General features: G+C 45.0%; 1 protein-coding gene and 1 non-coding gene across 2 annotated transcripts; one reads left to right on the forward strand and one right to left on the reverse strand.

Moving 5' to 3' along the window:
* Window positions 1-21592: 21592 nt before the first annotated feature.
* On the reverse strand, window positions 21593-47288 carry VXN (vexin). Its single transcript, XM_030794949.1, has 6 exons — window positions 46770-47288; window positions 44014-44069; window positions 34576-34729; window positions 29943-30004; window positions 26474-26571; window positions 21593-24216 (listed from the first exon to the last, which is right to left on the reverse strand). Exons 1-6 carry the CDS (start codon window positions 46837-46839, stop codon window positions 24033-24035), a joined length of 624 nt encoding a protein of 207 aa, XP_030650809.1. The 5' UTR covers window positions 46840-47288; the 3' UTR covers window positions 21593-24032.
* LOC115830788 lies at window positions 38772-38878 on the forward strand. Its single transcript, XR_004026325.1, has one exon. It is a non-coding gene; the product is annotated as a U6 spliceosomal RNA (small nuclear RNA).
* Window positions 47289-60948: the final 13660 nt, after the last annotated feature.

Raw genomic sequence — 60948 nt, forward strand, 5'->3', positions numbered from 1 at the left:
AACTCCAGCCCCTGGTAACTTGGATGCTGCATACTTGCTGATCGCATGGCTGGCAGGAAGGCGGAGGTTAGTGGGCTAGAAGAGAATAACTACGTCTCCAACTAGGAGTGGTAGGGGAGGATAGGAGAATTTTTTTTTTCTTTTTTTTTTTTAGACAGAGTCTCACTCTGTCACCCAGGCTGGAGTGCAGTGGCATGATCTCGGCTCACTGCAACCTTCACCTCCAGGGTTCAAGTGATTCTCCTGCCTTAGCTTCCTGAGTAGCTGGGATTACAGACATGTGCCACCACACCTGCCTAATTTTCGTATTTTTAGTAGATACGGAGTTTCACCCTGTTGACCAGGCTGGTCTCGAATACCTGATCTCCGGTGATCCACATGCCTTGGCCTCCCAAAGTGCTGGAATTACAGATGTGAGCCACCGTGCCCAGCCGGAGGAGAATTCTTAACCATCCCACTTACTCCCTGACCTGCCAAGAACTCCTGGCGTACAAGAGCTCCAAAGTCCAGACAAGATCATGTCACTCCTCCACTCAAACCCTTCGGTAACTCCTGCTACTCACATTTGGGCACTAGGGGCCACCGTGAGCTAATCCCAAGCCTTCCTTTCTGGCTTGCTTCCTCACATTCCCCAATCAGATCTTTTCATCTCCTCAGAGAAACCCTTTATCTTCTCACCTCCATTCATTTTCTGAGCTAGATGCCCTTATAAAAATGCCCTAACCCCGTAGCTCCCTCTTCAAATCCTAATTATCATGCAAGGCTCAAGGCTCACCTGGTTCTGCTGCCTCCTTCATGAAGTCTTCTTGGATCTCCTGAGCCAGAATTTTCTCTCCCTTATCTCAACATTCACAGTCTTTGGTTTGTACTTCTCTTTTGATACTACTTGCTTCCTACCTATTCTTATCATTATTTCTACTCATCTTTGATTATGACTTAATGTACCTTGGAACATTTAGCTCATGCAATGTATTTAGTAAGTAACTGAACAAGTGTCCCTTGATTGACATATGAAATGAAGCTGGCACAAACATGCCTGCCCTGATATTGATGAAGCATGCAGCAGGACAGCTATGAGGCAGGTGAAATGGAGATCTAAGAGCAAATGACGCCCCAACCACCTCAAAGCACATGGGCTTTATTTTCCAGAACTGAATCTGCTGCTAGCTTGCCAACCCTGTCTGCCTTCCAGAAAGGACCTATTTTCTTTCCTCTTCTCTTTTTTTTTCCTTCTTATTTGAGGCCCACACACCTGCATACCTCTCAGGTGGAATAACGGAAGAGTTGGAAATACAAGATGTATTTAAGGAAAGGAGGTACTAATTTTGAAAGATTATGTTGTGGTTAGGTTAATCTCACAATACAAGGAGTGTAGTTTTGATCACTTTCTGCTTATTATTTATTTTTTTTCTTAGACTATTTAAAGCAAGCTTTAAGGCCTCATGGGCTGCAAACCAGTGCTTCTCAAACTTGAATGTGCATACACACCACCAGAGGATCTTATTAAAATGCAGATCCACATTCAACGCCTGTAATTTTGCCTTTCTAAGGAGCTCCAGGGTGGTGCCTTTGCTTTGTTTCCGTGGGCCATACCTCAAAAAGCAAGGATCTAGAGATAATTTTCCAATTTTGTACAGTAATTAAGGTTCTCAAATCACCTTTCTCACTTTGAATTCCCTTAATATCTTGTTTGTGTTGTTCTAAAGGCCCATGTAGCAGATTTCATTTTATTATAGCCATGCCATGCATTAGAAGGAAACTCCTTGAAGACAGGAGCCATCCCTTTCTTATGTCTCCATATTTCTCCTTATAGCTTTCATACTGCTGGCACAGAGCAGGTCTTCACAAATGTTTGTTAAATGAATGAACAATTGGGTGAAATAATGGGCAAAACAAAACTATAAGACTATATTCCAAGCTGGGCGCAGTGACTCATGCCTGTAATCTTAGCACTTTGGGAGGCTGAGGCAGGAGGATTGCTTGAGCCCAGGAATTTGAGACCAGCCTGGGCAACATGCTGAAACCCTGTCTCTATACAAATTTAAGAAGTTAGGCTGGACACAGTGGCTCACGTCTGTAATCACAGCACTTTGGGAGGCTGAGGCGGGCGGATCACCTGAGGTCAGGAGTTTGAGACCAGCCTGGCCGACATGGTGAAACCCTGTGTCTACTAAAAATACAAAAAAATTAGCTGGGCATGATGGCATGTGCCTGTAGTTCCAGCTACTCAGGAGGCTGAGGCAGGAGAATTGCTTGAGTTCAGGAGGTTGAGGCTGCAATGAATTGTGACTATGCTACTGCACTCCAGCCTGGGTGACAGAGTAAGACCCTATCCCTAAAAAAAAAAAAAAAAAAAGAAAAAAGAAAGAAGAGACTGTATTCTTTATTCCAGGGCATGATTGTGCCCTTCAGAGAAAGCTAAGTCCAGGAAAAGAAAGCAAGATGTTCTATGGAAGCCTCCCTCCCTCAGGAGCTGACCTCACTGCCTAGGAAGAGAGTCCATTCTGGATGGACTGCACTGAATGCTTGTTTGGATGCTGTAGGTTCCTGGTCACAGTTTGGAATGCGCCACCGGGGAGGACACCTGAATTAGCATATGGCAGTCACCATATATAAGGGGCCTCTGGAGGCTTCTCCCTGTAATCCCTGTACATGGATTCATGTAATTATTCAAGTGCTAATTATAGAACCCATGGAGCATCCAGGCTTTTAGCATTTCTTTTGTTTTTCTCCCTTCTTGTTTTTTTCAGTCACTCTCAACATGTTGGCACTATCTGTCATGTCATTCTCAGAGCTGCCAGTGAGGGCTTTTCTGAGAGATCTCCTCAGAGCACCTCACTTTTCTTGTGAGCTTCCTATGACACCCCACTGCCAGCCAGAGTCAAAATCACGGGCTTAGCATGGCATTCCAAGCCCCTCCCCTTCTCAGCCTTGTCGTCCACCCATCCCCATCATGCACTTTTCCCCTGTCAAATGGACCATTTTCCAATCCCCGAACACATTCTCTGTCCTCTGTGGTTTTGTTTATGCTCTTTGCTCTGCCTAAAACACCTTTTCTTTGTCCACCTAGTGACCTCTTACTCCAGGCCCTGCCCAAGCCCAGCTCCCCCGGGTCCTCTGACGCCCCAGGCAGAACTCATCAGTTCTCCTCCCCAGCCCTGCCTCTTTGCTCCTCTTGGGTTTCTGCAGTGATCACATTGCATCATCGCGGGAGCTCAGTCCGTCGGCCCACCTGCCTTCTCCTTTGTGTCTTTGGCATCCAGTGAGCGCTCAACTACGGTTGTTGAAGAAATGAAGTCAAGAGGAGAGCACTTTAACTGACTGCTGTTTATTATGCTTCTTCCTTTCTCCTGGCAATCAGGAGTTCCCATTGTTCCAGTACGTACTGTGTGCCAATGCCATTACCTCCCTATCTTATTTTGTGCCTCACAATTTCTCTGTGCAGTAGGTGTTATCTTCATTTTACGCAAAGACACAGACACCGAGAGTCAGGGAAGTTAAAGCACTTGCCCCAGAGGTTTCTGAAATGTTTGACTGCAGACTTGGGGCCCAGAAATCAACCATCCTCTAGAAGTTGGTGCTCTGGAAGCCCAAGTCCCATTGAGTGTGCACTGATTGCCTGTGACTTCTTCATAAGGGCCGGGAGCTGTCAGTGGCCTCTGAGTCACTCATTCCTGAAACAAGACTTCAGATGTTTAATGGAATTTCCCCTTCCTTTCCTGTCGCTGGCATATTCATGACTCAAGTGGAGGGTACAGTTAGTATGGAGCTTGCTGACTTGATAGGTACAGCATTGAGGGTGGGGCAATGTGTCTAAACCACAAGCAGCCAAATTATTTCCCCTTTCAAGAGAGGTTTTTGCTGGCCATGTTCATGTAGTCATCTGGTGCAAACATTTTCAAAAGGTTTTTTTTTTTTTTGCTTTTTCTATTAATTTTAAATACAAGTGATTTCACGCTTTCTTGTTTAGAGTTTCAGATAGGTTGCAGCTGTAGGGTATTGGACCGATATAGGATCAAAGCAGACAGCAACACACTTAGTGTCTGTGTGACCTTGAGCAAGTTATTGAACCTCTCTAAGCCTCCAATTTCTCATTTAGAAAATGAGGTTGCTCGGAGGACTACGTGAGAATGTGTATTTGTGAAAACAGGGGATGAGCCAATACCAGCCACTCACAAATATAAGGTCCCCAATCTTCTAGTTCTCCCCAATATGTATCTCTCATTGCGATCCTGCTCAAGCGTTGACGGCTTCAACAATTCCAGAAACAGGCAAGATATAAATTATAAGTAAATATTCAATGATGTGTCTCACTATTTAAATAAGGCTGTCCTTTAGGATTCAGCTTCTTTTCCAGAAAAACATGGGCCATTGTGAAATGAAATGAAAGTGTGAAATGAAGTGAAAGTGAAATGAAGGCAAGTGAAACTCACTCACTCACTGACAATTTAGGGCCGATTGGACTGATAGCATCTGAATTCCTTGTGGGTTTTTTTTTTTTTTCTCCACCCTAACCTATGAGAATCTGAGATAGGGACCCAGGAATTTGTAGTTCTACAAACTCATCAGGTGATTCTTGTAAAGATTAAGGCTTTAGGGTGACTCAACTGCTTTTCCTGATCCTGAAAAACTCACTAACAAAAGGTGCTATAGGCTGGGCATGATGGCTCACATCTGTAATCCCAACAGTTTGGGGGCCGAGGTGGGAGGATTGCTTGAGCCCAGGAGTTTGAGACCAGCTTAGGCAAAGTGGTGAGACCTGGCCTCAACAACAACAACAACAAAATTAGCCGATTGTGATGGTTTGTGGCTGTATTCCAAGTTACTTGGGAGGCTGAGTTGAAAGTATTCCTTGAGCCCGAGAGTTCAGCGCTGCAGTGAGCTATGATTGCATCACTGCACTCCAGCCTGGGCAACAGAGCAAAACCCAGTCTCTCTCTCTCTCTCTCTCTCTCACACACACACACACACACACACGTGCGTGCCTTATTCCAGACAGCCAATCTCCTTGCTCTGGTCATGTCACAGCCCTTTCTTTAGGAGACCCCAGACCCACATTTCGCGCTTGTCGTACCCCTTGCAGGTTTCTGGAGACAAACCTTTCAGTCCTGAAGGGAGTTAACATGTGTTTTGGTGGGAAGATCATGGAGCTGTAGAACTGATCTCTAATCACCACAGCTGCCTACAGCACCAGGGTTTTAAAGCACAGCATATAAGTAAAAGCAAGAGAAAGATTGAGTTTGATAATTCTGGTATTGATATCTGGCATTGATTTTGATAATTCAGAAATTCTGAAAGTCTCTAGAGGGAATGCATAATGAGTGAATCTGCTCTGTTGGGGTGAGCATTTAATCCTGTGTGTGTGTAAAATATGACACATATTATGGGGCCACAGTATACCTGAATGTTTGATCCCCTCTGCCGCACACTGGCTTCCCCCTGTGAAAGGTCCTTCCCCCTGTGCATGCCTCTGTTCCCTCTCCTTGGAGTGACAGGTGGGCTAGCATCTCATTAAGTCTGGGAGGGCATCTGGCATTTTGACATTGTCATTTTGGCACAAGCATATTTGATACAGCCTTTTAAAAGAAGCCTATAAAAGTCATTAAAAACCCCACACAACACTGATTTTTTCAACTGACTTTATTATCAGTAAAGGAAGAGCTTCATCCATCCCAAGCTCCATCTGGTCGCTGAACCTCCCCTCCATGCCAGTGCCCCGGATGCCTCTGAGACAGGGACTGGGGAAGGCGGGGACCAGGGCTGTGTCAAGTCCCCGGGGCAGGCAGTCTCTGATGGAAAACCACGAATAACAACACCATGATTGTGTTTACCACATGTGTGCCCTCAGGAAGTGCATCATTATGCTTGGTGAGGGTTGCTTCTTTTCTGAGAATCTGCTTGAGTCCTGAGAATTCTACATCTCACGTCCTCTGATTTTGCTCTTTGAGTTGCAACACCCATATTTTATGACAGATTTGCAAATCTGTCTGTTTTTTCTAAGTTTCTTGGATATGTCAGTGGAATTATTTTTCAGACGCTAGAGGGGGCAGGGGGTAGGAGGCGAGGATACTGGAGACAATGTGATCCTTTTTCCTTAGCAACAGGCTGCCCAGAGAATGCTCAATTACATTTCTAACAGTTTTCTCAATATATTTTGTATTGGCAATTAGTTAATAGGTTACATTCCTTTATGATGACGGTTTGGAGGAGGGGCATCCCCTGAAAAGCTAACCTAGTTTGAATGGACTTTTCAAAAATATTCTTAACATTAAAACAATTTTTTTAATAAGTAAAGATGCACAAGTTAAAACAAAAATCAAAGGCAAAAGTATGGAGACGATAAAAAGACCAGTTGTTGCCAGGGGTCCAGTGGAGAGAGAAAGGAAGGGAGAGATGAACAGGCAGAGAGAGCACAGAGGGTATTTATGGCAGTGAAACTAGTCTGTCTGATCCTGAAATGGCAGATACATGTCATTACACATTTGTCGAAACCCATAGAATGTACAACATCAAAGGTGACATAATGTAAATTATGGACTTTGTTTGTTTGTTTTTTGAGACAGGACCTTGCTCTGTTCCCCAGGATGGAGTGTAGTGGTGCTATCATGGTTCACTGCAGCCTTGACCTCTTGGGCTCCCCTACCTTAGCCTCCCCGGTAGCTGGGGCTACAGGCTTGCGCCACCACACCTGGCTAATTTTTTTGGTATTTTTTGGTAAATGTACATGTTGCCCAGGCTGTCCTCAAATCCCTCTGCCTGCTTTGGCCTTCCAAAGTGTTGGGATTACAGGGGTGAGCCACCTGGCTTAGAGGACTTTAGTTATTAATGTACCAATATTGGCTCATCAATTGTAACACATGTACTATGCTAATATGCAAGATATTAATAATAGGGTGTGGAGGGGTGAGGGAGTATGTGAGAGCTCTGTGTTCTGCCCATTTTTTCTGTAAATCTAAAACTGCTCACAAATAAATTTTAAAACAAGGTTAAAATCAGATGCATTTGATACAAAAAATATTCAGAGTTCAAAAGGGTGTATCTTGAGCAATACTGTTCTCACTATACCTGTTCCCAAGTCCCTAAGATCCCACGCTAGAGGCAATGAATACTGCCAGTTTAGAAAGCATCCATCTGGGCCGGCCTGTAATCCCAGCATTTGGGAAGCCAAGGGGGGGCGGATCGCCTGAGGTCAGGAGTTCGAGACCAGCCTGGCCAACATGGTGAAACCCCGTCTCTACTAAAAGTACAAAAACATGGTGGCACATGCCTGTAATCCCAGGGAGGCTGAGGCAGGAGAATTGCTTAAACCTGGGATGTGGAGGTTGCAGTGAGCCGAGATCGCGCCATTGCAGTCTGGGTGACAAGAGTAAAACTCTGTCAAAAAGAAAGAAAGAAAATATCCACCTAGGGAGTTTCTCTAAGTACACATCAAAGTGATAGCCTACCTTTTTCCACACAAATGTTGCATGTTATTTATACATTTCATTAAGAATAAATAAATTAGATGACTAATATGGAACCAAAAGCAATACAAGGAGCAAAAATCCCCTATAAACCATGGTGGCCAGAGGCAGAGCAAGCATCAGGGATGCTTACAGGGTTCTATGATACCAGACAGAAGGAGGCTCCATTTCATGGAGCAGTTTCCATGAGGCTCTGCCAAAATAGCTGTCCTGTCAAAATAACTGCACCACAAACACTGTAAACAGCCTGCTCCGTCTCTGATTAGAGACTCGTAGGGGGATTGTATGAAACCTGTGGGGTCTAATGAGGGCTGTTCTCTTTAAAACCGTGGCAAGCAGTCCATTCATTCCGGTGACGTCATCTCCCAAATGTCTTTGGAACCTCTCCTTTGTAATCGCCCTTCAGAGTCTGCAGAACAATTTGTTTTCTTGCAGTTTTTTAAATAGCAAAGCCCTTTTAGACCCTAAGAGCGCAAGCCCTGAGACACCTGGTAGATCTGCTTGTGCACCTGAATTTGCCAATGTGGTCATCCTGTTATTTGCTTTTCTTGTTACATAAAAAGCAAACAAATCATCCTAGCCTACTCCTACCACCTGCAATGTGGTATGAAAAATGTAGATTCAGATGGTTGCTTTGCATTTGGGAAAATGAATACAAATATGTCAGCCTGATTTACTTGTGACATTTTTTCCAAATTAAATTAAATGAAATCCAGGGAATGAAGACATTAGACCTGTGCTGTCCAATGCTATTGCTACCAGCCATGTGAAGCTGTTGAATACACTTAGACAATAAACAATGTACTTATTTATTTGTTTATTAGTCATTATCTGTCTCTCCTTACCCCTACCTCAGCCCCCTACCCCACCCACTAAAATATAAGCTCCAAGAAGTCAGAGATCTTTGTTTTGTTTACTTATGTACTTAGAATAGCATTGGCACACAGTAAATTCTCAATAAATACTAGTTGAATAAATGAATGAAAGGCCTCACCTCTGTGCATGAAGCGCTTTCATTTTGGTTGGGAAGGGAGCAAATGTACATCCATGAAACGTGTAGAGAAAAACTTGGAACATAAATAAAATTAGGCCGAGTGCAGTGGCTCACGCCTATAATCCCAGCAGTTTGGGAGGCCGAGGCGGGTGGATCACTTGAGGTCAGGAGTTCGAGACCAGCCTGGGCAACATGGTGAAACCCTGTCTCTACTAAAAATACAGAAATTAGTTGGGCATGGTGGCGGGCGTCTGTAATCCCAGCTACTCTGGAGGCTGAGGCAGGAGAATCGCTTGAACCCAGGAGGCGGAGGTTGCAGTCAGCCGAGATTGCGCCATTGCACTCCAGCCTGGAAGACAGAGTGAGACCCCATCTCAAAAAAAATAAACAAATAAAATTAAATTTCAGATTGTGTGGTGTAGATTATAAATGCTATTAGAATTCATAGGAGGGAAATAGCGGTGAGGTCTGGAGACAGACTTGAGCTGAAACTTGAAGAAAGTGTAAGACTTGAGTCTGGAGTTTGGGTGGGTGTCAAGAAAGGAGATGAAATTTGAGTTAGATAGATGAAAGGTAGTGGTATGAGGGTTCATTCTCCAGGAGGGTGATTGTAATGCAGGAGGAACAGAGGGCTGAGGCCTCAGTTTTAGGGGGCACCTACAGTCACAGCCTGGAAGCAGGAAGAAACACCAGCCAAGGAGCCAGGAAAGAGGTCAAGGAGATGGGGGGACCCAGGAGTGCCCCGCAGCAAGAAGCATGGGAAGAAGAGTTTGAAGAAAGGGGATGTGTGTTCTCAAGGGTCCCATGCAGGAGCAGTGCTGGAGTACAGACATTGACTTGAGGGGCAATTTTGACCAGAAGGGAGTTCCTATTTGTTTTCACTTCATAGATTTTGGGTTGCCAGGCTGTTTCTTGGTGTAGCGTTTACAATTTGGGTAGCGGCCAGTATAGGTGCTACCTTGCTTAGGTTTGATTGATGCATGAATAACAGAGATCATAGATCACCCTACAATTCAGACTCATAACATTTTCTTCTAAAAATATATTTCTTTTATAAAATAGGCTATTTATGGTTGGGTGTGGTGGCTCATGTCTGTAATCCCAGCACTTTGGGAGGCCGAGGCAGGCAGATCATTTGAGGTCATGAGTTCAAAACCAGCCTGGGCAACATGGTGAAACCCCGTCTCTGCTAAAAATACAAAAATTAGCCAGGTGTGGTGGTGGGCGCCTGTAATCCCAGCTACTTAGGAGGCTTAGGCAGGAGAATCGCTTGAACCCGGGAGGTGGAGGTTGCAGTGAGCTGAGATGGCGCCACTGCACTCCAGCCTGGGCGACAGAGCAAGACTCCATCTCAAAATAAATAAAATAAAATAAAATAAAATAGGCTATTTATGATTAATTTCTGCTTATAAACAAAAACTACATAATTTAAAGTAACTCAACATTAGGTAAAATCCCATTGTTGTTAAACTCAATTATTAGTCACCGCTTAGCTAAATTTTGGCTTTCTTTCTAATTTAAAGGAAATGTTAAAATTTCTTTCACTTATTAAGGTAAGATTTTAGGTCCTGGTTTGCTTCGGATAGTCCCTGCTCTGCCTTTTCTTCTAACATCCTGTCCAGATTAGCCTTTGTCCCAGATTTTCTTTTTAAAAGATGTGTTCTTATTACTGGCACAGAGATAAGCAGGGATGGGTTTGGTAGGTTCCTACTTCCAGCTGGTCTTGGCAAACAGTGTGTGAGATGGCATAGCAGCCAGAGCTCTCCCTTCAACGCATGGCTACATTGGAAAGGCAGTTGGGCATACCTGTCCCTTTTCTTTTTTTTCTTTCTTTTTTCTTTTCCTTTTTACTCATCAAGCTTGCTCCATCTTTATTTATTTATTTTTTAAAATTCGAGACAGGGTCTTGCTCTGTTGCCAAGGCTGGAGTGCAGTGGTACGATCATGGCTTACTACAGCCTCCAATTCTGGAGCTCAAACAATCCTCCTGCCTTAGCCTCCTCAGTAGCCAGGACTATAGGCATGTATCACCATGGCTGGCTAACTTTTTTTTTCTTTTAGTAGAGATGGGGTCTCACTTTGTTGTCCAGGCTCGTCTTGAACCCCCGGGCTCAAGCGATCCTTCCACCTCAGCCTCCTGAAGTGCTGGGATTACAGGTGTGATCCACCACGCCCAGCCTGCGTCCCCCACCTTTTTCTTTTGAAGCTTTCCAGATGCAGCATAAGTAGCACCTCCTTTTCAAGGACAGCATGCAGGGTGTTTGTTGATGAAATAAAGTGCTTTTGGACAGGAGCTGCTAGGGACAACTAATTCCCTCTGGTCACAGGCAGCGGTAATGGATGCAGTGGTAGTGGATGCTGCAGTACTGGCTGTTGATTGCTGTTGGTGACTCAGTGTACCAGTCAGTTGTGCTGTGACCCATATTTTGGCCTGTGTGATGCCATATGCTCAAAGTGCCAGGCTGCTAGTCAATGGGGTCAATGTGAAATCTGGAAAAATACAGGCTACGCGTACTTTCAATATGTCTGAGAAATAGAGGCCAAGCAGTTCTAGCTCAGAGTGTATAAGGAGTAGTCGGAAATCTGCTACGTTGGTTGTGTCACTTATTGTATCATGTAAAACTACATCTAGTTTTTATATTGCCTATTGTGGTCAGCTGACTAATGCCCCACCACCTTCAATACCCAAAGATGTCCATGTCCTAATCCCTGGATCTTGTGAATACATTACCACACATGGCAAAAAGAATTTGCAGATGTGACTAAATTAAGGATCTTGAGATGAGTAGATTATTGTGGATTATCCACGTGGCTTGATGAAATCAAGGGTCTTTATAAGAGGGAGACTACTGGAGCTCAGAGTCAGTGATAGATGTTACAATCAAAGCAAGGGGTTGGAATGATGTGAAGAAGGAGCCATGAATCTAGGAATGCACATGGACTCCAGAAACTAAACGTGGCAAGGGAACAGGTTCTTCACTTAGAGTCTCCGAAAGGAACCAGGTTGGCCAGCACCTTGACTTTAGCCTAGTAAGACTGATTTGGGGCTTCTGACCTCCAGAACTGTAACTGTACGATAATAATTTTGCAATTTTTTTTTCCCACAGAGCTTCATTCTTGTTGCCCAGGCTAGAGTGCAATGACATAGTCTGAGCTCGCTGCAACCTCTGCCTCCTGGGTTCAGGTGATTCTCCTGCCTCAGCCTCCCAAGTAGCCAGGATTACAGGCACCACCACGCCTGGCTAATTTTTTTTTGTATTTTTAGTAGAGACAGGGTTTCACCATGGTGGCCAGGCTGGTCTCGAACTGCTGACCTCAGGTGATCCACACACTTCGGCCTCCCAAGGTGCTGGGATTACAGGCATGAGCCACTGCGCCCAGCCTGCATTGTTTTAAGCTACTAAATTGTTGGTAATTTGTTATAGCAGCAATGGGAAATGAATACACTTAATGCTTTTTAAATTTTGAAATAAGCCTTTCTGCCAACAACCGGCTAAAAAAATAGAAAGTTCTTGTTTAATGAAAAATTAGATACCAGCTTTCCATGTCTCAAGATTTTTGGCAATGAACATGTGACTTGCACAACATTTTGTCAGCATTTATTGTCTGTCCACCATGGGGGAGGGTGGCATAGTGACATCACTGACCAGGAAAAGCAGACAACACCCATCATCATCTACTTCAAAAGTTCGTCATAATTTTAAGAAGACTGAGCAGAAAGATGATGCAGCTGCAGGAGCTGCATTTCCATGTGACTTAGTAAAGCATGACTTTTCATTTAGATCAAGTATTATTTCTTCTAAATTAATCTCACTCATTTTTATTTCTAAGTTTTGTTGTTTCTATACAAAAAGTAAAGCAATTGGTGTTAATGTGATGGTTTCATTATAAGCACAAGAGACTTTTTTTTAAAAACAAGTTCTCAGGCTGCATTTAGGTTAAAATTAGTTGTAAATGTTCTCAGCCTCAGCCTCCCAAAGTTCTGGGATTACAATCATGAGTCACCATGCCTGGCCAAGTATTTTCATTTTGTTGTGCAAAAGACCTCTAGAACTTTTTCATTTGGTAAAACTGAAACTCTATACCCATTGAACAACAACTCTCCATTTCCCCACCTCCCCAGCCCCTGGCTACCACCATTCTATTTTCTGTTTCTGTGAGTTTGACTGCTTAAGATACCTCAACCATATGTATATTCTTACTCTAACTTTGCAGAAGGGCAATTATTATCCACATTTTTATGGGTAAGTAATCTAAGATGAGAGCCTATATGCAAAGCACAGTCAAAACCATTCTCTCTCTCTTCCCCAGCCCATATCCCCTTGAGTTCTGGCTGACCTGTATTTTGCAAGCTCCTTGCCAAAGGGCCCAGGCATTTTGCCCAGGGATGCTCCCTGTTCTCACAGTAAGAGAAATCTTCCTGAACTGGGTTGTTGTCGCCTTTTCTTCTAGTGCTTTCTTTCTTTCTTTTTTTTTCTTTTTTTCTTTTTTTTTTTTTTTGAGACGGAGTCTTGCTCTGTCACCCAGGCTGGAGTGCAGCGGCGCAATGTCGGCTCACTGCAAGCTCCGCCTCCCGGGTTCACGCCATTCTCCTGCCTCAGCCTCTCTGAGTAGCTGGGACTACAGGCACCCGCCACCACGCCCGGCTAATTTTTTTTGTATTTTTTAGTAGAGACGGGGTTTCACCGTGGTCTCGATCTCCTGACCTCGTGATCTGCCTGCCTCGGCCTCCCAAAGTGCTGGGATTACAAGCATGAGCCACTGCGCCCGGCCTTTCTTTTTTTTTTTTTTGAGATGGAGTCTCACTGTGTCGCCCAGTCTGGAGTGCAGTGGTGTGATCTTGGCTCACTGCAAGCTCCACTTCCTGGGTTCATGCTGTTCTCCTGTCTCAGCCTCCCGAGTAGCTGGGACTATAGGCACCTGCCACCGTGCCTGGCTAATTTTTTGTATTTTTAGTAGAGATGGGGTTTCACTGTGTTAGCCAGGATGGTCTCGAACTGCTGACCTCAGGTGATCCTCCCACTTCAGCCTCCCAAAGTGCTGGGATTACAGGCGTGAGCCACCGCGCCCGGCCTCTTCTAGTGCTTTCTAAGTGACTTGTCTTTGGAATGCCCTTAGGCCTTTGCCCTTTCTTTTCTTGGCAAAACTTGTACTTATCTTTCAATACCCAGCTCAAAAGTCCCCAAATCTCCCAGTCAGATACTGACTGTATTTTCCCTTTGCAAGGTAAACATGTCTAACACAGATCACATGGTTTTCTTGTTTGTTTCTGTCAGTATCTTCCATTAGACTGTTACACTGGCCAGGAGCAGGAGCATTTCATGTTTACATTCCCAGTGTGCAGCATGGTTTACTGAATAATGAGTTAATTGTGTCTGAAATCATCTAAGCTGCTTCAAGCTCTTCCCTTTTCTGTTCTTCTTTCTGATCGCCAGCTCAAATTCCCACATCTAATTCCCAGCTCACTTCTTCCAGTACATAACCTCCTCTTCCTTTTGCCTGCCCCGTAAGTCCAACTTAGGCACTGCTGAATTCTGTGTTTCCTGAGGGTGACGTTTGCTTTTTGTTATAGGAAACACAGGATGCCGGGCGCGGTGGCTCACGCTTGTAATCCCAGCACTTTGGGAGGCCGAGGCGGGCGGATCACGAGGTCAAGAGATCGAGACCACGGTGAAACCCCGTCTCTACTAAAAATACAAAAAAAAATTAGTCGGGCGTGGTGGCGGGCGCCTGTAGTCCCAGATACTCGGAGAGGCTGAGGCAGGAGAATGGCGTGAACCCGGGAGGCGGAGCTTGCAGTGAGCCGAGATCGCGCCACTGCACTCCAGCCTGGGCGACAGAGCGAGACTCCGTCTCAAAAAAAAAAAAAAAAAAAAAGGAAACACAGGGTTTGCATTTCAAAACACAATATTAAATTGTGGAGGAGGGTGTGTTTCTTAAATCCTTGTCACAAATCTAGGTTTCATGGTGGTGAAGGGGACCTCTCATTCTGGAGGTTCCCAGCACTAAAATAATCACTCGAGTGGGAATTAGGCTCATGGTTTTACTGACTGCACTTTCAGGCAGAGGAAAGAGACTAGAAATGCCCCCAGGCTGGAGAAAGAAAAAAAAAGCCTACCCGTTTTTTTTCCCTGTGCCCTGCTCCTCCCACTGCACAGGCTTGGGAGATTTTATGTTGGGGAGAGCTACTGTCTTTCGCAAGCAGCTCACCTGCCGAGTAAGGGGCTGGCTGAGGGCCTGCCTGGTCCTCCTGCCTCCCTGAAGCCACAGGCAGCATTTCCTCCTTCTGAACATGAGCTGTGGTTCTGGTCAGGAACACTGAAGTCTCCACCCTTCTTTTGGTCCTTAGAATGAAAAATTGTGCAATAGTAACAGATCATTGAAAATGGGGAAAATATCTGTGGCCTTTGTCCTGAGTCAAGAGAGACCTAAAACAATTCAAGAGCAGGTAGGCACAATCTTCATGACGTGGAAGTTGTGCAGGGACCACACTGATAGCCTGGACATTCTTGGGTTGGGGATGCCGCTGTTGGACTTGGCACGTTCTCACCCCTCTATCCCTGCCACATTTCTCCATCACTATTAACCAGGGCCAGAAAAGCCCCTGGGTTATGGACAGGGAACCCAGAGTACAGAACCAGTTCTTTTTCAGAGTGGTTTTCTATTGCAATCAATAAAATGTGATAAGACTCTGGCAGGCATTTTTGCCTGGGGGATGGTGTGTGGATGCAGGGCAGTGAGTGTCTAGGAGGTAGAGAATCTGGAGTTGGAACTTCAAGGTGCAGGGCTGGGGGAGGAAGGAGACCTGGGGGTGGACCCCACCACTCCCAGGGAGCTCAGAGCATAAATAGGGAATGGAGCATTTCCAGGCAGCTTGGCTTGGGCACACTTCCCACACGTTTTTACTTTAGTGCCTCTAACAGCAGAGAAGATATACCCTGGGGGGGTCAACCTAGGAGCAACTTTTCTTTGAAGACTTTTTTTTTTTTCTGATTTGTTTTCTTGTTAACTTAAAATAAAGCTAACTTTGAAGCAATCCTAAGCTTACAGATAAATCGAAAGTATAGTTCAAATAACTTTTTCCCATCTGAACCATTTGAAAGTCAATCATATACGTGTTTGTATTCTATAAAAATACCACTTTGATAGCAGTGGTGACCTTTGAGAAAGGGGCTGAAATTGAAGGCGTTAACACATAAACTTTGGACAAATTAAATTCAACAGAGTTTAATTGAGCAAAAAGCTGTTTGTGAATTGGGCAGTCCTCCACACCAGAATAGGTTTGGAGAGACTCTATTGGTATTGCCGTGTGGTTGGAGGGCATTTATGGAGAGAAAAAAGGAAAGTGATGTCAGAAAATGGGAGTGAGGACCAGACACAGCTGGATTCTTGCCTGGTACAGCTACACAGGGTACAGCTGGGCCTTTGCATTACTTGAACACGGTATGAACGGTTGGCCGTCTGTGCTTGGCTGAAACAAGAGTAGGTTATAGTCTGTTTATATGTCCAGTTTAGGGTACGGTTCATTGTGTAGGGAGAAACCTTTAGGAAGATGTAAGGAGGCAGACGTAGGCTAAACTCAATTTAACTCGATTTAACAGAATATGAAATTAGTACCCAAACACCAATAACTATATGTAATTATATGACTACATAACAGTTACATATAGTTATAGAGTGTATGTATATAACTAGTTATATAGTATATGTATATAACTATATGTATATAATTATATGTAACTATGTAACTACATAACAGTTACATATAGTTATATAGTTACATATAGCTATTGGTGTTTTGGTACTAACACTGCCAAACAGAACTCAACCTGTAACTGAAATATTCAAGTAAATTTTGCCACTTTAGGAAGCTGAGCCCTCGAAGCAAGTGGACAGTGCTGTCTTTGAGTGGAGGCAGTGCCCATGCACACAGCACTTGCTGCTAGTAGGGCACCTTCGGGCAGTGTACAAATTGGACATCTACCTGCAGTGGGCTCTGCAGTCCAACTTCCTGAGTCCATCTCTGGGCCGCCACCCATAGCTATGTGACCTTAAGCAACCTCATGAACTCTCTAAGCCTCTGTAAACCAATAGGGTAAATGAAAGAGCCATCCTTTGGCGTTGTTTGGAGGATTGCATGAGCTAAGGCACTTGATGCACTTGGCACAGTGTCCGGCACATGTAAAGCATAAATGTTAGCTTCTGTTAATACAGTTGTATTTGTCTTAATGTGATAAAGTCCACCGTGGCCCAACTGGAGGGCCCAGGAAGATGTGTGGGTTTAACTTACAGCTTCAAGTAGCCTCCAGCACACAGGTGGGTACCTGGTGGGTGCATTTACCTAGTTTCAGAGACAGGGTGGCTTTCTGCCCTCTCTCTTCTCAGGGTGGAGGATCAGGGAATAAGCAGCGAGGACTTCCAGGCCTCTCTTCTTCCTACTTCCTTCCCCAGTCTCCACCTCTCACCACATCCTGAGGAAGAACAAAGCAGCAGATGGGGGAAATGAAACAGGACCAGTTTGAGTGGTTTTGCAACAGGGCCCAGCGCTTAGCTCCCAGCTCTGAGCTCCAGCTCTAGCTCCCAGTGGCTGCCAAGGCACCATGCTGTCACAGAGCCTGGCCAGGACCCGAAAGAGCCAAAATGACAAATAGTTTCGGCTTTGTTCTGCTTTCTTTCTGTGGCGGCAACAGGGCAGGACCCACAGAGGGCGGAGGCCCTCTGCACTGCCCACTCCTTGCTCCTGGGATGGTGGTATCTTTAGGCAGCTGGAAAAAAGCTCCCTCCCTGCTCCCAGCCTGCTTCTCAACTGGCTACCTGCTCCCTTTACAGGGGAGTGCCTCTTGGGGATTTTTCATGACACACTGAGTCCGGGATATATGGGGATGTGGGATTTGTGTGTGAGATGGAGGAGCCTGCTTTCCTGGTGAGGTCACTGTTCCTTGAGTTATTACCTTGCTTTCCTTGGCCTGAGCTAGCAGCAGAAATGCCTTGAAGGAATGTTTGTTTATGAAACATCAAGTCTCTGCCTAGTTACACCCACACAGGCCAGCATGCCCCGGACCTTGATGTCTCAGTAGTGCTTAGTCCTGTGGGTACCGGCCCTGTTACCTGCCTCAAAATAGGAGGGCTGGGGCTCAGCTGAGGCAGGATAGGCAGGGGACACTTCCCTCGTGGGGCTGGAGCATGCAGGCAGAGCCTGTGGTCTCCTGGGCCAATGTGCTTTGTAGGTTTCATCCGTGGGCTAATTTTGCTGGTAGGAATGCAGGCAAGAAGCCAAAAGCCGCATTTGGCAGCAGGCAGGCGGCTCCAGGAGAGAGAGTCATTTGAATTCAAAAAACTGGTCATCATCCTCCACTTCTTGCTTGTGAGCAGAGGTCGCTCGACTGCACTGACCAGGCGGGGCGTCTGGCCACCTCGGGCTGCAGCACTGGGGAGCAGGTAACTGGGGCCTGGCCAGGCTGGAGCCCCTGCCTGCCAGCCGCTGGCGAGCCTGGTCCCGGGAACCTGGCACGGGAGCTCTGAAAACGGTTCTATTTTCAGTCCCCGCCTAGCTTTTCAGCCCTCACTCCTGTCTTGAGCTGCCTGAGTCACTTCTCCCCACGCCCAGCTCTGCTTCTTTCTGAATGGAGTGGATTAGCATAACACCATATGTTAGAAGTGCAATTCACAATTTACAAAGTCCTTTTATATACCAGCTCTCTTCTGATCTTTCATCAGCCTGTGAGGTTGGCTGGGCAGGTAATTTAATCCACATTTCACAGATGAGGGGAAATAGAGACTCAAAGAAACTCAGGCAGCTTGACCAATGACACGCACACACACACACACACGCACACACACTCTCTCTCTCTCTCCAGTAAGTGTGGGGCTGAGTCTTGGGGCCAAGCATTCTGCCTTGAATCTGGAGCTCCTTCGCCATCCAGGGTCCAATGTCCCACCCGTCTACGCTGTCCTGGGTGTCCGTGGTGTCTGTGGCTGGCGAGTGGGACTCTGCAGCACCACCTGTGGGGCCCATTTCCCTTCTTCTTCATGGAGGACATCTGCTTCCAGGGAGTATTGCACCTTGAATCTAAGGAATTTAAAATGCTGGTGGGGAACAAGTAGGGCTTGGAGGATAAGTAGGGCTCTAGGCACTGAGGAGAAATAGCCTGAAGTTATTTCCCCATTTGGGCTCCTAACCCTTCCTTCCCTTGGTATTTCACCTCCTTCCTTTCACCTTACCTGCCAGTCCCTACAAAAACCTCCTCTCCATTCCTTCATTCACTTACTCTAAGGTATAAATGACTGATGACAGTTTAAGGGGTGATCCCTCTCTACCTTAGCCTGCCTGATAGTTATGTGGTCTATAATTCAACTTACAAGACAGGTGCACCCAAATGCATTGCTTCCAGAGGACAGTCCAAATTTTTAACACGAAGAGCATGGACAAACGACCAATGAGGACAAATGCCAGCCACCATGCTGGGCAGGTCCTGAAACCACCCTCATCCTGCTGCTGCCCATCGCCCCCTCAACATTGTGCCAAGCATTACCCACAGCTGCTGATCCCTGGGGAGGTCAGCGAGAGTCCTGGGGAGGATCTGGGTAATCAGGCCAACAGGGGACAGGGGATGCTTCAGGGAGCTCTGGGATTGGCTGGTACCAGCCAGTGTTGAGGCATGAGGACATTTTCACACATGTGCAGTCGTCCTGGTGTGTACCAGCTGCATGTCAGCATTGATTATTTTATTTAATCTTTCCTAGGACATTTGGAGAAAGATACAACATTTTCTTTTCAACTCCTGAGGGCTGGGTGTGGTGGCTCACACCTGTAATCCCAGCACTTTGGGAGGCCAAGGCGGACGGATCACTTGAAGCCAGGAGTTCAAGACCAGCCTGGCCAACATGGCAAAACCCCGTCTCTACTAAAAATATAAAAATTAACTGGGCATGGTGGTGGGCACCTATAATTCCAGCTACTCGGGAGGCTGGAGCAGGAGAATCGCTTGAACCTGGGAGGTGGAGTTTGCAGTGAGCTGAGATAATGCCACTGCACTCCAGCATGGGTGACAGAGTGAGACACTGTCTCAAAAAAAAAAAAAAAAAAATCATTCTTTTCAACTACTGAGGAAACTGGGTTTCCATGAGGTTCAACAGCATCTGAACCTCTCAGAGCCAGTGAGTGTTTCTGGCAGTTGGAAGAAAGTTCAGAGCCTGGGGCACCCAGGATGGAGGCCCTGAGTGGCAAGGAGGAGGTGGGAGCCCTGGCAGGCAGAGGACATGGTGAGGGCTCAGGCCCTGCCAGAGGTCAAGGAGCAGAATGTGGGGGAAACCAGGGAAAGGAACAGAAAGAAAAGGGGTGTGTGTGTGTTCTGAACAGGGAAGATGGGGGACTGTGGGGTGTGGGTGAAGACACTGAGAAACTGAGAGCAAGCCTACCCTCAGCAGGGTTTGCTGTGGCCAAACTAATCCTGGCGAGGCAATAAAACCATTCCCACTGTTTGCTTTCCTGCTTGCCTTTATCTGAATGTTGTCACCTGGGAAGTGTGGTCACACTTGGAGCAGTCACTGGGGCATTTGTGATATTAGAAATAGCTGTGTCTTGTCCACTGGGGGCTGCTGATTAACTCCTGATGTCCCCAGACCCTGTGGCAATCATTCAATTGCCTGGCTGAGGTGAATCCTGAGCTTGGTGGAGTCTGGTTAAAGATGAAGTGGGGCCTCTCTCTGAAGAATGCCCCGGGCTCAGGCAGTTGAATAGAAAACTCAGTGTGCTTCTCTGTGGATCCAGTTCAAAGCGTTGGTCAGCATTTGCTCAGAACTCTGGGTACTCCTGCCTAATTGGGGCCAGGCAGGGTCCAGATCCTGGTCCTTCCTGGAAAAGTGAGGCCCCTCCTATCCCACCTTGGGCTCCTCTGGGCAACTTTTCCGGGGAAGGCAGATGAGCCTTATGGCAACTGTGCTCCAAGGGGCCAGCCCAGGCCTGGGGAGATGGTGCTTGGCTCTCCAGAACTGCCCAAGTCCTGAGAAGTCTGAGGGGTGTGGGAAAGGCCCGTAATGGGGGCAGTGGGATCCTCTTGGCTTGGCTTCCCGACGAGGACATAGGGACGTGGCTGGTGCAGCTCAGCTACCCAACTGCTGACCTGCTGCATGTCAGGCTCCTTCTGCTGCCATTTCTCACCCTCCCTGCTCCCTCCCGACCAAGGGTATTAAAAGGTATGAATCTTGTCCCAGGTCCAAAGTAACAAAAAATTTAAATAAATTTCTAGGCATGTGGCCTGGTCTGCAGAATGAGAGCCTTCTTGCTGCACATTGTGGTGATGGATTCAACCACAAAGCTCTCAGTGGTTTGCAAAACTCAATGCAAATTCTAGTCCTTAGGAGAGTCATCTTTCTGGCTGTGTTTTTTCCTTGCTTGTCCTTCGGTCTCTGCCAATTTCAAGGAGACAACGTGTCACATGATTCCTTTTAAAGTCGGGCTCTGGCTGGTGCTGCTTTTCCTACCCACTGCCCATCTGCCGGCTCAAAAGACACCCTGAGTGCCGGGTGGGGTGGGGGGAACAGCCACAGTGAGTGCTCAAGTAAGAACAGAACTATTTGACTGGACTGGGTCCTAACAGAGGCAATTTTATTACCCTAAATGTCCTGGAAACCCTGTTGCCTCTGGCTTGAGAAGACTCCAGGCTTGGTCATTCCCGGACAGCCTGCTGCAGCGAGCCTTGGCGTCCTTCTGCAAGTGGCTGTGACATGAGTCATGGGGGCAGTCTCTAGTGAGGCTGAACAAGAGGTGGGCACAGAGCACGAAGGTTGCATCTTCCTCCCATCAAGGGTGAGAGACTAGCAGGCTGGCAATAGCCACTGGACCCCCTGGGGCTTATGGTGGGGACCAAGGAGTCAGCATCAGCAGGAGGAGGTTGAGCCCAGGGAGGACAGGTCAGGCCAGTCCAGGCCCTGACAGAAGTGACCCTGCTGTTAACTGCTGAGCAGTGCCCGTAACATCAAAACCAGACATTGCCTTAGGATGGAAAGAACACGCTGGGTTCTTTCTTACCATCCCTCTCATTTAAAGGAGCAGTGAGGGACAGGCTCCTAATTCTTTTCCTTCGTGAAAGTCGCCTCTTTTATTCAGTAAGGGAGCCTCAGGCATGCTGTTACCGTGGTGCATTAATGTCACAAACAAAGCCGACTTTACTTTTATTTGAATTGGCCAAGTAAAATGTTCTATACAAGGCAAACAGTTCAACATGAAATATTTAAATTAAAAATAAATTACCTCCATCCTATATAAATCTCTAGCTGCCACATACAAATGAAAGACACCAGTTATAAATGAAATAAGTTAAAATAAATGGTTGTAAGGAGCTAGGTGTGGTGGCATGTGCCTGTCATCCCAGCTTTCAGGAGACTGAGGTGGGAGGATGGATCCCTTGAACCCAGCAGTTTGAGACCAGTCTGGGCAACATAGCAAAATCCTGTCTTAAAAACAAACATAATTGTAGGGTCCTCTGTTGCGACTAGCATAGGTTACTAGTTTGTTCCCTAACTTTGTTGGACTCCAACATCTCTATTGAATAAGAATATTGAACAGTCCTTTGAGATAGCCCCTTCTTAAAAGAGCACTTGATGCCCAGGTCTCCAAATCACTTTCAGATATGAGGATCTGGTGTTCAGAGTCTGAAACAATGGTTGAAGAGCAGAGATAGCAAGGTGGAATCCCAGAAGCCCAGGCCTCTCAGCCACCCTCTGCCTTCTTATGGTTCACCTGGAGATATGGAAACAGGGAACTCAGCAAAAAAGCAAGACACAGGCACAGAGTTGCAGTCACACATAGCAGTTGAGTCCGAGACCTGTAATGTGGCCGAACACTTCTTTGTACCAACATATGGCAATTTCCAGCACTGTCTTAGGCTAAATTTCCCATAGGATCTCTGGTTTCATTAAGTGGGCTAGATTAATTTAAACCTCTGAATTAGAAAACAAACCTTCAAGGGGCAGAGTTTAGGCCACAGATGACAAATATACAAGGCATGTGTCACTAATCCCTCCATGGGCAAGCATTACTAATTGACCACTGCATTCTTCTATCTCAGATTCCATCTTTACACAGTACTTCGGGCAGCCTCTACCCATCAATCATGTTTAGTGTTTGGGATGAAAATCACTTATTAACCTTGGTCCTTCTCTATGTTCTGAACTATTCTGTGTGAAGGAGTAGCTCTAACACAGGCATTGAAGCCTGACACTCACATAAGTTACTTAGTCTAATCATTTAACCTCTTTGAATTGGCATCTATTAAATGGATAGGGCCACCTAATAGAGTTGTTAGAAAGATTAGGATGATATATGTAAATTGCCTAGTATCATGCCTGAAATATAGTAGGCATTTAATAGATGATAGCTATAACTATCATTATCATCATTATTATTATGTTATTGTTTTAAGGCTACTAATGTTGACAATGGAATTGATGATGACATTTTCATTGACAGAAGAAAAGCATAGTATCATATATGAGTTTGAACCGTATAAAACTGATGCTCAATTGTTTTTGACCTACAAAAATGGCAACTTTTTCTGGTTCAAGCTAACATATAAGATATAATAATGTATTTCATTCAAATCCCTTACCTGTTCCAACATTATCAGAGTCTTCTTTTCAATGGTTGCCCCCAGAGACACACTCTCACCGTTTAAAAACTTCCCCAAATCAGTTGCTAGAGAGTAGGCAAAGCAGGGAGTCCACTGGAGAGAAGTTAAGGAGCTGCTGTCTGGTTCCACTACCTGGCATCTGGTCCTGTAACCTCTGAAGGCCCCCATTTCCCCCTCTGCAGATTGGGAATAACTGTGCTTTCTTCCACAGAGCTTTTGTGAAGATAAGAGATAATGGATGAGAAAGCACTTTCAAAAGTTCAAATTATTATACCAAAGCAAGGGATTATTGATTCCACTAGACTATGCCACTTCAGAAAACATTAGCAGTCCCATATTTAACCTTTAATGTTTTTCTACAGAAAAACTGCACATAAAAGAATAGAGAATTCATGCAATCATGCCAAATGGCCATGAAAATCAATCTTGAGTATACTCTCAAGCGGATATTAGAACTACTAACTTAATATATAGTGCTTTGTCCTTGAAAATTGTACCTTGTCAAGGTGAAGTAAATGCAGTAATGGAAACAGTAAGAACCATTGTGTTTACAAGTGCCTCAAAGTCAATTTACATTAGAAAATCACACACTTTAGAGCAACTCACAAGGAAGACAGAGGAATTGCTTTTTTCCTTCCTTGGAGGTCTTTAAAATGAACTGGGAAATTTTAATTTTTTGCTTAAAGATAGAGATACAAACTTTATGACCTCCCAAAGTCACTTTCAGACCAATGGCTTTAGCAATTCTAAGAAGGGGCAGTTTTATATTGCCTTTGAGGGACATTTCTTTCCTGTGCCCTATCCCAGGGTGATCAATGAGTGAGGGAGGATAATGGGTTTGGACCAGCTACTAGCAGAGGTGCGTGTGGCTCAGTTTCAATCCTGACGGTTTTTCCTCTTGTCCGGGGAACCTCGGCCAAAACAGGCACCTGAAGAGGGTCCCCTTTAGTCGGCCTCGAAGGCGCTGTTGGTGGCTCCCACATATTCAGACTTCTTCTTGTGCCTTGTCCACATTTTCCGGAGGATGCCGGGGACGCCGCAGGAAGCACTGCCCGTCAGTGGTAGAGAGGCTTCCGCTCCTTGGGGAAGGGCTGGATACTCTTCAGTCATCTTCTTGAGATGTCTGGATCTAAAGAAAAGCCAGGAGTGGGTGGGGAGGGTGGTCCGCTCACAAGCCAAACTTCATTTTTGCCCTCGAGAAGAGCGGCCAGAGCTCTCTGTCCTCTGCTCCTCCTCCATGACAGGGATCCACATAGCTGTAAGGTCACTGTTGGGACCCTCCCAGGAACGGCTTCCCTTGGGGAAAGCTTCCCGTGGCATGAATGGAGGAGGTGGCCCTGGACACACTGGTCGTGGGATTTCAGGTTCTGCTCCTGTCCCGGTGGTCTGGGTCTGGTCTTGCCAAAGGCTCTGCATCCCTACCCCTTCAGCCTCTATGTGAACAAACTTGCTGGAAAGGACAGGTCCCCAAGCAGTAGCTATTGAAAGAATATGAGGTCTGGGATGGAATCCTGCTTCCCATCTGCTGTGTGACCTCAGGCAAGCGACTTAACCTTTACCAACCTCAGTTTCTTCATGTGCAAAATGGGGATAATCTCATCTAACTCATGGGGCTTTTTGGAGGAGGAAAATGAGAGAGTGAAGCATCTGGCACATCGTGGGCCTCAACATTGTGTTCACTCCTCACCCCCTGCTCCCCTTAGGTGAAGGAAATGGTGGCCTTACTTTTCTTTTCTGTAACTAGGTTCCGGGAACAAACTGAAATGACAATGACTGAGTTTAGAGAGAAGGGGGCCATTTAGAACCCTTTGCAAGGCAGCCATGTGGACTGAAAGGTTGGCCTCTGTCACGGCACAGTGAAGTTTTTGCTGGTTTACACCAGCAGCCAGCAACAGCTATTGCCACTTAAAAATTGTACCTCATTAAGGTAAAATAAATATGATCCAATCTTTTTGGATATTTATTGGATATAATAGAATCAAAGAAAATTTTTGTTTGTTTGTTTTCTTCAATTAAGTCCCCATACATTGAGTAACACAGGACTTGGTTTTTATAACTCTTTCTAGCCAATCTTCTGTCATTCAGAAGTGCTCCCCGCTAGCCTGTTCTTGCTCTGACCTCCCGGTGCTTTCAAAGGGTGCAGCGCTCAGGCCGACAGTGCAGTCTGGAGCCCCGCCTGCTTGCATCCAACATGTTCCCAAGTGCATAGCTTCCCAACTACTGCATAAGTTTCCCGAAACACGTTGACAACAGCTTGTGCTAAGCTCTCCACATATTATCGCTTTCAATTCTCAGGCCAGGTGTGGAGGCTCATGCCTGTAATCCCAGCACTTTGGGAGGTCAAGGCGGGCGGATCACTTGAGGTCAGGAGTTTGAGACCAGCCTGTCCAACATGGCGAAAACCCATCTCTACTAAAAATACAAAAATCGGCTGGGCATGGTGGCGGGCGCCTATAGCCCCAGCTACATGGGAGGCTGGAGAATTGCTTGAACCCCGGAGGTAGAGGTTGCAGTGAGCCAAAATTGCGCCACTGCACTCCAGCCTGGCGACAGAGTGAGACTCCCTCTCAAAACAAAACAAAACAAAAACCAAAAAATTAATTCTCACCACAACCCGCAAAGATGGGTACCCCCTGTGATTCCTGTTTTACCTTTTTGTTTTTGAACAGATGGGGACAGGAAGGCTGAATAACTTGCCTGAAGTCATGGTGGGTTGGTGGCAGTTCCAGGCTAGAAAGCAGATCTGAGAAAATAACCCAACCCTTCGCTACCCTGAAACGCCTTTTCTGCTGCCTGCGGTGTGGAGGATGTAGTCCGGGGCATACAGGTATGTGCTGAATCGAGTTGAAGACTCACTGTCTTGGTGCAAGGCAGAAGGCAGTGTCACTGAGGGGTGTCGGGGGTTATCCGCTCCTGCCTCCCTAGCTGCTGGTTCTGGATGAAAGTGAGCAGTCACACTGCAGTTGCAAGTGTGGTTTGAAACCTTTGTACTTGACACACTTCTTAACCAGTGGGCAGGGGATCCTGAACTTACTCATGAGACATTTCTGACGCCTGCGTGCCTACGGGAGGTTCTGAATATGGCTCGTGATTACATTCATCTAATTAACCAAAAAACCTCCCAAATGACTTCTCCAAGCCTAAAGAGTGGCGTTAATGAAGTGGAAACCATGAAAAACCCTCCTGCTTAATCATAGGGAAACAGTTGATGAGGCGCTGCAGAGACCCAGGATTATTGGCCTCATTAAAAGGTAATTTGCAGCTGGCATGGGTTTGTGTCAGCCTCTCGAGTGTCTGTCAACCAGGTGGCCTGGTGCTTTTCTGGGGAAGGAAGGATCAGGACAGTGGGAGCCCACAGGCGGTGGGGCCAGAGATGCAGCACTTACCCTCTCATCAGAACAGCTCCCTTCTCTGTACCCATGGCTGTTGCCTCCAATGAGGCAGAGGCCGAAGTTTTCACTGAGATCCGGGGCACTGGCGGAATCTGTCATGAGGAAGTGGGAGGGGGTGTGAGGATGCATCTGCCTTCCCACTCTGGCCCTGACTGAGGCTGTCTGCAAGTGGGGGTGACTGAATGGAACCACCACCGCCTGGGCATAGTTCTCATCATTCAGCAGGTGTGGGACTGCCCTGGAGGGCTTGATAAACAGTGCCGGGCCCCACCCCAGCTTCTGAGTCCGCGGGTCTGCTGTGGGCCTGAGAATCTGCATTGCTAACAATTCCCCAGGTGCGCTGGTGCTGCTAGCCCTGGGACTCCACTTTGAGCCACTAACCTAGAGAAACTCAGGAGAGAGAAACGAGAAACTGGAGACTGCGCAGCTCAGTCTTATATGGCAACTGCCACCCTCACACCTCCATCATCACTGGTGTCCAGTTTGTTACAAAATCCTGCAGATTCTTGCTTTGATTAGGCTGCGCAGGGTAGGGCCAGCCCAGCCTCTCCATTTCCTCCGCTGCAGCCTTCAAGGGACAGTGACCTCGGATCTCCTTGATTCCGACCAGATCCACCACATTCCTCATGCCCCTCCTTGGACTCTAGAAGCATAAGGCACTCCAACCCCGCCCACCCACCTTGCAGGGCAGATCGACTCTGCAGCTGCTCCTCCAGGCTCCTCAGCACAGGACGCCCTCTATCTACGTAGCTCGGCCTCCCATTGGTCCCCGTGTGTGTCAGTAGCTCCGCTCCCAGCAGCGGGTGCTCACTTCTCTGATGCTCGCACAGCAACATCTCCTCCTTCACCCTCTGGCTTGAGGCCTCATCTGTCTCCCCTTCAAGGCTGTTTCCTCTAGGAAGCCTTCCCTGAGGCTGGTGGCCCAAGTTGATCTTTCTCTGTCCTCAGGTCCCCACAGCACTGAGTGTCTATGTGGATAACAGGGTCTGGGACTGGACCCCTTGGCAGCCCTCCTCAGCCCTCCCAAAGGAGTGACAAGTACTCAGGAACATGGAGAGTTAACTGAAAATTAACCAATGGCCTAAACAGGGCTAAGTCCAGAGGCCGCTTAGACAATAGACACACTCTGTGCTGTATTCTTCCCCCTAAGCCCTATCCAAGGCTTCAAGTCACCACATTCCTAAAATTGCTGGAAATTCCTGGTCAAGGGCACCTTCTTCACTCCTCCTCCCACCCCAAGCTGGCCGACTGTGGGCAGAGCTGCTGTGCCACCTTGTGGTCTGTCCAAACGCTTCCTTCCCATTATGCCATGGGCGGGTGAACTCCTGCACCCCCTTATCTCTGGGTGAAAGGACTTGTTCCCACTCTTTTCCCCTTTCCTTAGGCCAATCTCACCCAGCACACTTCGCACTGACTTGGATTTAGCCGTGTGGGCCCTAGATTGCTCTACCATGCTGGGGTCACAGATTTCTGATAAGTTGTGGGACCCTAGCCCCACTGTCTCCAGGCCTGAGGAAGGGTCTGTTGTGCTGCCTCCTCTTCCTCTTCATTCTTTTTTTTATTTTTTGAAACTGAGTTTCACTCTTGTTGCCCAGGCTGGAGTGCAGTGGCAGATTTTGGCTCACTGCAAACTCTGCCTCCCGTGTTCAAGTGATTCTCTTGCCTCAGCCTCCTGAGTAGCTGGGATCACAGGCATGGCTCACCACGCCCGGCTAATTTTTGTATTTTTAGTAGAGACAGGGTTTCGCCATGTTGGCCAGGCTGGTCTCAAACTCTTGACCTCAGGTGACCACCTGCCTCCACCTCCCAAAGTGCTGGGATTACAGCTGTGAGCCACTGTGCCTCTTCATTCTTATTCCCTCCCTTTGTAACTACATCCCCATCACCACCCTATCCCCTCCCAGCTTCCTCTGGACTCCTGCTGTCACTGCCTGTCTGCCAAGGGCACTGTCTGAGGCCAGCTTAAGGGCTTGGGCCAGGCAGTCCAAGATCATAAGCTACCTGCCTCCGCTTGACCTTGCTTTTTCTCTGGCTCAGGTGAGGGCAGCTGTTGGAGCTGTCATAGCCTGATAATCTTCCCTCGACATCAACTGCTCCGACCTCCTGGTTTCCCCTAAGTACCAGGTTGGGGAAGGGGAAACAGCTCTGTGTGTGGTTTTCCTAGAATAGTGATGACCTAAATGAGATTCCCTGGATTAGGTCTCCTGCCCAGAACAGGAGCGAAGCACCCATATCTCTGTCCAATTTGTTTGTGACGATGAGGGCCTGGCACAATAACTTGGGTCTTTTCTGGTTCTCACATTGCACCACCTATGGATCTTGACAGCAGATACTCAAAGAGTCTAGGATGCCTGAGCTGACCTCACCTCCAGCCACTGCTGACTCTGCTAACCGAGCGGGAACCCGACATTCATGCCCAGAGATGAGGGAGATGTACTGATAGGCCTGAAGATGTGCCACCCCATCCCCTTCAAGGAAGGACAGCTGCCCAACTGTGGAAGGGAGGACAACAGGGTGGGTAGCAGAAAGCTCTTAGTTCCTTCAGGTGGGCTTGGCTGTAGAGGGCCACCTTGTCAAGGTCACACCCTTCCTGGGACAGCCCACATGCCTTGATGGAGTGAGAAGGGAACATAAAAGCTTGGTCATTTCGGCCTGACTCAGACCAGTCTGAGTGGGTAATGCTTGTCCCGGAGCCCCCTACAAGGTGTTGAAGCCCTGGTCCTGGATGTGATGGTATTGGGAGCAGGGCTTTTGGGAGGTGATTAGGTTTAGATGAGGTCATGATGTTAGCGACTATGATAGGATCAGTGCCCTTATAAGAAAAGGAAGAGATGCCAGGGATCTCCCTCTCCCCATATGCACAGAGGGAAGGCCATGTGAACCCACAGTGAGAAGGTGGTCATCTGCAAGCCAGAGACAGAGCTATCACCAGACACTGAATCTGCCGGCACCTTGATCTTGGACTTCCCAACCTCCAGAACTGTGAGAAATTGTTGCTTTAGCCACCCAGTCTATGGTATTTTCTTACAGCAGCCTGTGCTAACTAAGACACTGGTGTTTTGTGTTTCATAGTGCTTGAGAACCTCACATCTCTTTTCCCCTGTGGCTGTGTCTGGGAATTAGTCAGGCATTTCTACCTGGCAGGGTCCTGTGATAGAAACCAGTCCATCTTGCCCCCACCCCCCACCATGTATAAGATGTCTATTGGATAATAGCTTCTTTTGTTTGCCTAAGAGCTGAATTTCTCACAAGAAAGAGAGAAGCAGCTGGGGTTATTCCACAAGGGTACAAATTAGGGCCAACTGAGAGCTTTTGGGAGCAAAGAACTGCCAGTTATGCTTTTCTAATAATCCTCAGGCCTGGAACAAAGAACACTGAGTCTCTCTTCATGGCACAGGAGAATCAGACATGACCAGAAGTTTAATGCACAACAGATACAACTAAGCAGGCTTATTTTACTTACCAGAGATTTTCCATATGCTCGATTCCCACACAGATTTGATGTTTTGGGTTCAGAAATCCCCACTGCAATGTTGAACAGAGGAGATATTACTCAGTGGCACTCTGTGTTCTGCCTCCCACTGGCCCTGCATCAATTACCTTGTTAGCCAATCAACCACGGCAGGGAATTTCTAAAGGCCTTTGTACCAAGCAGCAAAACCAGGCAGGAGGGTCAGGCCACAAGGCAACTGTCACTCTTCTAGGGGAGCTGGAACTAAGGCCTAAATAAGATCAGTGTGTCTGTGTAGGTTCATTGACTATAACAAACATATCCCTCTGGTGGGGGATGTTGATGGGGGGAGGCTGTGCTTGTGTTTGGGGGCAGGAAGTATATGGGAAACCTCTGTACCTTCAGCTCAATTTTGCTGTATACCTAAAACTGCTCTAAAAATAAAGTCTATTTAAAAATAAGATCACACGTGTGGATCATTTAGCACTGTGTCTGCATGCAGTAGGTGCTCAGAATGTGCCTTCAGCTCTTCCTTCCTTCCCAAGGCCTCAGATCACAAGAGGTTAAACAGATTCTTGGAATTAAGTCTTTATAGCTGGGATAGTTATTTAACACGGTGCTCTGGACACCCCTCTAAAAATGAGCAGAGAAGTCATGCCTGTGCTGGGAAGGAAGTGCAGCCCCATAACATGGAAGGACTGGAGTGTATCAGATCAGAATCCTGGGACACTGGCTTTACGAGATGTATGGGTGGAGAACCTTAGAGAATCTTCTTTCTAATGCCTTTATTCCTGATGCCCCAACCTAATTCTGAGTAGTTTTTACCCCGAAGCTTCTAAGGATTCAGGTGTTGAGCTGAGGTAGCTGACAAAACATAGGGGAAAGCTGGCTTTCAGCACAGGTCTCTCTGGGGGCAGATGTCCCAGGACAAGCCCCATCTGATTGTACTACAGCATCTAGAAATAACTCCACTTCCACGAGAAAACACCTCAATGCAAATAAAATCAAGTATTACAAGACTACCAAGATTAAACTATAATGAATGGAGCCCTGGCGTAACTAATAATAATAGCAGCTCACATTTTTGTCTGTATGCCAGGCACTGTGCTGAGCATAAACCATAGAAGTATTATCTCATTTAATCCTCACCATAATCTTTCTTTTCTTTTCTTTTGAGATGGGGTCTCATTCTGTCATTCAGGCTGGAGTGCAGTGGCATGCGTAATCTCTGGCTCACTGCAGCCTTGACCTCCTGAGTTCAATCAATTCTCCTACCTCAGTTTCCAGAGTAGCTGGGACCACGGGTGCGCGCCACCACGCCTGGCTAATTTTTGTTTGTGGAGATAGGGTTTCGCCATGTTGCCCAGGCTGGTTTGGAATAGTCTGCACTTTCCAGTCAAGGAGACGAGGCTTTAGAGATACATAACAGTTATGATGAAGCCAGGTAAGGGTGATTTAGGGAATAGCGAACTGACTTTGGGTGGTCTTACAGGGTTGAGGAGGCTTGACTGAGTGACCCTCTACCCCGGCTAGGAGAAGGTGGAGTTTGCCAGGTGGAGAGACACAGGGAAGGCAATCTGCCGAGACAACAGTGTCAGGGAAAGTCCTGGGAAGCAGGATATCATGGAGCTGTCACAGAACTACCCCCAGCTCAGGGCTGTTCTACGTGATAGAACGGTGGGGACAGGGGTGTCATAGGAGGTAGCCTTGGAGACGTCAGTGTGGTCTGGAGGGCAGGGGCCAGGAGTGGACACAGCACTTAAAGCTGAAGGAGCACAGGGGCAGATTTCTGCTCCAAGTGGACCTCTCTGGTAGCCTGGTGGGAGGGGCTGGAGGCTGGGCCCTTCACTGATGATGTTCTCTACACAGCCGAGACGAAGGGAGTGGGAGCCAGGGTGCCTCGAGGTAGGTACCAAGAGGGCTAGGAGAGAAATACCTAAGAGTTGATGCTGTCAGTGTTTCATGTCGAAGGTGTGGGGAGGACAAGGAAGCATTAGGGGAAACATCCTGGGGACTTGCTGGGATGGTGGATAATGGCCCCTACTGAGAAAAGAGGAAAGGCTTGAACAAGTTGGTTCTGAGGTGGCTGAGAACATCTCTGAAGAAGTCCTGGAGGCAGCCAATTCTCCCAGGCCCAGGACTGGGGACTGCCACATTTCCAGGCACCTGAGAGTTTCTCAGTCAGGTCTCTGCATTTAGAGTTCCTACAATTCCCAAGATTCTCCAGAGCCTCTTTCTCCCAGGTGAGACGGCTACTGCGTCCAGGTGCCGTCTACGGCTCAGGAAAAAAGCAGTTCGAAAATCTGAGCTCCCTGGAGACAGGCACCTTTCTCGACAGAGGGATGGTCTGGCTTTGACTCAGAAACATTCCCTCCCTCCCACCCACTCTGGAATCTATCAGATTGGAGGAGGTGAAGGAATTGAACCAATCCCCAGCTCAGCCTCTCTCTCTCTCTTCTCTCTCTCTCTCTCTCTCTCTTTGAAATCTCACCGGCATATTTCCTGCATGAGCTGACTGTCGTGTGCTGGGCAGATTCTCTCCATATCATAACTTATTGCTCTTGTCTTTCAGAATAAAAGACTGACTCAGGCAGCCCAAGCTTCCACAAACTACTTAGAAAGGAATGAAAGTGATCCTTAAAACTAGACGGTTGGAAAGACATTCCCTGTGGGGAAGAGGCACTAGCTAGGGAATCAAAAGACCTGAGATTTAATCTTGGCTCTGTTGCTCACAAGCAGTGCGACCTTGGGTAGGTCAAACAGTTTCTATGGTTTTGGTTTCTTCTGGAAATTGGCAGAGGGGCAGTTACAGTAAATCAGAGGCTCTCTAAATTCAGGGTGCATTAGAATCACGTGGGGCGGAGGCAGAGAGGGGTGGTGGGGAGAGGGTTGTTAAAATACAGATTAATGTTCCCTAAACCTGGAGTTTCTAATTCAATAAAATTTGCATTTCCAACAATTTTCCAGAGACTGCTGCTGCTGCTCCTGGGTCTCCACTTTGAGAACCACCACATTAGATCCTGTCTAAATCCTTGCTGCTCAATATGTTGTGCCCAGAGCAGCAGCATCTGGAAGCTTGTTAGAAACATAAAATCTTGGGGCCTACCCAGTGCTACTAAATTTGAATCTGCATAAAAACAAGATTCCTAGGTGATTCTTTTGCATATTAAAATTTGAGAAGCATGGCTCTAAACTCACTTTATGATTCTATAGAAAAGATAAATATTCTGTCTCTTCTTCTTTCCACTCACACATGCACCCACCCACCCACCTACCTATATATAGACACAGAGAAAAATCTATCTCGTCTTAATTTGCAAAGCAGATTGTGGTTTTCCTAATGCTTTCAAACTCTGCATACAGATACGTGTATGTAACCACTTAATAGAGAATATAGCTTGATGTATGAGTTCTTATGCAAAGGATCAGAGGAGCAGGATTAGGTTCTTAGCAATCAAAGAAATCTTGGTGGCCTGGTCTAGCATCTACAAACGGAAAACTCAAAGATGGATGGAGGAAGAGACTATACTCAGTAGAGTCTTACTTCAGTTCTTGTAATATGCAAAATTGCCAACGCCCAAAGGCTTTCAGAAGGACACCCTGAACTTTCTATTGTGTATTTTTGGAGTTAAAATACGAATAACTTTAGGTTGTGGGCATAACAGAAATAACCTAAACCAGCAATTAAAGGCAAAATACCACCATAGACTTGGGTGGGCTAGAGGCAGATTCCTGGTTAGCTGCTTGCGGTGGAAGCCATTAAAAAAAAAAATAGCATCCAAGGTAAAACTATAATGTTTCCAGTTTTCAAGACAAACTTACTCCTACATTCTTGTTATAGATTGTTGTTTAGGTTATTCGAATTTAGAATGGTAAGAATTTATGATGGCAGTTATGAAGAGCCTGTACAATTTTACACACACACACACACACACACACACACACACTGTCTCTCTCTCTCTCTCCCTCTGTTAAATAAATTATGTGAGCCTCCTTTGCTTCATGGGTCATGATTTTCTCTCCCCTAGAGCATTCTGATTTACACTGTCTCTAGAATACAGTAGGGCCTCCTGTGGAGCAAGATAGTAGCTAAGGGCCCATCTCAGTGGGTCATGCCTGTAATCCCAGCACTTTGGGAGGCCTCAGCCAGTGGATCACTTGCGTTTGTGAGTTCGAGACCAGCCTGGGCAACATAGCGAGACCCCCGTCTTTTAAAGATAAAAAAAATTAGTTGGCCATGGTAGCTGTGCACCTGTAGTCCCAGGGAGGCTGAGGCGGGAGGATGGCTTGAGCCTGGGGCAATGAGCCATGATTGCTACCACTGCACTCCAGCCTGGGCAACACAGTGAGACCCTGTCTCGATGAAAAAAAGAGAAAAAAAAGATTAGATAAGAACATCTTTACGCATACCTAGGAGTGACTGTTTTATAGGTAGAAGATGTTGTGTGGGGCTAAGGTGAGGCCTGAGAGCAGGTGCTTTTGTGGCGGAAACAGCATTTACTTGGGAAAGCACAGGTGCTTGGTCACCTGGCGCGACTGAGGCCACAGCCACTGCCAACGCTGCCCTGACCTGGGTGTGTGGGTGGCTCTGAGTGGGTCCCTGCGCCCAGGGAGGTGTGGGGAGCTGGGGCCGGGACTCACGTACCGGGTCTGGCAGAGGCTTTGGTAGGGTGGGCTGTGGGCGGCCGCGCGGTCTGGAGCCTCCCGAACCTGCGGCTGTCGCCAGTGTCCCTGCGGTCTCCGCGGTGGGGCAGCAGCTCCAGGGGCTGGTGCGTGTACAGGTCTGACTCGATCACCACCTGGCAGGTGGGGGAAGCGCGGTTAGCCCACCCCTCTGCTCTGGCCTCGGGACCCATGGACCCCCAGGGCAGGAGCTTTGCAGATGGAGCTCGCCTCGAGGGAGTTTCTGGATCCTTCGTGATTCCAGTGAATTCTAGGAGTAGCGACAAAATCTGGGCAGGAAACCGGCCAGAAGTGACTGTTTTGTTTGACTTCAGACTGCCAAATGGTGCCATGGGGCAAGCAAATGAGGGTTCTGGAGGGGGCAGGGGTGTTCCTCAACAGCAGGCCCTTCACAGAGTCAGGAGCCTGGGCCATCAGGCCAGAGATAAGGGCAGGTCAGCTGCCCGGTCGCCTGACGTGTTTTGACAACAGGACAGGCTATGAAACAGGACGGTTCTGGAGATCAAGGTCTTACAGTCTTTGTAGCTGAGTGGACAACACCCTTGTTCATGCGGAGGACAACTTTTTGGATGCTCTGGCAGAGCGAAGACCTAGGGAGAGGGCTCAGGCCCAACTTAGTCTCAGATTTTTAAAAATAAAGAAGCTGCTGGCAAAATGGAGCAGGGGGCACGGGGTGCTCTCCTACCCGAGTCCCCACTTCCCAGTGCAGAGTGCCTGGGTCGGGGTGGAGCTGGGAGATGAATTTCCACCGTGTGTGGTTCTGTGCACGGAAATCTTGATAAGCCAGAACAAAGGGCCCAATGCTAAAATGTTTTCAGTCATCACCACCTGCTGAGTAGTTATATTGGGAAGTTACTCTGTTAGAGTCCACCAAAATGGGCCTTAAAAATGGTATTTTTTTGGAAAAAAATTGTAATAAAAATACTTGAATCATTGAGATAATTTAAGTGTAAAAACTTGAGACAAATAGTAGCCATCTTATCTTAGTATGGAGAGTCATGAAGGGGAATCTTGGTAGTTTGGGCTCCGATCCTGCATGTTTATACATAGGCAGGACACTGGGTCATTCATTCTGGGAGTGGGGAGGGGGTGGGCAGCCCTTTCATCACAGTTGTTCCTGATTTTATTTTCATTCTCTCAGCATCGCTCTCGGAGAGGAGGAGTGAGGGCTGCTGTGGAGTTTTCAGACCCACTCTGTAGAAGGAGGAAGTAAGGCAGGATGTGAAGCCTGGAGTCCACAGGAAGACTGCCGCTGCCTTCCAATATTTCTTCCTCTGAAAGGGAGACAAATGTTCCCTTTCAGGAACAAGAACCACCACCTCCCCATCTCTTCTCTGCAACAGTGGGGAGGGAGAATGGGGAGGGAGAGAGTGGAGTGGCATTAGCTGCTCAGCCCAGCAGCCAGATGGATGTAGGAGGTTTCCTGGGGGTGGCAAGGAGGCCAGTTATTTCCCAGGTCGCGACTGGGGATAGTGCCTCCTCTTCTCCAGCCCACCAAAGGATGCCAGTAGCAGGAAAGGAAAGAGGAGAAGGGCCCAGCTCTGAGCCTTCCTGTTTCTTAGATGGGCCTGATACTTGGTTCTCATTTTCCACAATAATGGAGGCTCTGAGATGGTTGCAGCTCAGTGTGTTAGGCCCGTCCCGGGGAACAGACAGCTGAATGGATGGATGTGGCCTCCTGAGAGGCTTCTGACAGCCTGGTTTATTTTCTGGTCTATAGGACACAGTCTGGGCTTGCTGCTGATGGTCTTAGAACACACTGGTCTGAGTGGAGGCTCTTTAGCATCCTGAGTATAGGAGCGAGATGAGAGAATTAGGATGGTGGTATGGGATGTTAATGAGCAGCGAGGAGGAGAGATAAGGGCTGAATGCTGGAATTTTCCTTTCCTAGGTCAGCAAACTGCCAGCTGAAGTTGGGGAATGTACTAGAGTAACAAGCATTACCACAATAAAGTAATACTCCCTTGCTGGTCACAGAGAGGTCAAGACAGGAAAAGCAGAAGACATGGGCTAACACACAAGCCTCAGGATCCCATCCTCTGACATCTTTGATTCACACTTCTCCTTATTTGTCACCTAGATCACTGATAGGCAGTTAGAAAGACAGTCAAGAAGACGGAGATAATAGAGAATCACAATGCTTTGGGGCTGAGGGGATCCACAGAAATGTGCTAGCCCAGTTCTAGCCTAATTTTATACATAGGGAAACTGAGGCTAAGAGAGGCCATGTGTCTTATTCAAGACCACAGAACTGTAAGGGACAGAGCCAGGATGAGAACCATGGTTTCATGCCTCCTAAGTGGGTGCTCTTGGTAAACCCATAGAAGTGCCTACATTCAGGCTGGGCACAGTGGCTCATGCCTGTAATCCCAGCACTTTGGGAGGATGAGGTGGCGGATCACTTGAACCCAGGAGTTCAAGACCGGCCTGGGCAACATGGCAAAACCCTGTCTTTACAAAAAAATACAAAAACTAGCTGGGCGTGGTGCCACATGCTTGTAGTCCCACCTACTTGGGAGGCTGAAATGGGAGGATCACCTGAGCCCAGGAGGTGGGGGCTGTAGTGAGCTTTGATCATGCCACTGCACTCCAGCCTGGGGGACAGAGTGAGACCATGTCTTAAAAAAAAAGAAGGGCCTGCATCCAGATAGGAATTTTCAAGTGCAAGTGCAATTGGTTGCTCTGTGCATTTCTTTTCTTTTCTTTTTTTTTTTTTTAATTTTGAGACAGAGTCTCACTCTGTTACCCAGCCTGGAGTGCAGTGTGGCATGATCTTGGCTCACCACAACCTCTGTCTCCTGGGTTCAAGCAATTCTCCTGCCTCAGCCTCTCAAGTAGCTGGGACTACAGGCGCCCACCACCACACCTGGCTAATTTTTGTATTTTTAGTAGAGATGGGGTTTCACCATGTTGGTCAGGCTGATCTCGGACTCCGACCTCAGGTAATCCACTTGCCTCGGCCTCCCAAAGTGCTAGGATTACAGGCGTGAGCCACCATGCCCGGAGCTCTGTGCATTTCAAAAAATCAGAAGAACCCCACATATATTCCTCCTCACAAGCTTGAAATCTGAGAAGAATGTGACCTTTGCAATCTCATTTATCCATCTTTTCTGATGGCTGACCGCCTGCTTCTTCTGAAGGGGCCACGAATCTTCATTGTCGTGGCTCCATGCCAGAAGGCTTAACGGACCCACACCTTTGTGTAAGTTTATCCCCTTGAGTTACTCCTATGATAGTGGGCATCAGGATGATCAAAATGTCAATAAAATTGTCTAAGAATTAAAAAAATTAAAGACTGGAGAGGCCGTCTAGAGAAGGAACAGTGTGAGGCTTTGCCTTGAATTTGGAAGAAATACAATTCAAGAGGAGCCAGAGAGGAAGGAAAGTTGACACTAAGGATCTCTCGGGGAGGAAAGAGGTATTTGAGAAGAAGGAACCTGACATCCATTCACATGGTAATCTAAGGGATAAGAAGAGATACAAATACAAATTTGAGGACATAGGAAGTTGCAAATATGGGTACAGTTGCAAAATAAGAATTATTTTGCTCACCAAGATAATCAGTCACAATTGCTTTTAGATCACCAAGTTGGAGAAGACAAAGACTGAAAGGGAAGCCAAGGGTCAGTTAGTTGGGGACAGAAGAGACCAGAGACAATTCTTTCCTTTCTGGGACTCACTTTTCCCATCTGCAAAAGTAGGAGGTGGACTAAGAGACCTTGCCTGTCTTCTAATTTGAATGGTCTGTGTGGCTGGGGCTGAGTTTTACAAGCAGAGGCTGGGCTAAGCTAACTGTTAGGGGAAATTAGAAATTCAGAGGAAAGTGCAAAAGGCGAGAGAGCACTCCTGTGCTGTCCACCTGGAGGAAGACTGAATATGGGAAGACAAGAGCCAAACTTCTTGACCAAAAGACTGAAAGATCTGTGGTGAAACTTTCTTAAACTCCAAATTACCCACAGACAGCCCCTTCTCTTCACATTTTTGAGAACCTCACCCATTGCTCCTTGAAAGCTGGGAGCATTTTCCTTCTAGACTTTGGGATTGAGTTTTCAGGGACCATGAGAAGGATCAGAATCAGTTGCCCTACAATCAAATTTTCCATCCATTAAAAACCCTTCTCTTTCTTAACATACAAAAGGTTCTCGAAAAAGGCATACAGTGCTCGCTTCAGCAACACATACATTAAAATTGAAATGATATAGAGAACATTAGCATGGCCACAGTGCAAGGGTAACATGCAAATTCATGAAGTATTCCGTATTTTTACGACACGGCCATAAAAAAGAACAAAATTGGCTGGGTGTGGTGGCTCACACCTGTAATACTAGCACTTTGGGAGGTCGAGGTGGGCAGATCATTTGAGGTCAGGAGTTTGAGACCAGCCTGACCAACATGGTGAAACCCCGTCTCTACTAAAAATACAAAAAAAAATTAGCCGGGCATGATGGCGGGCACCTGTAGTCCCAGCTACTCGGAGGCTGAGGCAGGAGAATTGCTTGAACCTAGGAGGCGGAGGTTGCAGTGAGCTGAGATCATGCCATTGCACTCCAGCCTGGGCGATGGAGTGAGACTCTGTCTCAAAAAAAAAAAAAAAAAAATCATGTGCTTTGCATCAACATGGATGCAATGCAGCTGGAAGATATTATCCTAAGCAAATTAACACAGAACAGAAACTGAAAACTATATACTACATGCTCTCACTTACAAGTGGGAGCTAAATATTGGGTACAGGCAGACACAAAGATGGGACTAATAGACACTGGGAACTCCGAAAGGGAGGAGGAAGGGAAGAGGAAAAGGGTGGAAACACTACCTATTGGGTATTATGTTCATTACTTAGGCGATGCTATCATTAGAAGCCCAAACCTCAGCATCATGCAATATACTCATGTAAAAAACCTGCACACATACCCCCTAAATCTAAAGTAAGAAAAAGGCATGTAACTGAGAGAAATATAGGCAAAAGACATGAGTAAGAAACTGTAGGGAAAAAAATGTTGAAATGATCAATACATCTGTGAAAAGATGAAGAATCACATCAATAATTATAGAAGTAAAAATTAAACAGGATATGTTTACCTATCTGATTGTCAAAGACTAACAACATTGATGCCACACAGTACAGGCTCAGCTGTTCTGGAAAAGATACTTTAAAATGTAATTGCGGGCCGGGCGCGGTGGCTCACGCTTGTAATCCCAGCACTTTGGGAGGCCGAGGCGGGTGGATCACGAGGTCAGGAGATCGAGACCACGGTGAAACCCCGTCTCTACTAAAAATACAAAAAAATTAGCCAGGCGTGGTGGCGGGCGCCTGTAGTCCCAGCTACTCGGAGAGGCTGAGGCAGGAGAATGGCGTGAACCTGGGAGGCGGAGCTAGCAGTGAGCCAAGACTGTGCCACTGCACTCCAGCCTGGGCGACAGAGCGAGACTCCGTCTCAAAAAAAAAAAAAAAAAAAATGTAATTGCTAGGAATTTGTCAGTGGCTATAAAATGGTTTCAATGTTTATCTCTTTTGGCCTCTAGGATTTCCATATCTATGAATTTATCCTCAGAATCATTTAAGAACATAAAAATATGTTCAAGAATTTGTTGTGGCATTGTTTAATAGAAAAAATGGGGAACGCTATTTATTGATAATTTGGTTAAATAATGAATCTAGAAAACTTCAGGTTTGGTTTGGGTAAAAAAAATTATAGAGCATTCATACAATGTTGTATTATACAGTCGCTATAAAGAATGAGGTAGGCCAGGCACAGTGGCTCAGGCCTGTAATCTCAGCACTTTGGGAGGCTGAGACAGTAGGTTTGCTTGAGCCCAAGAGTTCACCACCAGCCTGGGCAACATGACAAAACCCTATCAAAAATAATAATAATAAAAAATAAAGATTTAGAAATGTATATATAAAGGAAGAATAAGGTAGAGCTATACAGATGAATTGGCATAGAAAGATATTCAAGATTTATTAAGAGAAAAAAGCAAATTGCAAAGCAGTACATTATCAGACAATAAGGCATAATACAGGTTAATATATGGAAATTTTTCACTTAAAAAAGGAAAAAACAAAAAAACCTAGACTGGGCGCAGTGGCTCACGCCTGTAATCCCAGCACTTTGGGAGGCCGAGGTGGGCGGATCACCTGAAGTCAGGAGTTCGAGACCAGCCTGGCCAACATGGTGAAACTCCATCTCTACTAAAAGTATTTAAAAAAATAGCTGGGCGTGGTGGTGGGTGCCTGTAATCCCAGCTACTCAGGAGGCTGAGGCAGAAGAATTGCTTGAACCCAGGAGACGGAGGTTGCAGTGAGCTGACATGGGGCCACTGCACTCTAGCCTGGGTGACAGAGTGAGACACTGTCTCAAAAAACAAAAACAAAAACAAAAACAAAAAACAAACAAAAAAAACAAAACTGGCTGGGCACGGTGGCTCACACCTGTAAATTCCAGCACTTTGGGAGGAGGCCGAGGCAGGTGGATCACTTGAGTCCAAGAGTTTGAGACTAGCCTGGGTGACATAGTGAAACCCTGTCTCTACTAAAAGTACAAAAATTAGCTGGGCTTGGTGGCTCATGCCTGTCGTCCCAGATACTTGGGAGGCTAAGAAGGGAGGATCACTTGAGCCCAGGGGGTCGAGACTGTGGTGAGCCGAGACCATGCCACTGCACTCCAGTCTGGGTGACAGAGTGAGACCCTGTTCCAAAAAAAAACACAAAACCCAATACTTATTGAATGCTTATATGTGTCAGGCTCTGGACTAAACATTTTATATGCATTAAATCATTTGCCAAAAAAAAAGAGAAAAAAATAAAAAAATAAATGTGGCTTTTGTTGCAGAAGAAAAAAAATCATTTGCTCCTTCCCATGGTTCTTGAGATATGTTCTCTTATTATCCTCTTTTTAATGCTAAGGAAGTTGAGTTCCACAATAGCTAAGCAACTTGCTCAAGGTCACATAGCTAGAAATGGATAGAACTGGGATTTAAACCCAGGCCATTTGACTCTGAAGTCTACATGCCTAACCCCTCTCTTCTGCAGCTTCTCAGGATTTGCTGATAGTATACAGTAGTCCCCTTTCATCTATGGTTTCAGTTACCCTTGGTCAAGTAGAGTCTGAAAATATTAAATGGAAAATTCCAGCAATATTTCATAGGTTTTAAATTTTGCACCATTCTGAGCAGTGTGATGAAATCTCACACCAATCCGCATGGCCCCTCCTGGGGCATGAATCATCCCTTTGTCCAGGGTCTCCATTCTGTGGACAACCCCCACCTGTTAGTCACTTAGTAGCCATCCTGATTATTAGATTTTAAGGACATAGTGATACAGGGTTCAGTACTACCAATGGTTTCAGGCATCTGCTGGAGGTTTTGGAACATATTTCCTGCAGATAAGGGGGGGACTACTGTATTGTATAAAATTTTATATAGCATATAGTGCTTTTGGAAATAAAAAGGTAATACATTTATATACATGTATACATTTACATGTATAGTATATGTACATGTTATATACAAACAACAACTAGTAAAACTCCATCTCATTCAAAGGACGTTAATTTTTTTTTTTTATTTGAGGCAGGGTCTCACTGTCTGCCCAGGCTGGAGTACAGTAGCATGACCATGGCTCACTGCAACCTCAAACTCCCTGGCTCACATGATCCTTCCACTTCAGCCTCCCAAGTAGCTAGGAGAACAGGAGCATAGCACCGTGCCTGGCTAATTTTTTTTTTTTTGAGATGGAGTCTTGCTCTGTTGCCCAGGCTGGAATGCAGTGGCACGATCTTGGCTCACTGCAACCTCTGCTTCTCAGGTTCAAGTGATTCTCCTGCCTCAGCCTCTTGAGTAGCTGGGATTACAGGCATGTGCCACCATGCCCAACTAATTTTTGTATTTTTAGTAGAGATGGGGTTTCTCCATGTTGGCCAGGCTGATCTTGAACTGACCTCGGGTGATCCGCCCGCCTCAACCTCCCAAAGTGCTAGGATTACAGGCGTGAGCCACTGCGCCTGGCCGCCTGGCTAATTTTTTGACTTTTTTGTAGGGTCGGGGTCTCATGTTGCCCAGGCTGCCCTCGAATTCTTGGGCTCTAGCTAACCTCCTGCTTCAACCTCCCAAAGTGCTGGGATTATAGGTGTAAGCCACAGTGCCCAGTCGAAAAAAATTTTTAATGGAGAATAGGCTTTTGAAATTTGAGATACTTCAAAAATTGAAATGCTATCCTATGAAAAATTGTCATAGAAATAGAAACTCCAGTACAACCAAGAGGAGACAATTCAGTTTCAACTTTAAAGTGCAAAGATGTATTGACAGTTTTATGTAAAGAAATTTATATATAAAATGGGAATTGCACAGCATTATTAGGTTCTAAAGACATGTAAGCTAATTTTAGAGTAATGCATATGCATGTTAAAGCAGAAAAACCTAATACGAAAAGAGGAAAGCCAATGCTGGTGATGTTGGTGGTAAATGGACAAGCATTACTGGAAGCCCCCAAATTGTTCAGAATTCCTGACCGTATGTGACAAAACTGTAAAAAGAACTAGTTTGAGCAAATCACAATTCTCTACATCTAGCACAATGTTTGTCACATACAGGAGGAATGCAAATATTTGATGAAGGAGTGGATGGATGGATAAAATTGTTCTTATCCTTTTACCTGTTTATTCTACTTTGAGGCCTATGCTCTGAGGAATTAATCCAAAAGAATAGTATTTTGGCCAGGTGCAGTGGCTCACGCCTGTAATCCCAGCACTTTGGGAGGCCAAGGCAGGTGGATCATGAGGTCAGGAGATCGAGACCATCCTGGCCAACATGGTGAAACCCCGTCTCTACTAAAATACAAAAAATTAGCCAGGCATGCTGGCGTGCGTCTGTAGTCCCAGCTACTTGGGAGGCTGAGGCAGGGGAATCCCTTGAACTCTGGAGGCAGAAGTTGCAGTGAGCAGAGATTGTGCCATTGCACTCCAGCCTGGTGACAGAGAGAGACTCCGTCTCAAAAAAAAAATAGTATTTTATATAAATACATTCATTGCTGTGCTATTAATAATAGTAAAAAAATGGAACATTACGAATGCCAACAATAGGAAAACAGCTAGATCAGGAATGCTATGTCCACATCATGGACTCTGTTTAAACAAGAAAAAAAAATGTGTGCATAAAACAAGGCTTACTCTCTGTGCCTGGAGAAAATGGCAGAATAAGAGGTCCAGTTCAGGGTCACTTGGTGTCTGGTTGACATTTGTCAATTATTTTGGTTAAGTGGAGAACGGAGAGTGCAGCACCCACCACATGGAACATTGAAACCCTCCTGGCCACTGAGAGCTGGGGAGGGAGAGTGAAGAAGAAGCCTGGCATTGCTTTTTAAGTGAAAGTCAACCAAAGAACATCAAAACTAAAGTTTCCTTACATTCTTGGTCAAGAGGTGTTGAGAGCTTTTGGCTCTTCTTCTGGCTGGACTGGATACTGCAAAGACAGAGAGAAAGAAATGGTTTTAGACAACACCAGCGAGGCTGACGTAGCTACAGTAACAACACTGAGAAGGTTTGAATCTGTGGCGAGGCAGGGGCATAGAGGAGGGGTTGGGAAAAAGAGACAAGGTCATTGCGCTTGAAGATGTTACTTGGCTTGAGTACAAAGTTCATAGCTGCATTACTCACAAGAGCTGAAGCTTGGGAACAACCCAAATGCCCCCCAACAGATGAATGAATAAACAAAATATGGTATCTGTATGTGATGGAATATTACTCAGCCTTGAAAAGGAATGGAATTCTAATACATGCTACACATGGATGAATCTTGAAAACATAGTACTAAGTGAAATAACCCGGACACAAAAGGTCACATAGTCTACAATTCCTCTTAATATGGGGTTCCTAGAGACAGGAATTTATAGAGACAGAAAAACAAACAAAGGGACAAAAAACCAAATTTGTAGAGACAGAAAGTAGAATGGTGGTTACCGGTGGCTGGAAGAGTGGGGGAATGAGTCAGTGTTCAATGGATTCAGAGTTTTAGTTTGGGATAATGAAGAAGTGCTAGGATGGATGGGGGTGATGGTTGCACAGCAATGTGAATAGACTTAATGCCACTGGCCTGTACATTTAAAAATAGTTTTTAACATGGTACATTTTGTTATGCATATTTTACCACAATTATAAAAAAGCTTAAAGAAATTAACCATTAAAAATGTTACTTGGTTGGGAAAATGTTTTACAGCAACTTCACAAGGTAGCTACTTTTGTACCACGAGGAGGTGGCCATGAATGAAAATGGCAAGGAAAAAAAGATAAGATTAAATATTTATCTTTGACTGATCATGTTGATTATTCTAAATACAAAATAAAATTGGAAATCCCTTTGTAAGTGATGTATTTAATGGTGCTTACTATATGCCAGCTACTGTTCTAGATGCTTTATATATTTACTCATTTATTCCCCATATGATCCTGGAAGATAAGTTTTTTCTCCCATTTACAGCAGTGGAAACTCAGGCCCAGAGAGGTTAAGTAGCTTGCCCAAGGTCACACAGTGCAGAAGTGGCAGCAGTCCCTTAACCACTTCGTTTTGACTTTTTTCTTCCTTAAAAATTTTGTAGATGGAAATAAATGGTAGAAAATAAACACGTAGCATTTTCATATTTCCTTCTAATTTGTTTTCTTCTCACATACAAGAAATACAAAATCAGAGGCAATGTTTTGGTTCTCTTTCTACCCTTCCCTAATTCTCCTTCCCTACCTTCCCAAGACTACTGAGATCACTAATTTTATCTGTATCTTTCTGGTCTACGTTTTTGTATTTTTCTCTAGATACATATCCATAAACAATATAGAGTATTGGTTTATATTTTCAAATTTACAGAAATATGATCTTACATATATAATTTTTCAGCCTGCTTGTTTGGCACTCAGCATTATGCTTAGATCTACCAATGTTCATATGCATACATCTAGTTTATTCCTGTTGACATTGTATAGTATTCCACAGAATGACAGCACCACATTTTAACCATTCCCCTCTTCATGGACACTCAGGTTATTTTCAGTTGTGCCCTCTTAGAATCAATGCCACCCTGAACATCCAGGGGTAAGAGGAGTTCCACCCAAAAGCGAAACTGCTGATTCCGAGGGTCAACTTGGACTTTCAGAGTTTCCAGAGGGAATTCCAACTGCTGCACGTGGGCAGCAGACTCCCAGCTCTTTTCCCTCTCTCTGGATCTGGCAGTAAATGTCTAAAGCTTAATTTATGTCCTGCAGGCTGTCTCTTTGTGGCCAAACGGAATCTCTCCCTCCCCCGCTGTGCAATGGCCCTGTCAGAGGCTGACACAGGGGAAGAAAGGAATTGTTTGAATGTGGACTCACAACACCAGCAAACATCCAGCCTACTTCATTCAAGGCTGACAATGAGACCAGGGGCTAAGCCTGAGTCATGGAGGTGGATGGGAGGGGGCAAGACAGGAGCGCAGGCAGACAGCAGGGGCGGCAGGAGAGGGGGCCATGCTTAGGAGGGGGTGAGGAGACTGACCGGGAACCAGACACTTGGAGTCATCAGAACCCTCACACAAAGCCCTTAACACCGTTCACTGAGGACCACAAGAGCTTATAAAGTCAAGATTCTCGTGTCGCATTCTCTGGCAGCTTTAGTTCCAGGCTAAGTTTGCAAGGTGGCCCGGGGTTCTGTGGAGAAGCCAGCCCAGGGTCAGGGCGCCCTCTGACTGCTTCACTGGACTTCAAGCAGCGACCGGGAGTATTTCTCCGCACTTACGGTGGCATCATACTTTTAAGCCAGCTGTTCTCATTTCAGAACCCACTTGCTCACTGGAAAAATGAAAGTCTCTATCTAGCTACCCTGGGATTTTGTTTTCACCTGTGTCTGTAGCAATGGCTTGCTGTCACTTCCATTGGTGTACTGGACTGTCGGTACTGAATTAAATGAAACAGGAGTATTTAGCTGCTCTCGCCTTCCCCTTGATGGATTGTTTCTCAGTGATTGATGTGCATCCTTGTGCCTCTTTCCCACCTCCAAAAAATCAAATATTATCAAAACCGAGAGTCCTTCGGACCCCAGAGACCTGAGGATAAACCGTAGTAAGGCAGCACGTGACTGTCCTTCCCCTCCTGCCTAAGATGCCACGTTAAGGAAACAGTCAAGGGCAATTTCACTCACCCTTGGAAGGAATCACGGTGGTGAAAACTTCTATGTTCTCGTCACTGCAGCTGTAAATCTGATGCATCATTTCAGCCTCCTCTGCCCGAAGTGCCTGGGAACTGGAGGCCTCTGTCTCTGGACCCCTAGTCGCGAGGCATCCTAATCCAGTCTGGCTCAGGGATCATTGTGCGGGTCCACAAAAGACAGGCTGGTGCTATGAGCTCATCTCGTTCCAGTCTTCACTGCAACATTTTCTAAACCCATCTGTCCTTTTTTTTTTTTTTTAAATGAATCCTATTATTGCAAACCTTTGATTGAGCCTGGAGGCTTCAATCCCCTCCCAGCTAGGATGTATTTAACATTTTTATTTTGCGGTGTCTGCCGCAGTGAATTTGGAAGCCTTTTGTGAGGTGACGATGAAGTGAAATCGCCTACTCCGTTAGCGCCAAGCTTGGCTGGAGAATTTCCACCAAAAAGGAAACGTGAATTTTGGTACCAGCAATTCCCTTTCTCATTTCACAAATGAAGGGGCTTTTTTTTTTTTTTCTCCCCTGCAGGAGAACGGGATATTCAGTAATTTGTCATGTGCTAACTTGGCTCCCTTAGAAGTTTCTATTTTAAACAAAAGGACTGTTTCTCCAGAGTGTTTTCCCCTCATGCCACTACATGACAAGGCTGACATTTCTCAAGGGTCGTGTGTTTGGCACCTCCACGTATAACCCTTAGGTGCTCACAGAGACATGGCAACAGGCAGTGCCCCATGTTCAAGGAGCAAATTACAGAAAGTTATATTTGTATTACCCTATATATCCTAATATATAAACCCTATTATGCTACATATACAGGTTACAGGTTATATACTATCCCATATATCATATTTATTATATATGTATGTATATCATATGTATATATGTATGTGTATATATCATATATATTTGTGTATGTGTATATATATCATATATATTTGTATATATGATATATAGCATATGTATATATTTGTATTACCCTATATATCCTAATATATTTATCCTATATATTTATTACCTTATAAATCCTATTATGCTACATATACAGGTTACAGGTTATATACTATTCCATATATCATATCTATATCATGTGTATATATGAGATATCATATATGTCATGTGTATATATGAGATATCATAGATATCATGTATATATGAGACATCATAGATATCATGTATATATGAGATATCATATATATCATGTATATATGAGATATCATATATATCATGTGTATATGATATCATATATGTCATGTGTATATATCATATATATCATGTGTTTATATGATATCATATATATCATCTGTATATATATGATATTGTGTATGTGATATATGTACAATGATCCCTGAGCCAGACTGGATTAGGATGCCTCGCGACTAGGGGTCCAGAGACAGAGGCCTCCAGTTCCCAGGCACTTCGGGCAGAGGAGGCTAAAATGATGCATCAGATTTGCAGCTGCAGTGACGAGAACATAGAAGTTTTCACCACAGTGATTCCTTCCAAGGGTGAGTGAAATTGCCCTTGACTGTTTCCTTAATGTGGCATCTTAGGCAGGAGGGGAAGGACAGTCACGTGCTGCTTTACTACCGTTTATCCTCAGGTCTCTGGGGTCTGATGGACTCTAGGTTTTGATGGTATTTGATTTTTTGGAGGGGGGAAAGAGGCACAAGGATACACATCAATCACTGAAAAACAATCCATCAAGGGGAATGGGAGAGCAGCTAAATACTCCCTGTTTCATTTAATTCAGTACCAATAGTCCAGTACACCAATGGAAGTGACAGCAAGCCATTGCTACAGACACAGGTGAAAACAAAATCTCAGGGCAGCTAGATATACGATATCATATGCATATGATATCCTATGTATGCCCTGTATTTTATATATTCTCTATGTACATACACACAAATAAGGTAATGGTTGAAACATATGTATCATGCCAAACCCACTGCATTTTATTACACTGTTACAGCTTCATTTCTTCATACTAATACTGATGGTGATGAAATAATGAGAGTTGCCACTTATTAAATGCTTGCTATAAGTTAGGCAGCGTGGTATATAATTTCGTTTAATATCTACAACTACCCAATGAGACTAGCTATTATATTTGCCATCTTATAGGTGAGAAAACTGAGGCATAAAGCCACTGGGTAATTCTTGTGAGATTAAAATATCTAGTTTGTGGTAGAATTAGGATTTAATCCCTAGTTTGACTCCAAAGTCAAATGTACTTAACTGGGCCAGGCGCAGTGGCTCATGTCTGTAATCCCAATACTTTGAGAGGCCAGGGCAGGAGGATCACTTGAGCTCAGGAGTTTGAGAGCAGCCTGGGCCACATGGCGAAACCCCATCTCTACCAAAAATACAAAAAATTAGCTGGGCATGGTGGTGTGTGCCTGTGGTCCCAGCTACTCGGGAGGCTGGGGTGGGAGGATTGCTTGAGCCCAGGAGGCAGAGGTTGCAAAAAGCCAAGATTGCACCACAGCACTCCAGCCTGCGTGACAGAGCCAGACCCCATCTCAAAAAGAAAAAGTACTTACCCGCTAAATTTTACTCTATTCTTTATCTCCTGTCAACCCAAATAACAGAGAGAAGCTCTCTAAAAATATGTAGTTTAATTGGGAATTGCAGGACACAGATGCTATGACAAACCATAGGCACATCCAGGGAGGCTGAGGTAAGGGGACGTTTTAAAGGCAAACGAGTACATATAGATTGTTTTGAAACAAACAGAACATTGGTTACAAGGGTTTATGACAGGAGTTGTTGTCAGTTCTTTAGTGGAGACAGTGTGCCAGGCAAGTGTTCTTGTACAAGCCGCTAGCTGTCTTTGTGTGACTCATGTAGCGAACTGTGGTTTGATAACATTTCCTGTGATAGTTCCTTTTATCAGGTAAATCATGCCTGAGAGCCTCCCCCTACCTCCATGACCTCCTGGCTCTATTTTGTTAAGGCTAACATAAGTGACTCCATTTTGATTCTGACAACTTTCCCACTGCAAAGCCTTCCATTACTTTGAACTTGGGTGGACCTGATCCATATCTCTTAGACTTGGAGTTGGCATCCATTGATATCTCTATAGTAAACAAATTGAGGCATTTACTCATCAGGTAGTTGTCGATATTATATACCTCTTTCTTTGAGAGTTGCACCCAGTCACAGAAGATGGCTCTGGGAAGCCATGTTTATTCTCCTTGAACTTTTCCTCTTGCCACCTTTGCCTGGACCACGGTGGACATCTGACCCAAACTACTGCCTTGTGGAAACAGAAATTGGGCTTCGGTCTGGGGCCAGAGGAAAGGTGTAAACTCTGGATATCTGGGATGTTTCTCAGGGCCCAGGGGGTAAAATTGAAGGGAAGTCAGTATAAATAAGTGAAACTGGTGGTCTGGCAGAGGCCTGGGGCCTGAATGCACATCCAGTGCAAAGAGTTTTAGCTGGGAGCGGGCACAAGTGCTTTTACCATGGTCCACACTTGGTGGGTCTGTGGCCATGTACACACGCCAGTAAGGGCCAGCGGGACGGGAGGGTGGACTGGGGGTGAAGGGAGTGTTGGGAGAGTGAGAAGGGGTGTTGGGGATTGAGACAGAGAATAAAGAGACCCAGCTCAGGAGGGAGGGAGGATTGCCTGTCTCCCGCCTTGCCTCTCTCAGGCCAAAGTCATGCCTATCTTGGAGTCAGTGAGATAGCTGTCTCCATCTGATAAAGTTCCTCTTGGCTTAAGTACACGTACGTTTTGGTCATTTTCAACTAAAAAGGAGGGCTGGGTGTTGGCTCACATCTGTTATCCCAGCACTTTGGGAGACTGAGGTGGGAGGATTGCTTGAGGCCAAGAGTTTGAGACCAGCCTGGGCAACACATCAAGACTTCTCTACAAAACAAAATAAAATAAAATAAAATAAAATAAAATAAAATAAAATAAAATAAAATAAAGATTAGCTGGGTGTAGTGGCACATGCCTGTAACCTCAACACTTTGGGAGGCTGAGGTGGGAGGATCCCTCGAGCTCATAAGTTCGAGGCTGCAGTGAGCTATTATATGATTGTGCCACTGGACTCCAGCCTGGGACACAGAGTGAAACACTGTCTCTAAAATAATAATAACAATAAATAAAAAGGATAGCGTCTAAAAGTCTTCTTTGTGCCTGCTGTCTATAAATTTTATGATCCCCCCAGTGATACATTTTTAGATAATGTAAAGTTTAGACGAGTACCTACCGCAATAGAAGTGAAGATCTAAAATTGTTTTAACAGACTGGACTGTTGTACCAACATCTACAAGATGAAATTTAACAAAACTAAATGTAATCATCTATCTTTGCATTAACACAAATAATTGATTTGGTACAGAATGGGGGTGACATGCTTTAGCAGCAAATTAATAAAAAGGAATCTAGGGTTTTGGTTAACCACATGCTTAATAGAGCCAATATTAAAGAGCAGGGCCTAAAAGACACAACGTTTCAAGGACATGATGCTAAACTGAAATTAAGAACACTCAGGGAAACGCAAAAGCCAATCAGGATTACTTGGACTTAATCCCAAGGGATCCAGACTGGATTAGGTGTTAGCTAAGAAAGCCCACATTTAATCAATCACAGTTATTGAGCCTGAAACACATAGGTAAATGGTTAATGCGAAGAAGCATGTCCAGAGCAAAACAGTTCTTGGCGGGCTGCAGTGGCTCACACCTGTAATCCCAACACTTTGGGAGGGTGAGGTGGGTGGAACACTTGAACCCAGGAGTTCGAGACCAGCCTGGGCAACACTGCAAAACTTTGTTTGTACTAAAAATACAAAAATTAGCTGAGCATGGTGGCACTTGCCTGTGGTCCCAGCTACTTGGGAGGCTGAGGTGGGAGAATCGCATGAGCCTGGGAGGTCAAGTCTGCAATGGGGATTGAGACAGAGCATAAAGTGATTGTGCCACTGCACTCCAGCCTCAGCAACAACAAAAATAAAAACAAAAAAAAAAAAAAGAAAAGAAAAGAAAAAAGAAACAGTTCTCAAGAGATCATTTTTACCTGTTTGAAATATTTTTTAAATAGTAAAAATAGTACACACTTATTATAACAAACTCAAAAATTATAGAGGAGTATACAGAAAAAGTGAAACCCACTTCCCCCAACCTAGTATCACTTCCTAAAAGCAATAATTGTTTACAGATTGGTGATTTTTTTGCAGATATTTTTCATGCTTAGTCACACATATATTTACATATAGATGAATGAGATTTTTAAACAATAGAAATGGAGTCACACTATGCACACACAAATGTGCGGACATTTATAGTTCTTTTAGCAGATACGTAGGAGATCACTGTGTTATAGAAATTTCTCCACTCTTCTTGATAGATCCGTGGCTTACTTCCATTATTTAAAATTAGACACAATGCAGCAAAGTACATCCTTGTGATGTATCTTTATACATGTCTTCTAATATTTTTATAGGTTACATTACTAGCTGCAGAAGTGCAGGTCATAGCATATGCATGTTTTAAATTTTGAGGGTTTTTGTTTTTTTCCAAATTGCCTTCCAAAAATTCTTCATGTGTTGACACTTTCAGTAATAGGCCATGAGGGGCTTATTCCGCACACCCTTGGCAATACTTGATATTATCAGTCTTAATTTTTTGCTGAAATGATCTTGTTTGGCTTTTATACTCAGAGCCCAGAATCTTGATCGTATTTGACAATTAGGGTCCTCTTAGCCCAGGTACTTTGCAGTTTGTGGAGAGGTGGATGGCTGAGGCCTCATTTTGGAATGCAAACAGTGTAACCCATATGCAGCAGTAAGTATATGCCACACCTGTGAGCACTGGTGACCGCTCCTGTCCAGGACGAGGCTAAGCCTAAGGTCAACTCTGTTTTTTTTTTTTTTTAGACGGAGTCTCACTCTGTCACCCAGGCCGGAGTGCAGTGGTGCCATGTCGGCTCACTGCAACCTCTGCCTCCCAGGTTCAAGCAATTGTCCTGCCTCAGCCTCCTGAGTGGCTGGGACTACAGGCATGTGCCATCACACCTGGTAAATTTTTGTATGTTTAGTAGAGATGGGGTTTCTCCATATTGGCCAGGCTGGTCTTGAACTCCTGACCTCAAGTGGTCTGCCTGCCTCAGCCTCCCAAAATGCTGGAATTATAGGCGTGAGCCACCACGCTCGGCCTCAGTCCTGATTTTGATGTTTTTTTGCCCAGAGTGTTTTTCCAATCTCTGGTTTATTGGTGAGCAGGATGTTTGGAAGCAACATGGTTCCTCGCTGTGATGGCTTTGAGTGCCTTGCTCACGCACCCTACCCTACACACTACCCAAGCTTTTTCAAAAATCTGTCTGTCCACCCACTCCCTCATCCCTTTTTATTTTGTAACCAATTCCAGACATTGTATGATTACATCTGTCAGTATTTTAGTGTGGATCTGAAAATGTTTTTTTTTTTTTTTTTTTTTACTTATGCTTTTTTGGCTTTCTTTACTACTTCTGGTTTTTTGGTGAGATCAGAATTGCAAGCCAGGTCTCTAGGCTGAATGTTATGGCAAACTCTTATGTATTTAAACGGATGGCTTGTTAATGACAGGAGCAACCAGAGTTGCTATTAGCTCTTGATTTATGAAGCCACATGTTCAGCTTGTATGACGGATGTCATTAACATCAGGCGTGGCGGGCTCATTCATCTGTCTCTGCCCAGCGCTCTGCAGTCCTGAACGCGCTCAACAGATGGGAAATTTCATGGCCACAAATGGAATTGTTTATCCTCTCATTGTTCCCGTGTCAGCAATCAAACTAAATCCATTACTCACCAATAAAAAGATCAGCCTGCTGCCAGTTCAGCTGTGGAAGGGGCCAAAGCTATGTTGAAGGGATTTAGAGTTTTAGAAGGGATAAAAAAGTAATAAGAAGCCACATAAAAATTAAGATCCCAGAGAAGAGTTTGAGTCTTTCATTCTAAAGCTGAAGGCTTTAAGGGATTTAAAAGAAAAGGCCTAGTAATTCAATATTTTCTTTAACATAAAATATACTCTGGAGACCCCTGATTATAGATAGTGCATAGCTTTTATTGTGTGTTGATGGCTTTATTATCTCATTTCAAAAAATCACAAGCATTCAAACTAGGCTTTGAAGAAGGAGGAAATGTCAGATTCATAATGGAAAAGCTGTTGAGATGTTAATAGCGTTACTATTGGTAGGAAGATTTTCTTTTGGGTGGATAAATAGCTGTCTGTTCTTATAAAGTTGTTCCTCTTTGGTTTAGCTAGTGGGTTCTCTGTACACTGATTTGTAAAAGGAGGTTCCTCAGTTCTGTGGATCCCCCAGGCTGCCCTCCCAACATTCTCAATGGACTATGGACTGTAAATTTTTATTTATTTATTTATTTATTTATTTATTTATTTAAGACAGGGTCTCGCTCTGTTACCCAGGCCGAAGAGTAGTGGCACAATTATGGCTCACTGCAGCCTCAACCTCCCAGGCTTAAGCAATCCTCCCACCTCGGCTCCCCGAGTAACTGGGACTACAGGCATGTGCCACCATGTCCAGCTAATTTTTAAATTTTTTTGTAGAGACGGGGTCTCACTATGTTTCCCAGGCTGGTCTTGAACACCTGGCCTCAAGGCATCCTCCTGCCTTGACCTCCCAAAGTACTGGGATTACAGGCTTGAGCCTCTGTGCCTGGCCTGACCATGACTTTTAAAAGTGGACCTTGGACGTTTTTTCCTTTTTGCCAGATTGGTTTTATATCAGGATGTAACAGGCAAGAGACCTTGGTGTCATCATTCATTCGTTATAGCTGAGTATCTGGGGCATGCAGGCTTCACATTTATTTACTCAAAAAAGTTAGAGACTTTAGCCAATGAAAAATCAGGTTATCTGTAAGAAAAAAAATAAGACTGGTCGTGTTGCTCTCTTTTTCATTCTATTCTGCAAATAATGTACTGCTGTATATGGCAGCTATTATGCTAGATGATAAGGAATTGAGATGATTAAGACAGTCTCCCCCTCTTAATAGATTAGATGGGGAGATAAGACAAAAACACAAATGCTTGTGAGACGTGTTTACAGCACAGTGGTAAGTGGAGGCCTGCAGAGGATGTTCTGAGAGCTCAGAGGAGACCTCAAATTAGGGTTCCTTGACTTCCCTGGAGAGAAGGGTGGTGAAGAGGTGACAGGGCTAAGGAGTGAAGAATGGGCAGGAGTTTGCCATGAGGTTTGGAAGGTTATTTCAGGCACAGGTAAGAGCCTGAACAAAGCTATGGAGGCCTGAGATTGTTCCTGAGGGCGTGTGAAGCTGGGGAGACAGGAGGCTGAAAATGGGGGAAGAGGCTAAACTATGCTGGCCCTTCTGTCTGATGGGGCCATGTACCTTCTCTTGAAGTCAATGAGAAGCCACTGAAGGATTTTTCAGTAAGGAAAAGCTATGGTCAATTTATCTTTTATCAAAACCTCCTGGATGCAGGGTGGAGAACCGATTGCAGGGGGTTAAGAAATGGAAGCAGTGGGCCGGGCACGGTGGCTCATGCCTGTAATCCCAGCACTTTGGGAGGCCGAGGCGGGCGGATGACCTGAGGTTGGGAGTTCGAGACCAGCCTGATCAACATGGAGAAACCCCGTCTCTACTACAAAAAATACAAAATTAGCCAGGCGTGGTGGCACATGCCTGCAATCCCAGCTACTAGGGAGGCTGAGGCAGGAGAATCACTTGAACCTGGGAGGCGGAGGTTGCGGTGAGCCAAGATCGTGCCATTACACTCCAGCCTGGGCAACAAGAGTGAAACTCCGTCTCAAAAAAAAAAAAAAAAAAAAAAATGGAAGCAGCGAAAACATTAGGAAGCCAATTGCAGTTATCCAGGTGAGAAGTGGAGGGCCTGAATCAAGGGGCATGTGAGTGTGTCTGTGTGTTTGGGGTGAAGAGGAAGGTGTGATAATAACTCATAAGGTTGTTGAAATGACAACATTGAAAAATATGTAAAGTGCTTAGAATAGAACTTGTGTAATCTACATTGAATCAATGTTAACTCATATTTCTCTTTTTCCTCTTTGGGACTGTCTTAGTTAGCTTGGACTGCTATAACCCATAACCTGGGTTGCTTACTATCCATTTCTTACAGTTTTGGAGGCTGGGAATTCCAAAACCAAGCTCCCAGATGATTCAGTTCCTGGCGAAGGCTCTCTTCCCTGTTGGCAGGCAGCCAACTTCTTACTGTGTGTTCATGTGGTAGAGACAGAGTGCTCTGGTCCCTTATCTCCATTGTAAGGGCACTAATCCCACCACGGGGGCCCCACCTTCATAACCTCATCTAAAACTAATCACCCCCCAAAGGCCCCACTTCCTAATACCATCACATTAAGGGTTGGGGCTTCAACATATGGTTTTTTGGACAACACAGACATGCAGTTCATAGCAGGGACTGAGTAAATCCCAGTGGTAATAGCATAGCAGAATGGAAAAACAGGAAGAGGAGTAAATGGAGGCCTATGAGGAGCCAGGAAAGAAGAAGGTCATAAGTGGGAGGGGAGAGCATCCCTCCACAACATCTCCTGGAGTCTCTGTCCTGTGGGAAGAAGGGGAGGTGAGCTTGGTGTTGGAGGTCTTGTGAGATGGTGGGAGTTTTGGGAACATTGAGATCACAGCTGCCCTGGGCAGCAGCTGTAGCTGAACTTGACTATTTCATGGAGCTGTGAGTGAACAGTTTGCTGTTCTTTCTGGATGACCAGTTTATGCCATCTTTTCTCTTTCGATATTCCATGATATGGCAGTCTCTTTCTTTATATTTAAGAGTTTTTAGTCATTATTGCCTGGCACAGTTGTGCAAACTGATCAGGATAACGGGAGGCAGGTGGATGATTGGGTTTAAGGAACTCTTTCTACTTTCTGCTGGAAAGAATGATCTTTTACATAAGGTATGACAAACATTAGATCTGTCCAAGAAGCCAGCCATTCCACTTAGCCATTCAGTCAACAAATATTACTGAGTGCCTCTAATATTGGTAAGGCATCTTACCACCTGGGGTTGCTGCTGCTTCAGGAATCAAGCTATGAATATGATTGTTTCCCCTGATGGATTGTGTGCTCCTTAAGGGATGGGACTGAGTCTTATTCATCTTTGTAGCTGCAGAAACTGGTACAGGAGTTGACACTAGGTGGTTGTCAAGAGCAAGATCTATGTCTAGGTCCAAATCACTTGCTACCACTTGCTAGTAGTGTGACCGTGGTCAAGTTATACAGCCACTCTAAGGTTTGGTATAATCATTTGTAAAACAAAGATAATAGTAACATCTGCCCCATCATAATATTATACCATTGGATTAGGGGTTAGGGCTTCAACGCATGAATTTTGGGAGGACACAAACATGCAGTCCATAACAGGGACTGAGCAAATCTCTATGGTGACAGCATAGCTATGTTTTGAGCATTAAATAACACAAACATGTAAAGCAGCCATAGTGTCTGGCACATAGGGGTTCAATCATATTATGAGTATTAGGTTTACAATAAATGTAATTGAACTGATGCCCTAGGACCTAGTCTGACAATGCTCCTTTGTATATAAATTTGGGCAAGACATTTTACCTCTTGGAGTCTCTGTTTTTAAAAAGTTTATCTGTCAAACAGAAATACCTGCACAGGTACCTAACAGAATTATAATGAAAATGGAAAAGATTGCTCTGTTTCTTGATTACAAAAATAACCTAAATCCAGTAAATTATCTAAGCATAAATATCAGAGAGTAAGAAAAGCTACCATGCTACTATAACACCTTTAAAAGATGACACAAATTCCTTAATTTGATAAAGAGAATCTATAAAAGACCTATAGCTAACATCATACTCAGTGTGAAAGTCTGAGTGTTTTCCCCCTAGGATAGGGGACAGGACAAGGATATCTGCTCTCACCACTCTTATTCAACACAGTAGTGGAATAGTATGCCAGGGCAAACATGCCAGGAAAGGAAATAAAAGGCATACTTATTGGATACGAAGAAATAAAACTGTCCCTATTCACAGGTGGATAATTATAGAAAATCGTAAGAAATCCACAATGAAACTTCTAGGATTAACTAAGTAGTGCAACAAGTTTGCAGGATACAAGATCAACATATAAAAATCAATCACATTTCTGTATAGTAACAATGAACATGTGAAAACCAAAATTCAAAGCACAATACCATTTACAATTGCTCCAAAGAAAATGAAATACTTAGGTAGAAATGTAACAGAAGGTGTAGAGGATCTGTGTCCTGAAAATTTTTAAATGTTGATTAATTAAATCAAAGAAGACCTAAATAAATGCAGAGATATACTGGATTTGTAGACTGGAAGAATCAACATACTAAAAATGTCAGCTCTCACCAAATTATCAATAGGATTAGTGCAGTTCCTATAAAGTCTCAGCAAGAATATTTTGTCAACATAGATAAAGGTTATCCTAAAATTTATATTGAAATGTGCAGGACTAGAATAGCCACAACAGTTTTGAAAAAGAAGGATAGGCCAGGCTACCTGGGAGGCTGAGGCAGGAGAATCACTTGAACTCGGGAGGTGGAGGTTGCAATGAGCCAAGATCACGCCATTGCACTCCAGCCTGGGCAACAAGAGTGAAACTCTGTCTCAAAAAAAAAAAAAAAAGAAAAGAAAAAAAAGAAAAAGAAGGGTAAAGGAGAGGAATCACTCTACCAGTGTTAAGGGTTACTATTTAGCTGTAGTAATCAAAACAGGGTGGTATTGGTGGAGACAGACACACGGAGTACTGGAACAAAACAGGGAACCTAGAAGCAGACCCACACAAATATGCCCAACGGATTTTTGACAAAGGTATGAAAACAATTTAATGGAGGAAAGAGTATCTTTTCAACAAACGAACACATGATACTAGAGATAGCCTAGGTGTGCTCATGTGTGCATGCATACACACACACACACCCCTAAGTCTCACACCTTATACAAGAATTAACTCAAAGTAGATCACAGACTTAACATGTGAAACTAAAATTTTTAGGAAAACAGGAGAAAACCTTAGAGATTTATGGGTAGGCAGAGTTCTTTGACTTGACATCAAAAGCATGGTGAATAAAAAGGAAAAGGTGATAAACTGAACTTCATCAAATTAAGAACTTTTTGTCTGTGAAAGACCCTGTAAGAGAATAAAAAGACAAGCCACAGACTGGGAGAAAAGATTCACAAACCACATATCTAAGAAAAAAACTTGTATTTAGAATATATAAAGCATCACCAAAATTTGACAGTAAAAAACAAAACAAAACAATCCAATTAGGAGATGGGCAAAAGGCATGAACAGACATTTCAACAAAAAGGAGATACAGATAGTAAATCAGCATGTGAAAAGATATTCAGCATCACGTGCCATTAGAGAAATACAAATTAAAACCACAGTGAGGCTGAGCGCAGTGGCTCCTGCCTGTAATCCCAGCACTTTCACGGGCTGAGGTGGGGGGATCCCTTGAGGCCAGGAGTTTGCGACCAGCCTGGCCAACATGGTGAAACTCTGTCTCTACTAAAAATGCAAAAATTAACTGGGCGTAGAGGCAACACGCCTGTAATTTCAGCTACTGGGGAGGCTGAGGCAGGAGAATCACTTGAACCTGGGAGACAGAGATTGTGGTGAGCCAAGATCGCATCATTGCACTCCAGCCTGGGAGACAGAGTGAGACCCTGTCCAAAAAAAAAAAAAACCAAACACACACACACACACACACACACACACACACAGAGCTCACTACACACCTACCAGCAACACTAAAATAAAATAAAATATAGTGCTTTGTTTGACAAACATTCTTTTCTTTTCTCATATGCAATACACGGTATGAAGTTCACCCTGGTCCCAGGTAAATGTTGCCAAAGCCATCATGGGACCTATGTGCACAGTCGCAAAGGTTTGAGAGGTTTCTGATTAGAGAAGCAACTTAGACCCTTGGAAGGGATCTTGGTGGGTGTAGTTCCTTGGTCTCACTCACCTGCCTTGCAGTGCAGCAAATCATTTCACTCACAGGCCTGAGTGGTTTTAGAACACCCTTGTAGAAAATAATGTTACTCCTTTGGGTCTTTTTTCTTGGCCAGCAAAACTGAAAACCGTGAAAGTAATAACACAGACCTATAGGCTTAGGGGCCCATAGAGGGCTCTAGAAGAAAAAAAAAGTAAGTAAAAAAGAGATTTGGGGTCTTAAAGTTTCACTTAAGAGGCAAGGATATAACACCAAATTTTCCTAAGTTTATTTGAAAATTTTAATCCCTGTGAACTGTTAAGCTGTACTGACATAAAAAAAAAACACCATTGACTTGCAGGTTGGCACAAATAGTCTTGTCTGGTCCATACTTGCAAATGAACTTTGTTTCATTTCTTGTTGCTTTGCACTAGTATTTATTTTGAAGAGAAGATTGAATGAGAGGGGAAGCAACATTTAAGGCAATTCTGAGTTATATGTAATTTGACACTGTGAACCTAGAGTCATAAAAATGTCTACATCAGGCCAGGTGTGGTGACTCATGCCTGTAATTCCAGCACTTTGGGAGGCCAAGGTGGGAGGATCACTTGAGGCCAGGAGTTTGAGATCAGCTTGGGCAACATAGCGAGACCCCATCTCTACAAAAAAATTTTAAAAATTAGTCAGGTGTGATGGTGCTTGCATATACTTCCAGCTGCTGGGGAGGCTGAGGTGCAGGAGAATCTCTTGAGCCCATGAGTTTGAGTTTACAGTGAGCTATGATCACGTACTGCACTTCATTGTCGGTGATAGAATGACACCTTATCTCTTAAAAAAAGAAAAAGAAAAAGGAAAAAAAATCTGTATTGTAATGTTAAAATTGACTTTAGGGGAACCTAACCTAAGAAATTAATTTAAAATGTGAAAGATGCCATATAAACATTATTCATCTATTCATTGCTAAGTTATTGGTAGGAATAAAAATTTGGAAGCAATTTGATGACCTATAATAAGAATAAATTATTAAATCCTTATTTAATAAACTATTGCATACATTTGCATGATTATGAAGATTATGCAACAACATGGAAAATCCTTAAAATGTCATGTGTTAAGAGAAAAGAGCTGAAGATTACACCACCCAAATGGAAAAGATGGAAAAGAAATATATCAAATGTTAACAGCTGTGTTTGGGTAATAGGATGATTAGTTGTTTTTTTCTTCCTTTTCTCTCA

Source organism: Nomascus leucogenys, chromosome 16 (genome assembly GCF_006542625.1).
Source record: "Nomascus leucogenys isolate Asia chromosome 16, Asia_NLE_v1, whole genome shotgun sequence".
NCBI lineage: Eukaryota > Metazoa > Chordata > Mammalia > Primates > Hylobatidae > Nomascus > Nomascus leucogenys.

Coding starts and splice junctions, on each gene's coding strand:
- VXN (XM_030794949.1), bottom strand. CDS start 46,839: ATGATGCATCAGATTTACAGCTGCAGTGACGAGAACATAGAAGTTTTC. Junction 44,070..46,769: donor CACCGTGATTCCTTCCAAGG/GTGAGTGAAATT, acceptor CTGTCTTTGCAG/TATCCAGTCCAGCCAGAAGA. Junction 24,217..26,473: donor GGAGCTGTTCTGATGAGAGG/GTAAGTGCTGCA, acceptor GCTTTTCTTTAG/ATCCAGACATCTCAAGAAGA.